This window comes from Sebastes umbrosus, chromosome 16, assembly GCF_015220745.1.
Source record: "Sebastes umbrosus isolate fSebUmb1 chromosome 16, fSebUmb1.pri, whole genome shotgun sequence".
NCBI classification, from domain to species: domain Eukaryota; kingdom Metazoa; phylum Chordata; class Actinopteri; order Perciformes; family Sebastidae; genus Sebastes; species Sebastes umbrosus.
Window position 1 is genome coordinate 15,929,107 of NC_051284.1, and position 58,324 is coordinate 15,987,430.

The 58,324-nt window shown below is 39.0% G+C and overlaps 5 protein-coding genes across 5 annotated transcripts in view; 3 read left to right on the plus strand and 2 right to left on the minus strand.

The window, feature by feature from the left end:
• The first annotated feature begins 3,829 nt into the window (after positions 1-3,829).
• hif1aa (hypoxia inducible factor 1 subunit alpha a) lies at positions 3,830-25,146 on the plus strand. The gene is made up of 15 exons (XM_037796651.1): positions 3,830-4,122; positions 14,431-14,621; positions 15,063-15,214; positions 16,521-16,605; positions 17,246-17,355; positions 18,965-19,167; positions 19,350-19,456; positions 19,573-19,720; positions 19,906-20,192; positions 20,296-20,474; positions 21,886-22,008; positions 22,438-22,685; positions 23,539-23,638; positions 23,735-23,825; positions 23,915-25,146. Exons 1-15 carry the CDS (start codon positions 4,088-4,090, stop codon positions 24,082-24,084), a joined length of 2,229 nt encoding a protein of 742 aa, XP_037652579.1. The 5' UTR covers positions 3,830-4,087; the 3' UTR covers positions 24,085-25,146.
• Positions 25,147-25,242: 96 nt separating this feature from the next.
• Positions 25,243-31,021, minus strand: LOC119504502 (serine protease HTRA2, mitochondrial-like). The gene is made up of 8 exons (XM_037796652.1): positions 30,303-31,021; positions 28,684-28,888; positions 27,541-27,735; positions 27,170-27,202; positions 26,483-26,591; positions 26,306-26,375; positions 26,115-26,210; positions 25,243-25,750 (listed from the first exon to the last, which is right to left on the minus strand). Exons 1-8 carry the CDS (start codon positions 30,749-30,751, stop codon positions 25,585-25,587), a joined length of 1,323 nt encoding a protein of 440 aa, XP_037652580.1. The 5' UTR covers positions 30,752-31,021; the 3' UTR covers positions 25,243-25,584.
• Positions 31,022-34,598: 3,577 nt separating this feature from the next.
• Positions 34,599-44,573, plus strand: mis18bp1 (MIS18 binding protein 1). Its single transcript, XM_037796550.1, has 17 exons — positions 34,599-35,548; positions 36,501-36,638; positions 37,183-37,478; positions 38,067-38,140; positions 38,339-38,457; positions 38,620-38,704; positions 38,889-38,968; positions 39,585-39,745; positions 39,856-39,910; positions 39,990-40,445; positions 41,652-42,354; positions 42,438-42,625; positions 43,297-43,430; positions 43,535-43,674; positions 43,768-43,855; positions 43,960-44,014; positions 44,311-44,573. The coding sequence occupies exons 1-17, from the start codon at positions 34,729-34,731 to the stop codon at positions 44,409-44,411; spliced, it is 3,693 nt and encodes a 1,230-aa protein (XP_037652478.1). The 5' UTR covers positions 34,599-34,728; the 3' UTR covers positions 44,412-44,573.
• A 3,198-nt stretch (positions 44,574-47,771) lies between these two features.
• tpp1 (tripeptidyl peptidase I) lies at positions 47,772-56,095 on the plus strand. Its single transcript, XM_037796551.1, has 13 exons — positions 47,772-47,850; positions 48,220-48,294; positions 49,226-49,365; positions 49,581-49,731; positions 50,272-50,393; positions 50,496-50,680; positions 50,823-51,021; positions 51,334-51,522; positions 52,205-52,277; positions 53,297-53,417; positions 53,501-53,662; positions 53,947-54,072; positions 54,471-56,095. The coding sequence occupies exons 1-13, from the start codon at positions 47,840-47,842 to the stop codon at positions 54,609-54,611; spliced, it is 1,695 nt and encodes a 564-aa protein (XP_037652479.1). The 5' UTR covers positions 47,772-47,839; the 3' UTR covers positions 54,612-56,095.
• Positions 56,096-56,591: 496 nt separating this feature from the next.
• Positions 56,592-58,324, minus strand: part of yy1a (YY1 transcription factor a) — a 5,526-nt gene continuing 3,793 nt past the window's right edge. Inside the window, exons 3-5 of the mRNA XM_037796552.1 lie at positions 58,007-58,067; positions 57,683-57,841; positions 56,592-57,451 (exon numbers count right to left, since the gene is read on the minus strand). Coding sequence (XP_037652480.1) covers positions 57,269-57,451; positions 57,683-57,841; positions 58,007-58,067 — 403 coding nt within the window. The 3' untranslated portion in view covers positions 56,592-57,268. The remainder of the gene's footprint in view (positions 57,452-57,682; positions 57,842-58,006; positions 58,068-58,324) is intronic.

Consider the following 58,324-nt stretch of genomic DNA (forward strand, 5'->3'; position numbering starts at 1 on the left):
GTTGTCACATGTTGGACTTTTTTGTGCATCAACACAGAATAAGTTCAGTGAGTTTGCATCCATGCTCAGTAGCCCAGTCTGTAGATGTTACATTAGATGGTTCTTGTGTAGGAAGTGACTCAGAAAGCAGAATCCAATCACTCGATGGCCGTCACTACAATAACAATGAAATCTTTCGTGTACATTTCAACATTTCCCTTTCAAAGCTGTGTTAATGGTGTTGTTACACAGCAGAGTCCCTTCAGTGTGTTTTAATTGAACTTCCAAGAAATAAGAAAACTGTGTGCCACAAAAACAACCTCATAGAAACATGTTACCTAAATACTAATTGCACCGTTTGAGATAACTATCAGGGCTTGGAATAAAACAGTGTTTGAGGTGGTACGATGCGCTCACCTTTCTGTAGTGACCAATAGCATAGAAAAAGGTGTGTCTAGCATCTTACACAACTTCAAGTGATCAATACTCAGTTTTGAATACAGGCTCAGTCATCGTTGGTGAAGTGCAGCTACTAGTATCATGTAAGAACACGATTTTCACTGAATTTCTTAGTCACACTCTGGCTTATAGGCCTAAAAAACATATTCACAGGGTATAGCAGAGGAACACAAGGTCCTCCTGGGCATGTATTTGTTTGTTCTCAAGTCAAAGTCTGCAGCTCTGACACACACACACTGACGTGTTGTGCCACCCAGCCAACAGTTCTGGGAACTATCAACCGCCATAGCCAGATTCAACAATCAAGATGTGGTAAGTTAAAGTGGAGAACTGTATGGCAATATGGCAAAAAGGACATTTAATGAGGAGTGAACTTTGCTGTGATTTTGAGAGGTTGGGAAATAATTTTTCTCTTCCAAAGCAAGAGCTGACTCACAGGTGACGTGAATGACCTAACCACCAAACAGTGGTAGCGGAGGAGGAGCCTGACTGGACAGAAATCTCCAAGCTACTTCATTAAAATAACCAAAACCATCTCCAAGCCAGTGAGTGAGATTTGGATTCCAGTTGAAACCCCTCAAATGCACACATGATATTTTGTGCTGAGCACTTGAGAAAATATGTCTCAAACTGTTTAGCTTACCTACTTTCTAATTACAGTTATATTTAGTTACATGTTTCTACATCAGCGTGACATTGCACACTTTGCTGTAACACTGTGAAAAATGTGGGCCGTCTGGTGTAGTGAGGTGAAGACACTAACCTAGAACATCACTTTCTCCTTTCTATGATGTGTAGAGTTCGCACACAAGCAGCTAATTAAATTCACAACAATACACTTTAGCTTTTGCAAAATTATTTGTCCTTAAAATTCTTGAAAAAACTTTATTTCGGCAGAGAAGGACGTGGCACACTGGGAACCGGAGGAGGACAGGGCCGGGTGTATTTGGTAAATGGGGCACAGACTGCATGAATCTGATTCAAGTGTGTCATGTTATGTTTTTTTGGTTAAAAAACAGTATAGAGTTGCCATTTGAAGAGGACGACGTAAAAACACGGCAGTGGTTGTACTCGGCCCCCTCATGCACCCTGGGACACTTAAACCTGCAGTAGGCAGAATGTTTTTGGCATCATTGGGCAAAAGATCGTTGTTCCAATTCTACCCACTGCTGCTTTAACAAAACAAGGCTTTTATCAGCAAAACACTCAAGAACTCATACAAATTTAGACATTTAATCATACAGTATGCCTATTTATAGAATAGATATAAATATAATATAATATATAGAATATAGAGTATAATATAAATATAATATAAATATATAAATATAAATATGAGAGGAATTTGATAGGATAAATATCACTCTAATCTGTATAACCCTGTAATGTAAAAATATTTTGGTGTCATATGCGTACACTGTAAACAATTGCTGTTAATTTACAGCAGTATTTCAACAGTATTAACCTATTATTGCTAAAAACAGTGCTTTACTGTTATTACAAAAGAAAACCTGTTAAATTACGCTCATAGGCCGTTTTTTAACTGAACTATAATGCATTCTTAAAAAACAACACTTTACCGCTGATCAACTGTCTAAAGTATCATCAGTAACAGTTTCATGCAAAATGAAACTGAAAGAAAATGAAAATCAGTGAATTAGCTCTGTTCTTCACTCACATGTTGTTCTGGTTTGCATTCTGTGCTTGTAGCCAGCTATAGACAGACATTTTGGGAAAAGTGTCAACAAGTCTATTATAGCCTTTTTCCCAACAAGTGCCTTTAATTGTATTTAGTGTGACTATTCCTATGTCTGTAACCTGCTAAGTTTATTCATCTAGGCAAAAAATAATGAAAAACAGCTATATAATGTATCTTTAAACAGTAAATTAAATGTAAAATACTGTGAAATTAATAAAACAGAAAAACAATTCAAACTGTATTTTTCATTAACAGTACAAAACTGTAAATTTCAGCGACAGTATAATAATGTTAATTTTACAGTAACATAAAGGCAACCCTGCTGCCAGTTCTTTACTGTTATTTTACTGGAAAATTCTTAACAGTGTACAGTTGACTCAAACTCTGTAACTTTAGTTGACAACTACAGTTAATGTTTTGTTTGGTCTGTGGCTCTAGCAGGTTTTTCTATGCGCGTCCTCGATGGAGAAAGCATGGGACTGCGCGTCCCTGCGGAGTCAGTGGGAGGAGCCTCTGAACGGTTCAACATTATTGTCTCCGCTAGTAACCAACATCTCTCAACTCCAGCGTGGCACCGTCTCTGAAGAAGAGCACACCAAGTTACAACTTTATTCTCGTAAAGTTATGACTTTTTTCTCGTAAAGTTACGACTTTATTCTCGTAACATTACGACTTTTTTTCTTGTAATATTATCACTATTTTCTCGTAAAGTTATGACTTTATTCTCGTAATATTACGACTTTTTTCTCGTAATATTATGACTATTGTAATGGCAATTTTCATATCTGCAGTTTAACAGTGTACCTTTAGACAATCTCAGGGCCTCACATGTTCAACTTCGTCACCATAGGACAGTGACCTGACCTTTTAGTTCTCTGTTACTGCAAACAACAGATTGCTGAAATACTTGTTATGTCTTGTGATGCTCTGTTGTCTGCTGTGTGCTGACGCATTGATACACTTTCTATCCTTCTCTTCTTTTCTTCTTTGCACTTATCTTCATGTTATGCTTTAAATGTATAAATACTGACTACTCTTTGTATTCGAGGCTCACTTGCCACAGTCCACAACAGGTGGCTGTGCTCGTGAGTCCATCTGCAGTCCATCTGCAGATGTTTTAGTTATTAATGTATACCTTTTTATTAAATTCACTGAAAGACAAGTTGTTACGTTGGTTTGTGTCTTGTTTTAACAGAAACTGCCACCACACTATTTTCTCGTAAAGTTATAACTTTATTCTCGTAATATTATGACTTTTTTCTCGTAACATTATGACTTTTTTCTTGTAAAGTTGTAACTTTTTTCTTGTAAAGTTACGACTTTAGTCTCATAACATTACAACTTTTTTCTCACAATATTTCTACTTTTTTCTCATAATATTATGACTTTTTTTCTTGTAATATTACGACTTTATTCTCAAAATCTCAGATGTTTTTTCCCTCAATGTGGCCCTAATACTCCGTAGTACATTTGCACCTGGGCCCTCACTGCATTTGACTTATATACTATATACTTAGACTATAAACTGTGTTACCTTCATCACAATGCTCATTTGATAGTAAAGGTTGTTGTTTACTGACCTCTGCTCTAGCATGTTTTTTCTGTGCGCGTCCTCGCTGGAGAAAGCATGTGACTGCGCGTCCCCGCGGAGCCAGTGGGCGGAGCCTCCGAACGGTTCAACATTATTGTCTCCGCTAGTAACCAACGTCTCTCAGCTCCAGCGTGGCATCGTCTCTGGAGAAGAAGAGTACATCACCAAGGGGATGTTTTATCCGCTAAAACCTTCACTTTTTTGACCAAATACACACAGTGAGAACTACACAAGCGCTTGAGGATTTACCGGACTCATTATCAGTGAATAATCTCGGTATTGTTGTTGATTTCATCGACGGAAGCTCCGGATATCCAGCTTGATACCGATAGAGACTCTACTCGGGTCCTCGTCCTGACATGGACACAACAGGAACTGTACCAGAGAAGAAAAGGTAATGCTAATGCTACATGTGTTGTTGTTGTATTTAACAACTTTGCTGTGTGATTAGGGGTTTGAATGCTCCTCTAGGTGTGACATTATGTGCTTTATGTCGAGGTTAAATGATAGTTCAGCGTGTTTTGTTCGACGTTTGTAACGACGCTACTATCGTTAGCAACCATGCTAACATAGCTAGCTAACGTTAGCTGTCATAGAGCTGTTGACGTTAAACTGTTTACATAACATTACAAAGCCAACCGTAATTAAGGCAATTAGCATATTTGTGTGTGTAATTTTTGCTAAAATCTGTTTTTATTTACTAGTTTTTTGTTTTTTTTGGACCTCTTAAGAGGCAACATTAGGGTTATTTACATCTGAATGTGACACATAGCTAACTATACTATATATTCAGTATGGAAAGTTGTCAAAAGTTGCATTTAAAACTACTTTGAGTTTCACAAAACTTGTTTTCACTATGAGGTTTTACTTCAGTCATCAGCAAAGTGCAAACATATCTTGTTAGTGGCTACTGAAGTCTGTTACAGAAGGCAATTTGACAGTCAATCATCATTTGGAGGTTTATCTACTAAAATACTATCTTGAATTTCCCTCTGGATCAATAAAGTTTTTATCTATCTATCTATCTATCTATCTATCTATCTAAAAAAAGAAGTGGAAGTGTTAACTGTGATTGTCTGTTTTAATTTTGATAGAATCTGCTTTGAATTACCACTTTTTTTTGTTTTTGGGACCACTTAAGAGGCAACATTGGGGTTATTTACATCTGTTCTGAATGTGATAAATAGCTAACTATACTGTATATCCAGTAAGTTACCTCACATGTGGTGTAACTATACTATATATCCAGTAAGTTATATCACAGGTGGTGTAACTATACTATATATCCAGTAAGTTATATCACAGGTGGTGTAACTACACTATATATCCAGTAAGTTATATCACAGGTGGTGTAACTATACTATATATCCAGTAAGTTATATCACAGGTGGTGTAACTACACTATATATCCAGTAAGTTATATCACAGGTGGTGTAACTATACTATATATCCAGTAAGTTATATCACAGGTGGTGTAACTACACTATATATCCAGTAAGTTATATCACAGGTGGTGTAACTATACTATATATCCAGTAAGTTATATCACAGGTGGTGTAACTATACTGTATATCCAGTAAGTTATATCACAGGTGGTGTAACTATACTATATATCCAGTAAGTTATATCACAGGTGGTGTAAGTACACTATATATCCAGTAAGTTATATCACAGGTGGTGTAACTATACTATATATCCAGTAAGTTATATCACAGGTGGTGTAACTATACTATATATCCAGTAAGTTACATCCCAGGTGGTGTAACTATACTATATATCCAGTAAGTTATATCACAGGTGGTGTGACTATACTATATATCCAGTAAGTTATATCACAGGTGGTGTAACTACACTATATATCCAGTAAGTTATATCACAGGTGGTGTAACTATACTGTATATCCAGTAAGTTATATCACAGGTGGTGTAACTATACTATATATCCAGTAAGTTATATCACAGGTGGTGTAACTACACTATATATCCAGTAAGTTATATCCCAGGTGGTGTAACTATACTATATATCCAGTAAGTTATATCACAGGTGGTGTAACTATACTATATATCCAGTAAGTTACATCCCAGGTGGTGTAACTATACTATATATCCAGTAAGTTATATCACAGGTGGTGTAACTACACTATATATCCAGTAAGTTATATCATAGGTGGTGTAACTATACTATATATCCAGTGAGTTATATCACAGGTGGTGGAAATTACTGGTCGTCTGTGATGTGCCAGCCTTCATAGTGTTCAGTGAAAAAGCTGCCAGCAGCTTATGTGAGCAGTGCTGGAGAGTGGTGTGAGGTTTCTGATGAAATATTTAGGGTTTAGTGAGGTTGTCTTTAGCTTGAATTTCTCTTGTACTTCTCTGGAGTGGATTTTACTGGACTTTGTTTGTAGTAAAGTTTGATTAGAGATGTAATCATGATTTATATAGCTTGTTAAACTTGCCTGGAAAGTTGTCAAAAGTTGTATTTAAAACTACTTTCAGTTCCACAAAACTTGTTTTCACTATGAGGTTTTACTTCATAGTGCATTTGAATTCCTGTTGAAGTTTTGACCAATTTGTTGCTGCGTTAAAAAAGTTCACACTTGAATTGTAATTCCTTTTTAATTTTTAAGATTTTTAAACCAATTTGCTGGTGTAAGATTTATTATGATTTTTTATTTTAATAATAAAGAATTATTATAGATTTATATTTATGTATTTATTTGTTACATTTTGTTTTGCAAAGTTAGGAAAGCGTTTTTTAAGTCAAGACAGGTGTTGTCTTACACATAAAAAAATGAACCCAGACCAGTTACTTCCATACAGTGAAGCATAAAGATTATTAATTAGACACTGGTATCGGATCGGTACTCGGTATTGGCCGATACTCAAAACCCAGGTATCACTATCGGTATCAGGACTGAAAAAGTCAGATCGGTGCATCCCGATCACAAATATAATAGATGTTTATTGTTTGGCTAATTGATTGATTTGAATTTTATTGACTAGTTATAATTGCTTGGCATAGTCTACATTTAGTATAATGTTTTGACCTTCATGGTGTTTCTTGACATGCTACAGTGAAAACACAGTAATTAGTATTGACTGTAGAATAGGATAATTAACCCGTGCATGCCCAGACTCTGCATCCAGCAGATGGGGGGTGAAATAGCGGCAATGAAATTCTTCCACAGAGGACAACAGTAGAAAGCTTCACTTTGTAAATAAAGTCAATTAAATCCTGATGTAAAGAGTGTTGTCTTATATGAAAAATTTGCATAGAAGAGGATGCACTTTGCACCAACGTTTTCCGGTACAATTTCTGAACTGATTGGCATGGTGAAATTAATAGAAAATGGAATTAAAAGGCCTCCCAAAACGTATCCTGTGTTAGTAATGGGAGATGTCTTTGAAACATTATTAACCCAACGTGGGTGCTACTTGTTCCATAGTGCTTAAATAAGTAGTATTTCATCCTACATGTTGAAATCCCACGGAGCTGTTGTTAAGATCTTTTTATGGCTGTTGGTGTTGTCCAGTTGTGCCAAAATGGTTGAGTGGCATATGATGAAATGTCTGACTTGTAGACTGACTAGTTAAATATTTGCACTGTGTTTATAGTCCTTGGTGGGGATGTGTTGTAGTTGTAGACTGCATTCATGTGCTTTTCTCATTCTCTGCCAATTTGAAATGTGTCACTTTGTATAGGCCTAGATAAAGGTTAAACATCCTGTTTAGTTTCATTAGATATGTGTCAATTCTTCCTCATTATCTCAGAAGAAATCAAGAGTTGTGGTCTGGTTTGATGCAGTTTTGTCTGGTGTCTGTGAGGAGCCTCGGTGGTATAATTTCTGGCTCATCTCTTAATCACCAGTGCTTGACGTCAATAGGAGTGGCCAAATGTGGGTAGTGGTTTACAGGTTGCCCTGCTGTTCAAGTGCAGTTGACACTTGTGTGCAGGCTAGTTAGAACTTGAAAAGGAATTGGTCTTACTTGCAGGTACAGGGCATGTTATCTATTGTTAGTGTGTGCACATTTTTTCTTTTTTATGTTTTGTGACATAAATAAAGAAAATATGCTCTGAAGGCTTTTCTTAATCAGACTGCTAAATTTCTGCTTTCTGTGTCATTAGCTGATCAAGTTAGCATGTTACTGTGTTTAAAAAAAAAATGCAGAGAGGGTTTTGCCAGCGAGGTATATAAAGGAAAACAAGCAGTTTAATCTTCCTAAAGGAGCACTGATTGATTGTGCAGGAAACTTTCTCTTCACTGGAGGGTAAAGTCTCATATCAGAAAGCATTTGCGAGAGTTTCGTTGTGCAGTAAGCTGTCAAATCCCACTTTTATCTGTGTAATGATGCCTCTTTTTTTGCTTTCGTCATTAACAAATAGGCCACTGTCAAAATGGCTTTGACAGAGCGTTTCATTGAATGCAAGGAAGGGAGGAAGTATGAAAACAATATAGCGCTATAGTTGTTGCGTCGGCTGATTTTACCGCAGAGATGGTGACGAATACAGAATAGATATGCCTCATGTTACTCATAGACTCAAATGAAGCAAATATATTGATTCTAACATTAAAAAATCAATTTCAAAATCGTAAAAAAAAAATCGCGACACATTCCCCAATACTCCCAATTCGATACTATCACGATACTTGGGTGCTGATTCGATATGTATTGTGATTTTTAAGTAGTGCGATTCAATATTATGATTTATTGCGATTTTTGTTAGCTTTTTTTTAACACTAGACCATGGGAAAAAGTTAAGTCATACACTTCTGGGAACTTTTAGTTTGGAAAATATTTAAATTAATACAGTAATAATGTTTGATTTTCAGCATGTATGTAGTCAGAGATGTCCTGAAATCAAATATATCAGTCATTATCAGGCATTATTTATTACATTATTACATTTTTTTTCTCCAGCAACCCAAAAATCAAAGAATGAAGACATTTCCCGCGGACCCTCCGCTGTTTTCTACTTTTTCGTTTTGGCTCGCTGTGGCTGACTGAGGTTTGTTTTAGTGACGAATACGGAACGGATATGATGCCACGTTACTCGTAGACTCAAATGAAGCAAATATATAGATTCTGGCATTAAAAAATCAATTTCAAAATCATAAAAAGAATCGCGACATATAGGTGAATCGTTTTTTTGTCCCCCACCCCTAGTTTACATTGTAGTTAATGGAACGCCCGGTGCATCTCGCTAAAGGGTGCCGTGTGCAGCGGTACCAAATGCTGACGGTCATTACTAAGCCTCTGTATTTAACGCCCTGGGAATGAGAACAGGCTGGCACTTACTATCTTTAATCATCATTAATGAGTGGAACTAGCTCAGGTGGTAACATTTGACCAAAGTTTTACATAATGAAAACTAAGCAGAGGGAAAGAAAAACTGCAGCTTTCACAAAGGAAAGTTAAAATGTGATATAAAGATAAATATATTAATACAGCCTGCACAAATTCAGTTTACAGTAAGCGTTTCCCTCTATTGTTTATCTGAATGATTGATTATTTATTGAGTAGTTGAACTCTAGGAAATATCTTCCACCATCACTGTCACTGAACCACCAACTCTATTATTCCACTTCCAAAATATGGTGTAATACTGATTTTATCATCCACTGCAGTATTCAAAGCCTGTTGGTAACACACTAATAGCATCACACTCAGGAATGTAAGGAAACCCCGACTATGATGCTTCCAAAAATGTCACTTCATGTATTAATATCATGCCAAGGGTCATTTGCCAATGGTCATTTGTCTGTAAAAAGGTTGATTTCCAGTGTCGCTTTGCTTTTATTTCCATATTGGGTAGAGGTTTCAGTTGTGATGTTTCCCCAAACTACATTATATAATAGATAAGACAGTGTTTACTGTCACGTTACACAGGACTGACATAGTGAGAACATTTCTCTTGCAAAATAGGTCAGCCCCTAGTAACAAAATAAACAGACATCTCTGGTAGCATTGGCAAGGCTGATGCTTTATTATACACTGGTTTGTTTTCCCATTAATCTCCAATCCACTTGTTCAGACCCGTTAACAACTCTAATACATTTCATTTACATAATACCACTCATTCTTATCAGAAAACAATACAACTCTAATTAAAGATAGTGAAACTGGAAATGTGATTGTGTATGCAGTGAGGCATATCAAGCATGCATGGCCATGTGCATTAACAGTGTTATGTAACGGTGGCCTCTCTGCTCGCCTTTGTTTTATCATCAAGGGAACAGTTTTGTTTTCATTCCATGTATCATGAACGAGTTTTCTTCTCCCCCTTTGTAAGTTTGAAAACAGTACTTTTTAGAATTATGTATCTCAGTACTGAATAGGACACATAAGTGTTTATTAGACACTTGTGTCACGGCTGTTTTCTTTCAAATTGGATACTGTAAAAAGAGGCTATGCTTTCAGCACAATCCGCTTTCTTTTGCAAGTTTAAATAACCTTAACTTACTTTACTTACTGAAACCTTCTGGTATTGTAGAAATACACAGCGGCTCAGACACTGTACAGTTTGTCATGTTGAATGTAGGCTTAAGGCTGGCCCACACTAAAAGATTTTTCAAATCTTAACAGATTTTCAAAATGTTAGCGATCTCACACATGACGACATGTTATGTTAAATTTAACAGTTTTGTTCCTATAGTGTGTGGAGAACAACGATTTGGCCAAAACAGCACACCACACACTAACAGATTCCATTCATGAACAACAAGAGTCCCGACTCAAAAAATGGAAACCTTGCAAAATATCTCGCGATCAAACGTGACTTTAGTGTAAACAAACATGGTGGACGACGGGCAGGAAGAATTAGCGATGTTAGTTTTTGCACTACCTTGTACTGAAAATTCATGAAGGATGGATGGATGAAGTCATGGAGACACGTTAAATAAACACTTGCGTCGTTGCCACAAATTCACAAGTCGGTCTATTTCTTTAGAACCATCACAAAATCTGGGTTTTGCTGACGATTGTCGAGAGGGGGGTATCGAGCCCCAAATCGGCTCGATTCTCGTGTAGAGTGTACCCGACATTAGTGAATGTCCCCCTCTGTGTTGTACCTCGGCCTGTATTCAGTGGAGGTGTATTGCAATGGAATATTACAGCTGAACTTCATTTGAATAGGATTTGCATGAAGGCAGCATGTGATACTACGGGATGCAGCCACTACAGAGGAAAACAATTTGTGTACAGGCTTGTACTAATCAATCATCTGACCTCCAGTGGTACCACAGTTTATAACAATGTGTGGAGTTTAACTGTCATTACATCATCAGAAGCTTCGCCAGTAGCGTAGCGAGAGGACTTTCCCAATGTTCCCTGTCTATGTGAAATGGCTTGTTAATCATTTGTGATAATTTCACCCTGTCATGATAAATTAACTATTTACATGAATGTAGATTAGAGGTGATTGTTACAGTAGGAGCCAAAAGTCAGACTTGAAAGAAAGGAAATGTGTTGATACAATACAGAAGTGGTTGCATAACTCCGCGATCAGCTTTCATGATGACTGGATATGTTCGGGCTAATGTCCCGTGGGGTTGACAGGAGATATTGTAAATATTTGTTAATGGTATTGGCAAATGTGCAAACATATGGATGAATGTATACAGTTGTAGCTGTAATTGCAGTCTGGGTTGAAACATGTTTATATTACAGAACACATAAACATCTTTGAGAGGAGGAGGATGATGGTATACGCACCACCAAGAACCTCAATTACACATAATTTGTATGCAGGCATTTGTCATCAAATGGGGATTAGATGAGCAGGGGGATATCCAGTAGAGTTGTGGTTGTGCCATGATCCAACATGGGTTGGATGGGTTGGATTTTTGTATTTGTTTTTTTGAAGATTTTTGTTTAAATCCCTAGGGTTGAAAGTGGTTTCTATTTTATTTGTTGTTTGTTTTCTGCACAGTTTGAACACCCACCCCCTATCGTCATGTATTTATACACTCACAGATGTTATGCTCAGGCTCCCTTGGGTCAGTTTCAGGGTTGGCGCTGCCTAGGAGACAAAGGTCACGCTCAGACTTTTTACCCAGAGGAATTATTTTGTAATCTGTATTAGGTGGAAAATAGGGTTGAGCAATATTATGATATATATCCTCAAAATGATATAAAAATGTATATCGTATATATTTTTCGACATTGTTTCTTTCGCGATAAAGGCTAGACTTATATTTATTTATTTTTTTTTTATAATTTTGCTTAAAACTTTTATGTTCATTTTGCACTCAAGTTCTTACAATGATAAAATACTCAGTAATTTTCATCTGTCAAGTATATAAGTCACACAGGAGTATATAAAAATAGTAGCGATGGCTCGATATCACTTTTTAATGTCTTTTTTAAATCCGATACCAATCCGATACCGTCTTTTTCCCTCTCTTAAACAACTAAGTTTAATAGATTTGCTAACTTTAGATAATTTGAGAATTGAGGTTATTAATACAAAATATAATGACCTAATAAATGATGATGTATTATTATAGATTAAACTACCCAGCAGTTGATACTGTATAAAATAATTAAAATGACCTCCACATTTACCAGCTACAACATTAAAGTGATGAACTCTTTAATGCATCAATAATTTGAATACAATAATATAATATATATTATTCTGCATAATGAGTACTTTTACTTTTGGTACTTGGATGCTAATACTTATGTACTTTTAATTGAGTAGCCTAATATTTTGAATGCATGACTTTTCCTTGTCGCTAGTATTTTACACTGAAGTATTACTACTTTTACATAAGTAGAGATCTGAGTTTTTCTTCCAACTCTGTATGTTAATATTAGTTTATTGAAATATTAAAAGGGTTTCCTTTCACTTACATGCACACAGTTATCAGATACAGTTAATGCAGTGTAGTGTGTGCACCTGTTTACCTCTCCATCATCTACTGCTGTCTCTCTCTTCTCTCTCCAAATTGCGTTCGCACACGGAGGTTTCCCCTCTAGTAAAAATGAGTTGTTTACTGTTTTAGTTTGTTTTGGGGTGACTCCATAACATAATGTTATGCAATGTGGGGTTTATAAAATCATGAGGAGAGAAAACGCTCTGCCATTTCTCCTCTCCTCTTCCCGCTGTAAGTCTCTCAGTGTCAGACTCCCGCACACATAATAGGTTTAGAGATCTGCAGGATGAGGGGCAGAACCATCGCACATTCACACACATTACGTTTTCTGTCTGGGCTGCACTAAAACTCACATTTGTGGCTTTAGCCCTGGAAAAATGATCTGGCAACGCCAACACAGAAGAGTGTATGTGCTGGACTGAGCCCGGGACAGCTCCAGCACAGACGCCGACATAGAATTGCGTATGTAACGGAAATGGATCGGATTATACTTTTTCTTTCCAGTCATTTATACGGAGTATCGGATTTGCGTATCCCTAAAAAATAGGCTTTACCATGTGCTATTAATATCGTTATCGAGATATGAAGTAACCTATACCTTGATAGAAGATTTTGGCCATATCGCCCAGCCATAATGGAAAGTTTTGGACACTACCCTTCTCTACCTTATGAAAAATCTGTCTGCAACCTGCCAGATGATTTGATATGCTGGAGGCTGATTTTAGTCATCTGGTCCATTTTCTTATTAGAGAGCCTTAAATAACAACATGGCCTTGGTCAATGCTGTAAGTACATAACAGATCAATTTCAATTAGGTGTACATTTCAAAGCCACGGGCTGTTGAACTGCCATACATTTTGTTGTGACGCTGCCTCAGTGTCATCTAAATGCATTTGAGCTTATGAGTTTGTGGTTGTGAAAGGGATAATGGCATAAAGTCAGCAGCAGTCAGGTTGACTCTTGCTATTATGTTACAGATTTAGCCAGTCTATTTATGTTGGTGGTCATGAGAGCTTCCCACGTGCTCACCAATACAAATAAAAACTCAAAAGAGTGCTTAGCTTAAAAGCCAAGGTGTTTCCATTGTGAGAAATCAATAAGTGAATAATTTAATAGTGACTTGCACAAGTTATTTTGTCCTTAAAAGTCTGCTGTTCTTTGTTCTTTTTAAAATACTGCCAGGTCTCAAGATGTTTACAGTGTAGTGAGAGTCCATTAGTCAGACCTTGGATAACTGCCTGGATAAATGTTTGATCTAATATGGGGCTAGTACGAGCAGTAAGCAGTTGTGAGGCATTCTTATGTAAGAAATAATAGAAAATATGACAGTTTGTTTGTCCTGGTAGTTGAAGGTGTCACTCACGCTGTGATTGTGTGTGATCTCTGTGTTAGTGCCAGTATTATCATTCTCCTCCCTGTATAGCCGCTCAGCCAGACTCGTAAATGTCAGGGTGATTGGTGTTACACTGTAGCTTGGCTGTGCAGTGTGCACCAGACAGGAGAGGCCATGCCCGGCTTCCCAGCCAATCACTCTGAGGGGGCGGACTCCATTTCTTTTGGTCGGTAGCCAATAAAACGGCTGCAGATAGCCATGTATGTAAATGAGTCTGACAGGGGTCCAGACGACAGCTTGGCTGTGAGCTGGCTTGTTGCGGACTCCAGCTGCTGCAGCCTCCCCAGTGACAGGCCAGTGGCCGACCACTACTCTGTAAACACACTCTCAGTCAGGACAGGGAGGGGGATGTCAGCTCTTGTAGTGTGCATAGAGGGATCAAAACCAGTTTGTGTCCAAGCTGTGGCTGACCCACCACCTGTTTCCCGCAGGGTGAGCTCGGATCGGAGGAAGGAGAAGTCAAGGGATGCAGCGCGAAGCCGGCGTGGGAAGGAGTCGGAGGTGTTCTACGAGCTGGCACAGCAGCTGCCCCTGCCCCACAGCGTCAGCTCCAGCCTGGACAAGGCCTCCATAATGAGGCTCATCATCAGCTACCTGCGCATGAGGAAACTGCTCAGCACTGGTCAGTATCTGTAGTTGTACCTGTCAGTAGGCAATTTATCTTGAGGCACAATCTGTATTTTTTTAAATTTTAATTCTGGTCTCTTAAATTGTGCAGCAATTATCATTATTATCTTAGAGGAAGCTTGAGAATGAATTCTTTGACATCCTAAATGGAGTGAAAGAAAAAGTGAGCACAGTTTTAGATGCAGAGGAAAAACCAAAGCAAACCCACATAGATGGTTAAACACTGAGTCAGCTGCTTTAAGAAATCGACTCAGACATACATATTGCAGATATACCTGTTGGTAGTGTGTTTTCTGTGTGTCGCAGTATCCTGCTCTGAAAACATGTTCTTTTGACAATAAAGACTTTTCATGTGAATTTATTCCTCTTGTTTTTTATTTTCTTTCCCTACCAATCTTTATCTCTCTCATCTCCTCTCTTCTGTTATCTCCTTCAGATGAGCCAATGGCAGAGGAGGAGACAGAGCTCGATACACAGCTAAACAGCTCCTACCTAAAAGCTTTGGAGGGCTTTCTCGTTGTGCTGTCTGAGGACGGAGATATGATCTATCTCTCCGAGAATGTCAACAAGTGCCTCGGGCTGGCGCAGGTTGGTGTGATTTGACTTGCTGTGTGTCAACCTTATACCGTAGAGGAAAGAGATTTCGGTTGATGGGAAACGGAGTCAGAAGCAGAAACAAAATATGGTTACTGTTAAGTTTTTACAGAGACGGCTCAATAAACAGACAGATGCACATTAGGCCTTTTATTGGCAAGGGTTAGATGTCGCCACACAATGTCCACTAAGGGTGGGGAAAAAATCGATTCACCTATGTTTTGCAGATTGTAGATTTTTTAATGCCAGAATCTATATCTTTGCTTAATTTGAGTCTATGCGGAGATCGAAGGAAGTTACCGCCTTTATTGTTGTAGTCTGATTAACGCGACATCATATCCGTCAACCAAAACAAACCGCTGCGAGCCGAAACGAGAAAGTAGAAAACGGTGGAGGGTCCGTGTGGATATGACCTGCACCCTCGTATTTTAAATCCACTAATCACTACACATACAGTAAATTATGGAAACACTTTGGGTTTCACACATTACCATGAAAAGCAGAATTAGACATCATGGCTAAAGCTGCATGCTAGCTCTGTCATAGACGGAAAACGTTATCGTATTGCGGTAACATGCGGTCAAGCCAGCTGTAACTCTCATCTCCGTGGTCAAATAAGCCAACGCTACAACTGTAGAGCACCCATATACTGACATTAATGTTAAATGTATTCAAACGGCCCCGATGGAGCTGACCATGGATGTATAAAGAGAACGGAGCTAACGGGAGAGCTAGAGACAGACTTGGCAAAGTAAGCGGAAGTTTACACGTGTGATTACGTCTGGTTTTCAAAATAAGGTGTTAACAAAGGGAACTGTATATACAAAATACATAAATTGATATAAGATTGATTGGATTATATTCACCAGAAGTATAAAACATTACATAAATAGAAAATACCACTAAAATTTGAGCGAAATATCTTCTTTGATTTTCGGGTTACTGCCTGACAATGACTGATATATTTGACTTCAGGACATCTCTGACTACCTACATGCTGAAAATCAAACATTTTTACTGTATTAATTTAGATATTTTCCAAAGTAAAAGTCCCTAGAAGTTTATGATTCAACTTTTTCCCATGGTCTAGTGTTAAAAAAGTTAACAAAAATGGCAATAAATCATAATATTGCAATCGTAATACATATCGAATCGGCACCCAAGTATCGTGATAGTATTGAATCGGGAGATAGGTGTATCGCCCCAGCCTTAACGTCCACCATAAATAACTATAAACTGCTACATGTTCATGTACGTGGTTAAAGGACTTACACTCCTGTTCTCCCTCTTTCTGCTGCAGTTTGACCTGACTGGCCACAGTGTGTTTGACTTCATACATCCCTGTGACCAGGAAGAGCTGAGGGAGATGCTGGTCTACAAAGCAGGTGAGGGACAACAACAATGAGCAGTGTCACATTAGAGGACCTCACTGATGGACAGAACCGGGCGCACACAAGCACTCCAATCAGCAAGGAATCCAATTCACTCTGTGTTGGCACATTCAGACCAGGAGGCTGTCAGAACAAGTTATTATTTTCCCACTTCAGTCCAGAGATCAAAGTGATTAGAGTTGGTTATCGTTGGACTTAAGTGACCTTTCACTCAGCATTACTGGAACAGTACACTATATCACTGGCACACGTCCAATTTGCTTTGTGTCAGTGGATTAAAATTGTTTCTCAGTAGAACTTTTAAGTGAAATGAATTAGGCTAAAACGTCCCAGTTGTTCCCTCTGAAATGTGCTTCATAACCTAATTTGTTATCAATGCTTACAATGCGTTTCAGCTTGCATTTGCCTTTTCTGCTTGGCAATTTACCACACTGATATCATCTCAGCTACAACGGCTAATAACTCCACTTCCTTTATTTCACTTGCTGTTGCTGAATTTACAGCTTAATATCCCCTCAGAATGCAAATGACAACTGTTGGCAGTAGGCAACATTTTATGGTTTATATTAAAACAATGAAATAAAAAAACTGAAATAGAGACAGTCAACATCTCTTCCTGTTTGTGTGATTTCAGGCTCCAAAAAGGCCAAGGAACCAAACACAGAGCGCAGCCTCTTCCTCCGAATGAAATGCACTCTCACCAGCAGGGGCCGCACCGTCAATGTCAAATCAGCTACATGGAAGGTAGGCTGTAGTGAGGAAATCACCTCAAAAACAGTACGATAAGTTAATTAATAATTATTACCGTTGTCATTTTACCATGTGCAAGTATCAACACTAGGGATGTTAGTGTGGTCAATCAAATTTCAGGAAACATTTTAATTGAAAATATATTATCCGTTTAATTATTCTATTAATATTTTAAAGATGACAGAAATGTCTCTCTTCAGGGTTGTAGGTCATGTCAAAACATGAGACTGTGTAATGACAGTTATTGTGTCTAATGCCACTCCCCACTCTCAACCTGTAAGATGGCAAGCAAGCAACTAAATACATGAAATAATTTTAGTATAAAAGTATTAAAAAATTAGCTGATGTTGAAGTTATATCAGAATAACGTTGGCCTGTAGGGGACGAGTTAGAAAACTTTGGAGTTTAAATGCACAAACTAGAAAGATACAGACTGCATTATAGCGGATGTCTACATCAACAGTAATTCAATGAGCTAATGTAGAGAGGAAATGGACCATCATGCTAGTCTTAATGCAAATGAAACCATCAGTGTCTCTGATTGACATATATAGACCTTTTCATTGCCATTCTGTCAGCATTAACAAACATTGCAACAGGAAATACAAAGGGGCCCAGCTAGACAAGGTCTATACATATAGGAAACCTGCATTAGATGTAGCCATTACTTGGAATAGGTTATGAACTTAAATGAAAAGGAGTTGAGTAAGCGCGAGAACTCAAATAATTAACCAACCAAATATAATGCACTTAAGACATCTTATGTATTTAAAGATCATTTATTTGTAAAGCCCTTAATCACAAGTTAATCTCAAAGTACGCTTCAAATGTCTTTTACATGTCACATTTCCTCTTACACAACGTATAGAATATGTAGAATAATTGGAAATAAGCAATATGTGTAGGCTAAATTTAATGTCGTATCATAACTGAGGATATTTCATCGGCACCCAAATTAAGTTTTGTCACTTAGTTGACAGGAGGAGATAACGTGTTCTTTTATGTAAAAGAAAAATGGAGAAGGAAGAAAATTATTATTAGGGCTGTCAATTGATTCAAATATTTAATCGCACGATTGGCCATGATAAGTTGCGATTAATTGCAACTTGATTGCACATTTTGTATCTGTTCAAAATGTACCTTAAAGAGAGATTTGTTAAGTATTTAATACTCTTATCAACATGGCAGTGGGCAAATATGTTTTCTTTATGCAAATGTATGTATATATTTATTATTAGAAATCAATTAACAACACAAAACAATGACAAATATGTCCAGAAACCCTCACAGGTACTGCATTCAGCATAAAAAATATGTTCAAATCATAACATGGCAAACTGCAGCCCAACAGACAGCAACAGCTGTCAGTGTGTCAGTGGGCTGACTTGACTATGACTTGCCCCAAACTGCATGTGATTATCATAAAGTGGGCATGTCTGTAAAGGGGAGACTCGTGGGTACCCATAGAACCCATTTTCATTCACATCCTCAGGTCAGAGGTCAAAGGACCCCTTTGAAGATGTCCATACCAGTTTTTTCCTTGCCAAAATATAGCTGGAAATGCTAATAACAATGTAATGACCCTCCTGTTGTGGCTCTCTAGGTGCTCCACTGCTCAGGTCATGTCCGTGTATATGACGGCCACACTGAGGAGACTTCCAGCGGGCACAAAGAGCCCCCCGTCCCCTACCTGGTGTTGATCTGTGACCCCATCCAACACCCTTCCAACATTGAGGTCCCTCTGGACACCAAGACCTTTCTCAGCCGCCACACGATGGACATGAAGTTCACGTATTGTGACGAGAGGTGAGTTTGACATGGATCGATTCAGCTACTGAAGCCACCTGTGTAGTACTTCTTATTGGCTATTACTGCCAAAGCTCTCACTGGCATAGTCATACAGAGCCACCTAGTGTTCACTGTAGATACTACAGAAGCCTTGTCTGCATGTCAGTGGAGGAATTCATCTTTTTTTTATGCTTGCTCAGGATCACTGAGCTCATGGGTTATGATCCAGAGGACCTGTTGAATCGTTCTGTGTACGAGTACTATCATGCTCTGGACTCAGACCATCTTACCAAGACTCACCACAACTGTAAGTATGAACAACAAGAGTGCATTGATTCCAGCTGTGTTATTTTTGCCAAATCTTTTACCAAATGTCTGAATCCATCTTTTCTCATTTTCTCTTTTATTTCTCTTTGCTCCTAGTGTTTGCAAAGGGCCAGGTCAGCACAGGCCAGTACCGGATGTTAGCCAAAAGAGGAGGCTTTGTGTGGGTGGAAACACAAGCCACTGTCATCTACAGCAACAAGAACTCCCAGCCACAGTGTGTTGTCTGTGTCAACTTTGTGCTCAGGTACTATAAAGGCTCTTGAAGAGATTGTAATGTATTGAATAGTCAGTTTTCTTGTGTTTTTTTTCTAAAGTGAAGTGAGATAGCTGAAGAATTGGCTTGTACAAAAAAGCTAGATCACAGACTGTTTTTGTGGTTATTCTCAGAGCCATTCCAAAAGTACTTACCGCTGCATAACTCTGTTACAGTGGCATCCAAGAGGAGAAACTGATCTTGTCGTTGGAGCAGATCGAGGATGTGAAGCCAGTGAATGAGGAGGAGCAGCAGGAGGAAGAAAAAGTTGTGGTTGAGAGCAGCCAGCTGAAGGACGAGGAGAAAGGCCCAGAGCTGGATGTGATCAAACTGTTCACTCAGACGGTAGAGGCCGAGCCTCTGGTTAGTCTGTATGACCAGCTGAAGGCAGAGCCAGAGGCCCTCACCCTGCTGGCCCCGGCTGCTGGAGACGCAATCATCTCCCTGGACTTCAGCTGCCCTGGTTCGTAGTCTCATATATACACAATTAGAAGTTTATGAACTTATAGTTTATGTCCTGTGTGATTGAACCCATTCTAACCTCCCACCTCTGTCTTCTGGTACAGATTCAGAGATCCAGCCTCTATACAATGATGTGATGCTTCCCTCCACCAGTGAAAAGCTGGCTCTGCCTCTGTCCCCTCTGCAGCCCAGCGAGCCTCTCCATGTCGCCACCAACAGCTGTAAGGATGCCAAAGCTGAGAGCTACGCACCAGCCCCGTCCACCACATCGCCCTCCTCAGAGGTCAGTCAGTTATTGTCATTTTCAGAGGTGTGCATCTTTCCCTCTCAAGACGATTTGATACACATCTCGATACATTGTCTGCGATACGATACAGTTCGATATAGCACTACTTTCATACAATCCGATTTGGCTCTGATCCAGTTTAACATAATTCATAGTATTCTCATGACGTGTCATATATTTCCTATACCAATATGGCTCACTGCGGCTCATTGGTCATGGTTGTAATTTAATGATAATAACCTTTAATTTCAATTGCCGTTTGCCTTATATCTGTAATGAAGATGTGAGGAAATACTATGTATTAGCCTGTATGTGTCTTTAAAAAGGCGGTTGTTAACAAGTGGCTTAATGAGAACTAAACGTCATCACGCCGACTCGTCCACCTTTACAGCCTCGTTGTGTATACTCACGTTCATGTGACCGTGGTGTAGTTTGTTTATAGCCTAACGTTAGCTTTTTACTTCTGGGGAAATCATTTACACTTCAAAAATCATAAAAGTGGTGTTCATTTGTGGAGCTTATCTTGCTGAACAAAACTTGTAAGTATCATAAACGTGTGTTTGCTACAGAGCTTATTTTCTGCAATAATCCAAAACCCAATGGAAAAATCCCATTGGCTTCTTGTCGAGGGAACCAGATCGATGCTAACTTCCTGGTTGGACTAAAAAAATACGTCATCCCTGCAGCACTCTATTGAAACAGTTGATGCAGTTGAAGTGTTATTTCACTGCATCCACTCACAATGGCCAAAAACTAGACTGAAGAATGTGTTGACACATCTGTACCCAGCTAGCTGCTATATATATATATATATATATATATATATATATATATATATATATATATATATATATATATATATATATTAGAGTAGCAGTGGGACACTAGGCAGTTTAAGCTAGCGATGCTAGTTTATTTGCACTTGGAAAATTTAGCCAAAGAAGGTAGCCCAAACTGTTGAATGTAGCTTAGCCTCCCGCATTCAAAACAATCGCCTGACACATTTTAATCCCTTTTTGTTTATGTGACTGTTCTACCAACTAGTTCCCCACTAATGACTGAGTTAGGGGTCGGGTCTCGTTTCCTGTTTCTCCTCTCGTACCGTTACACACACACACACCTCGCTCTCTCGCTTTCCGCTTTTACCACATCCATGTCATACACACGCATGACATTTAAAAAGTGGCTCAAGTGGAGCTATTTCTGACTGTATCGGTTTATGACAGGTGTATCACTTTCTGACCAATTCCCCTCAAAATTGAAGTCAGATTAATAGTTTTATATCGATGTAGCCGTATCTAAGACTATTTTATTGATTTTGGTTCATCTTTACACCCCTAGTAATTTTGCGGTTTAGATAATAAACTTTTTTCTCCACTTACTAATGAACTTCTTCTTTTCTCTTCAGGCTGACAGTCCAATGGATTTTTGCTTTCCCATGGACTCAGAGATGAACTCAGATTTCAAACTAGACTTGGTGGAGAAGCTGTTTGCCATCGATACAGAGCCCAAGACCCTCTTCACCACACAGGTAATAATGCCAGCATTGCATTTAAATCAAGTTAATTGTTGATCTAATTCTAGGGCGCCAACTAAACTATTATTTTCATTGTCAATTAATCTGTTGATTATTTTCTCGATTAATCGATTAGTTGTTTGGTCTATAAAATGGTAAAAAAAAAATGTCGATCAGTGTTTCCCAAAGCCCAAGATGACGTCCTTAAATGTCTTGTTTTGTCCACAACTCAAAGATATTCAGTTTACTGTCATAGAGTAAAAAAAACAGAAAATATTCACATTTAAGAAGCTGGAATCAGAGAATTTAGACTTTTTTCTTAGAAAATTACTCAAAGCGATTAATCGATTATCAAAATAGTTACCAATAATAGATTAATTAAACTAATTCAGTAAAAGTTTTTCTGTATTCTGATTCATTAAACCTTTTTTTTCTCCCGTGAAGGCAATGGAAGACTTAGATCTGGAGATGTTAGCTCCCTACATCCCCATGGATGATGACTTCCAGCTGCGCAGTCTGACCCCAGACGAGCCTCTGTCTTGTGTACCAGTCAAATCCCTCGAGAGTTCTCCAGTCCACGTCACACAGGACATCCACAGCTTCCCCAGCTCCCCATTCAGTGAACCAGGCAGTCGCACAGCTTCCCCAGCACTGCTTACCGCCCCTCAACCTGCCACCATCGTTGCTAAGAGGTAAAGTCTCTCAAATGCTCATATTTATGTAAGGGATAATGTACAGCGATAATTATTTCGTAACAATAACCCGCTAGCTGTATATTATCCCGCTTATTACACAGCTACTTACTTAAGAAATCAATAATTTGACACTAAAATGGTCCTCAGAGTCCGACATCAGAACTGCGTCCATAACAACAGTCTGCTATAAAGAACTAACAGACCGGAGAATGTTGTGATTGACCAATCAGAATCGAGTATTCAACAAAGCCATGTAATAACGCTGTATAATGCTTTTTGGGTTAGCTAATCAGTATTGATATGCCACAGGACCAGGGGTTGAATTGTAATCAAAATATTACTCAAGTAAAAGTACTCAATATGCAGATTGGCCCATTTCAGAATATTATAATAAGCATTGATGCATTCATGTTTTATCATTTTTAATGTTGCAGCTGTTAAAGGTGGAGCTAACTTTAAATACTTTATATACTGCTGGGTAGTTTAATCTATATTATTACAGGGCTTTGTTGAATACTCAACTCTGATTGGTCAATCACAGCGGTCTACAGTCTGTTATTTCTTTATAGCGGACCGTTGCTATGTATAACAGACTGTTGCTATGGGCGCAGTTCTGATGTCAGACTCTGGAGGACCATTTTTGTGTCAAATTATTGATTTCTTAAGTAAGTAGCTGTGTAATAAGCTGGATAATGTACAGCTAGTGGGTAATTGTTGTGCAATAAACCCCTTCAGGGCGATGCAAGTCCTCTCCCGACACGGTCGCCCTGTCTGGGTTTATTTCACAACAATGAATACTGAATCCACAGAACCCCCTCACATAACAAATCCCAATTTAACCCCTGCGCAGTACCCCACAGCTGGACAAAGAAGTGTCGCTCAGGACCCTGGCAGCTCAGAACGCACAGCGCAAAAGAAAACTGGGTGACATAAAAGACCTTATTGGACAGGTAAGACCTCAACTTCTAAGCATGGTTTATAGATATATATTTCTTACTTTATATTTTCAGATGGAGAGTTTGAGTGTCTATTTTGTTTTTCCCCAGGGAACGTTTCCCCTGGAACAAGTGGAGCAGGGCAAAAAGCTGAAGGCCTCAGAGTCGGGAACAACCAGGACCGTATTTCTGCTGCCTTCAGGTGAAGAAACTAGACCTGCGATAAATATTTTAGACTGTAACTTGATACCAACACTTAGTTTAACTCTTAAATATGGTGTTGTGTCTTAGATCTGGCGAGTCGTCTGCTGGGCAGCACATCAGATGGCACCAGCTCCCTTCTCAACCTGCCACAACTCACCCGCTACGACTGCGAGGTCAACGCCCCCCTGCAGGGTCGTCAGTTCCTGCTGCAGGGAGAGGAGCTGCTGCGCGCTCTGGACCACGTCAATGTAATCTAACTAAAATGGAAGGAGTCTCTGCTCACCGCTGAACTAGACTGGACACTACAATTTCTCCCTCATATTGTCACTCCCTCTCCAAGCCCCCTGACCTCACCCCTCTGCCCCTTATTTATGTCTCTGTATGAGTTTGACTATAGTCTGGCTGCTGTTTGTGCACCTCGTGATATCTGCAGCATTCCACCGTGACAAACAACCATAGCAGCATCTGGGTTTTGGTGCAAGGGATTCAGGCATCATGAGATGTCCAATTGTCGTTTTTTTTGTTTGTTTTTTTCTCTCTTCCGGGGAGTCTCTCAGCACACAACGCCTCGACAGATGACCCCTTTTCCAGCAGGTCACCACAGACCCTGGCGCTACTGCCAGCAGTGTATTGTAAGCTTCAGTCGCACAATTTATATTTTCTTAAAAAGAAAAATATTACCAGCAATATATATTAAGCCTTTTTAAAGTCGTTTTAATGGGATTTGAACAATTTTATTTTTCCTCCCATACTTGTATGTTGTAGTACTCGTACCTAACAAGAAGTCTTTAGTCCAGATTATGTATGAACATATTTGTTTAAACCCTAGGTGGTTTGAATGTTATCTCCATTTACTAGCTTTCAGTCTTTGAGGTAAATGCATTTAATTGTGTAGCAGTCCAGTACATGTCACTTTATTACTTTACTGTAAGTGTGTGTTACTGTACATATACCAGGGAAGTTTTAATTTACTCAGTACGGCTTCACAGCTTTCGACTCTTACTATGAAATCTGAGAGTAACCGCTTCACTTCTTTTGTTTGCTTTTCATCATGGAGGATTGCCGTTTTTTCTCTAACATGAATCTAATTTATGTTTTTGGTTTTTACTGTACGTGACATACTCAAAACAGTCTGTTAAAATAAGTAGGATATTCGTATTTTACTTGTGTGATCATTGTCATCATGGTAGCACTCGTGAGTTGTCAACCTTGTTTGCTCAGTTTAATGGTAGTCAGTTTAATACCATTGATCCATGCCATATTGTTGGATCTCTCATGCTTATTGTTGCCGCCTAACATTAAATGGCTTTAATAAAGTACATTGTTTCAGGTTTCATTAACATTCACAAACTGTATTTTGGGTTAGAAAAAAACAACATGACTAGTTTTGCTCCTTTGCCAAGTAAGAAGAAGTGTTTTGTAGAGGTAGAAAACTCATGTTTATTGTACGCAGAGAAACCCGAGGATAAATACTGGACTATTGATCCATTTAAGTCTTTACTTCCTGGCAGGTTCATGATGATTCAAACAGTTTGAATTTGAGAAATCACATTGAAATCATTGTGTAGTTAACAGTCATCAGCCATGTAGAGAAAGACTACGAGAGAAGTTCAAAACTAGATAATACTCACTGACGCTGTAATTTCCTTTCCAGTATCAACAAAATATTAAACAAAAGTCACCTGACATCAAAACATGAACTAATCATGTAACCGTCTGTCCTTCAGGTTAACGTGAAGTTAAGAAACTAAATAGTGTTACTCTGTGCACTCTGGAGTCATTTGCAGTCGGATTAGCTCGTGTCCTCTCTGCACCACCATGGTGATGTTGTCGCTGCTGCGGACGGCCTGGTAGATCTCCTCTGAGGTGTTCACCTTCACTCCGTTGATCTCCACCACGACGTCTCCGGGTAGCATGCCAGCTCTGAAACGAGTACGACAGTATTGTGGGTTAGTAACATATCATACAAGCTAAAATTCCTTGCCTACTACTGTATATCAGAAGAGGTCAAAACTCCAGAAACAACTTTATTGTGAGACTAACGCGTTTCAACTTCTGGCCTTCATGAGGGTCAAGTCGAAACATGGTCTCACAGTAAAGTTGTTCCTTATGCTACAAGTGTTGCTGGAGATTTGACCTCTTATGCACTTTGGAAGCAAGTGTAGTTGTGCCAGAAAGCCCTACTCTGCTTCTCCTACTGTATATCAAGAAGGGAAAAGCACAAACTCCAACGCTAAAAGGGAGCAAGAAGGATCTTCTACAGCCCGTAGTCGCTTGATCTGCTCACCTGTTGGCCGGGGAGCCCATGATGACTCTGTGGATCATGATGCCATGTGTCACGTCTGGGAAGGACGGGTCTCTCAACTTCAACTCTGCAATGATGCTGAAACAAAGGGACAAAACAGAAACACATCTGGTTGGTGGCAGCTCTGCTGGAACTACACCCTGTTTTATCATTTCTGATTGTGAAGCATTTACCTCGGCGTCAGTGTCAGCATCATCACACCTATGTACCGCCGCTTCGTCTCTGAGTCACCAAACCAAGAACCTTGAAGGAGATGCATAAAAACAGGATGCGTAAAAATAATTTAGTTGTGTGCTACAGAGAATACTGGAGACAGAAAGAGGGTGTGATGTGTAGCTTTTGATTCTTACTCTTTTTTTTCCCTGCTTGATCAAGAAAAAGTCTGACGCGATCAGAAGGAATAGCAAAAGAGATCCCTGAAGTGACCTTCATGGTGTTGATACCGATGACTTCACCATCCTAATTAGAGGAGAGATAACACATTCAGAGAGCGTGTTGTACACTAATATATTGTTCAGCTGCCAGTGTCGTCAATCTGAGTCAATAAACTCTTCATTTTGAAAGGTCAACAAATGTCATGGTAAGTAGGTGATTATTAGCAATTAACATATTTGAAATTTGCCCAATGTTTACCTCAAAATTACTCCAACATTATTTACTAATCATATTCCGCTATTTCCCAATAAGCAGTAATAAATATCTGGTAATTTATTTAATACATTGTGATGATTTTTCCAGCTGCTAGGAGAAACTTAAACACAAAAAAGTACATTTTAAGTGTTAAACTATTCAGTCTACATATCCTGTAACGACATTGTAAGAAGTTGCCTAATACAACGATGTGTAATAAAGACATGTGGATTCTTTCAGGTAACATTGAGTTATATGAGTAAGTTCACTGTAACCACATAAACTAAATTACTCAAATGAATGTTTTTCTGTCCATTCAAGCGTCACACACCACAGTCACAGTCGGAACAAGTTTTTGTGACGTTATGAATGTGATGATCAACATGTGAACCGGACCTGTGACTCACCAGGTTTATCAGGGGACCTCCAGAATTTCCAAACTGCAAAACAAATCAGTCACATGTGACGTTAATATGAGACATTTCTGAGTCACAGTAAATCCTCTCCTGATACATTTAAAACTTTTGTTCCCAACGTGCAGTCTAAGCAACTCGTGTCCTCTTTGCACCACCACGGTGATTTTGCGTGAAGATCCCGTTTACGCCGAGATGTATTTAAGCTCACCTGATCTGTTCACTTCCCCGTGACTCAGTTTTCACATCCCCTCCCCCCCAAAAAACCTTTTTTTCCATTTCTCTCTTCCTTCTTTCTCTCTTGTTTGAATACAGGAAGCCTTCTCTTAGGGTTTGGTAATTAGTGCCGTCTGCAGAATACTCACATCAATGGCTGCATCAGTCTGGATGTAGTCCATGTTGGAGTTGGACAGGCCCAGCTCCTTGCTGCCTCTCTGTACGGAGCTGACGATTCCGGACGTGATTGTATTCCGTAAAGAGAACGGGCTTCCCATGGCAACCACAAACTCTCCTTGTCGAACATCAGACGACTTACCGAGGGTGAGCGTGGGTAAAGGGTTCTACGTGTCGGAGGGGAGAGAGAGAGAGCAGTTCAACAGTACATCCTCACAGATCGTAGGTCAGTCATACTATCATAATGAAACAGAGCTTCCTATTGCATCAATGCCCTTTTATTCTTGCTGCACTGACCTGATCATGCAAGTGTCCTGCTTCATTATAAAGCTGCTGGATGAGCCTTTAGTTATTCTATCTCAGTGCTGCTTTGCGATGGGGAAAACAAGAGGACCCTTCATTTTGCTATAGCCGTCTTTCAGTAGACTGTATGAATCTCAGCCTTGTAATTCTCAGACAAAAAAAGATACAGTCGTTCTTCAGAGGTCGTACAGGAGATAAACTGACACTATTTAACTGACAACACAAAAGTTCAATGTACTTATCTTGACCATGAGACTGCTTTATATACTGTATATTGTACATTAAAGGAACCGTACGTAACATTTCGGGGATCTATTAGCAGAAATGGATTATAATATTCATAACTATGTTTTCATTAGTGCGTAATCACCTGAAACTAAGAATTGTGTTTTCGTTAGCTTAGAATGAGCCCATCATATCTACAAAAGGAGCGGGTTCATATTAAATTGTCACAAGAATGAAGTTTGAAGATTTAAATGCCATAAAAATGTTGCTAATGTTGATCACATTGTGGGCTCATTGGTGCGTTTCCCTCCTTATTTGCTGAATTTGTAATAAGTTATTACAAACCATCTGGCTTTATTGTTGTCAATCACTGGACATTCCCCTGGTTTCATGTATGTGAAGAAACCACTTTTTGTGTTCTACCTTTAACGGTATTTACTTTTGTTTTCTGATTCTGTCTGTTACAGTTATGATGCTCTGATTGTCTCAGTGCTTCCACCACTGTGATGGAAGCAAATGTGGATCAGTGAGTGAAAAAAGTAAACAAACAGTTCCTTTAGCAGAGATTATTGTAGTTAGTTGCTCACCCTTGAAGTGATTTTGATGGTGGCAATGTCTGCCGCTGGATCAACATCTTGCACAGTGGCATTGTACATGTCCCCGTTGGTGAGCTTCACACGGACGCCTCTCTTGTTGGCCACAACGTGAGCATTGGTGACAATGAGACCATCACTGCTGATGATGAAACCAGATCCATTTGACACTGGGATTTCTCTCCCTGAAAACGGGTGCCTGTAAAACGGTAAAAGCAGTTGATCTTATTCAGTCTGGAAGCTAAATGTGTTATTTAGATTCATCTGCACGGAAAGGAAAACCAAAACATTAGTTTAGAGACTGACAAACAGGCAGCTTCAACAAGATCCGGTAAACAGGACCCCCCATCATCATGTCATTTGATAACGAGCTTTATTTAGTGGAGAACATTCACATATTCACAAACAAAGTTAATCACATTACCGCGAACCAGTCCCCCAGCCTATGAAGGTCATGGTTATGACAAAAGACAATCTAATGCCAACATATTGAATTAGGTGACTAATTAGACAGAAAATAACCGTCAATTTTGACAACCTGTTATTCTACATAGTTATTTATAAAGTACTAACCCCTCCCCCAAATATCCCCTGATCACAACTACAAAAATAACAGTTCCTTATTATTCTGTTTCACATCATTAAATTAAATTCTTTGGATTTTTCAGTTGCTGATATTACTTCCAAGAAATGATTTGCGAGCTCTCTAATTTATGATGGACCTTTGTCATCTCATAAGATTAAAAGGTTAGTGCTCACCTACAATCTGTAATGTTAAAAAGCACGGACCAAGCCAGAAATCTTGGTGTAGTCATGGACTCTGACCTGAGCTTTAACAGCCATATTAAGACAATTACAAAGACAGCCTTCTATCACCTGAAGAATAAAGCAAGAATTAGAGGACTGATGTCTCAGCAGGATTTGGAAAAACTAGTCCATGCATTTATCTTCAGCCGACTTGACTACTGTAACGGCGTCTTTACTGGTCTTCCTAAAAAATGGATCAGACAGCTGCAGCTGATTCAGAACCTGCTGCTGCTAGAGTCCTCACTAAGACCAAGAAAGTGGATCATATCAGTCCAGTTCTGAGGTCTCTAAACTGGTTCCCTGTCTCTCAGAGAATTGATTTCAAAATACTGCTGCTGGTTTACAAAGCACTAAATGGTTTAGGGCCAAAATACATTTCTGATCTTCTGCTATGTTATGAACCATCCAGACCTCTCAGGTCATCTGGATCAGGTCTGATCCCAGAAACCTGCAGAACCAACTCCAACTCTGAGTTCATTTAAATCAAAGCTTAAAACTTTCCTGTTTGCTGCTGCCTTTCATTAAACCAGATAATGATCTTATACTGCACTACAGCTTTTACTCTTGTGTGTTATAATCTATTTTAGCTTCTATCCTAGCTTTTATTTTTTTATTTTCTAAACTTTAATGTTTTTATAGCTGTTTTAATTATGTTTTAATTATGTCTTAATGTTCTTGAATGTTTATGTAAAGCACTTTGAATTGCCCTGTTGCTGAAATGTGCTATACAAATAAAGCTGCCTTGCCTTGCAGTGGCAACATAGCTGAGAATTTGGATGTTAACAACATTTCAACAGTGGACTCACCTGCCCAGGATTTCAATGTACACCACAGCTGGAGTGGACTTTTCCACCACATCTGCAATGAAGTTGTATTTATACCGAGGGCTGTCAGGCTTATAGGGAGAAGCACACTGAGCTGATGGCAGCAGGAGTTCAAGAAACCGAGAGACACTTCCGTCCTTCACTTTGTCTTCTTCTTTTCGACTGTCCAGAAGAGCCACACCACCACAGAGACCCAGACCCACAGAGACAGACTTCAGCAGAGAAGATCTGCTGTTATTATCACGACCACTGTTTCTGTCCCACCCAACAGAGGGTGTCCTGTCCAGACTGGTGTCCTCCTCTGCTCCTCTTACAACAGAGGACACCCTGGACACTGTCCTCTCTGTTAAAGAGTCGAGTCCACGGCTCTGACACCGAGCTTGTCTCCTTAGTGCGGACAGAAAACACCTGTTGAGAGGAGTTGCTGCCATGTTGCATCACTTCAGTCACTTCAGGAGTTTAAAAGACAAAACAAACACTTTATATCCAGAGATATATCTCTACAGTAACAACGGTCCGCTTGGTGTTGATTATAATAGCCACGCTGTTTACATGAATTAAAACAATACCGTACAAATAACGCCCTGTGAATTCCTCTGTTATCTACAGCTGAGAGATTAACCAGCGACAGACAGCTGGAAGAAAACAACCTTAACCAGGAAGCGTGACTTTGATTCGAGTCTGCGCAGTACGACTTCCTCTTCTTCTTCCGCCGACGACTGGTCTGGAGTGTTAGAATAAAAATAAAAATATATAAAACAATTAGCAATTTAGACACGACTTGTCATATAAGAGAATAAAAAAATGACAGAAATTTAAATGTAAACATAGCTCTTAATAAATAATAATATGGTTCATTAAAAACACGAAAAAATACAAATACAAAAGAACAGCTGAAGGTACAACATATTTTAAAGTTCAACTGCTTTTGTTAAAATGAGGCTCAACTTTTGTAAATTTAGTATTATAAATATGGAATTTAGTCACAATTATTATTAAAGGGACTATTTGTAACTTTCAGAAATGCTTCTTAAAGCTGCAGTGCGTAGAAATCCGGAAAACGCAAAATCCTGCATCCCCTTGAGCTGCTCTCTCCTCTCTCTCCTCTCTCCGCTCTCCCCTCTCTGTCCGAAGCCCCTCCCCCCACACGAGAACGGGCATATGCACGCGCTTCATACGTGCTCGCTACATCTGAGGAGGCTACCGCAGCGAGCTACACATTACCTTCTAACGACATCAACAGTTTGGACTGTCTTTTTGAAAGTCTGTCTTTCTTTTTTTGGGTTGTTTTGAGGTGTAGGCAGTTGCTGCCAATGCTGGAATAGCAAGCTTTCCAGTAGGTTGTTCCGCCATTGACCGAGGCTTTCACTATCTGCAGAGACCAGACGTGAACGCGCATCTCCTTTTGTGGAACAGCCAATAGGAACGCTCTCTCTGAAATGCCCTGTGATTGGTCAAAGTCTGCCGTCACGGGCAAGATTTTCTAAAGCCAGTAAACAGAGCCATGAGGAGGTGCAGAGGTGTAGTTTTCTCTCAGATCACTTGAATTACAATATGCTGAAAGGTTATTATGGAATTTTTGCCAAATTATGCCAAAATATTGTTGCCTACTGCCACTTTAACAGCGACACCTGTGGCCGCGAAGTCAACGAAAGTCAGCGTCAGGCTCGCGCTTGCTCGCTCTAAACATACCTGAACGAGCATCGCTCAAAACAGTGAGGCGACACACATCACCTAAAACCACAATATCACTCTATATTTCAGCTGCTTGGCAGTAATGTTAGCTGACCAGACGAAGGTCTCTCCATGAACATGATTTAGATCTGATCCTAGTGTTGGCTTTTCCTGCCTAAGTGCAGGCTGAAGAAGCGGGGCTCTGCAGCGTGTCTCGCTGCTCTCTCCTCCCGCAGCCGGAGAGAGCAGAGGAGACACCGGCACCCGGTCGGTAACGAGAAGACAACGTAAATCTCTGTAGAGCCCCGTCACTTCACAAGACACGGGAAACCTCTGTTGGTCTGGAGGAGCTGCAGCAGTTATTTCTGCACAAACGTCCCCTGTGCATTCACTAGATATTCTCAGAGCTAAACTAACTCTTCTGCAGTGTGTAGTGAACGCGCGTTCACGTCTAGAGGTGGAGCGAGCTGAGCTGTCTGAGTGAAGGTGAGCAGGCAGAGGAGGAGGGTACAGCGGCTACACGCGAACACGCATATGCGAACGCGCATGTGTGACGACCCGCTACATTTATGCGCGTACAAAGTTACAAATAGTCCCTTTAAGTTAATAATATAGTAGTGGCTAGACCTAGTCATGGCTCAGACATGGAAACCTAATATCACACATTGTAAACACAATACAAATTAATAATAATAACAAGTTTTTTATTTTGCAATTTAGATGTGACTTATCATATTACTGCCCTCCACAGAATAAAAAATGACAGAAATTTAAATGTAAACATAGCTCATAATAAATAATAATATGGATCATTAAAAACACATAAGAAAAATACAAATACAAAGAAAAGTTGAAGACATTTTTAAATTCAACTGCTTTTGTTTTCATTGAGTTTTTTGAAAATATATATATTAAAATGAGGCTCAACTTCATGAGGCTACAATTATCGGTGTCACTGTTATCTTTCAAGTTTAATGTATTTGTCTTGCTTTACTCGTGGTTGTGGTGACTTGTTTGGCTTGTCAGGCTGGCTTGATGTGGAATGGCTTTAATCAAAAATAAATCAACAATAAATAGGCCTTTAAAACAATTAAAACCAAATCAAATCAAAAGAGGCAAAACTTAAATAAATTGATCAGCAAACTTAAATTGTCTTCACGTTAAACGGTTGAGAATTGTCTTTTGTTGGCATCTTCAGCCTCTAATTTCCCACACCTGGCTCTACTGATTGGCTGGAGCACCGTGGTACTTGTAGTCCTGTACTTTTCTATGGCCTACAGGAGGCACCACTAGGTAGCAGTATTGTTTTGACTAATTACACATAAAAAAAAACACACAATACTGGCACTTTTAAATGGACAAATGTACATAGATGGATGCATATTACAATACCTAGTATTCACATATTTAGCCAAATAGATGTATCTGGGAAATATTAACTATCACATTCATTCTGTAATTGATACAGTAATCCTAATGGGAAAGCATCATATCCTGGGGTAGTGGGGTAATATTTAAAAAAACTTGACAGATATTTATGAGGTAAGCTCCACATTGTTTTTTCTGTTTTTTATTGTTTTGTTAAAGGTCCCATATCATGCTCATTTTCAGGTTCATACTTGTATTTTGTGTTTCTACTAGAACATGTTTACATGCTGTAATGTAAAAAAAACACTTTATTTTCCTCATACTCTCAGCCTGAATATACCTGTATTTACCCTCTGTCTGAAACACTCCGTTTTAGTGCATTTTGACGTAATTGCAACAGAATTGCATTGCTAGACAACAGCTTGGGTCCATGTGTACTTCCTGTCAGCTGATGACATTCACATACACTGCAACCAGGAATAAACTGGGACACATTTAGAATGTTTACGTTTAAAATTGTGTCAACGGTCTAAATATTGTATATTCGTGACATCAGAAATGGGCAGAAATCCTGACAGCTTGTTTCAAAATGCAGAGTTTCTGAATACGGGCTGTATGTATTTCCCTGTTGATTGAGTGTTTCAATACTTTCACAGTATTTATATATGCACTATACTCATTTTTAACAGCCTCTTCTGCACTACATTCACTTTTTTTAATAGTCGTGTATCACAGCTGTTACCCTGCACTATATTCAGTTTTAACAGTTTTCTTCATCTCCTTGTATTTTTATATCTGGTATATTTTTTTGTACTTTGCACTACTAACTTTTTTACTGCCATTTTACTAACATGTTTTGCACTATGGAACTGTGATGCTGGAAACTTGAATTTCCCTCGGGATTAATAAAATTACTATCTATCTATCTATCTATCTATCTATCTATCTATCTATCTATCTATCTAAATATTGTATATTCGTGACATCACAAATGGGCAGAAATCCTGACAGCTTGTTTCAAAATGCAGAGTTTCTGAATACGGGCTGTGTGTATTTCCCTGTGGATTGAGTGTTTCAATACTTTCACAGTATTTATATAGGATTTACGCCTGCTTTATAATAATAAAAACATGAAAATCTCACTTTTTTAAAATATGGGACCTTTAAACAAATGTTTCGATATTTCTCTTATTGTGAAAGGGTTTAAAACCTTGCGCGGAAATGACGTCTTTGTTTCGGAAGTACGTCACAGGTTTTCTAGGCGAATGAGCCAAACGCGGCGGTGATGAGAAATTTGAAATTGGCGAGCTAGCGAGCTGCTAGCTGCTAGCTGCTAGCATCCACCTCGGACCTTTTCCATACAAACATGGCGTACTATCATCACTTATTACAAGACACAAAACCTCCTTTTGAATCTCCCGCCAAGGTGTTCGCTCTGCTGAAGTCGAAAGTGAAGAAAGAAGGGACTTTTACAGCCAACGACTCTCCGCGTGACGTCACAGACAACCATGGAGCCGTTGTTGTGTCGCCCAGGAAGAAGACAGCTCAGAGCACCTGGAGGACCGACAAGGAGAATCACAGGTCTGCTTCTCATCAGGCCTCCAATCTCTCGCCTCAGAAAGCCTTCAGGTATCCAGACATCAGCAGCAAACATGTGGAGGAAATGCCTCCTCCTCCTGTGCCAGGACATGGGTACTACACACCCAGAAAGAGAGCTTTCCTGGAGTCAACAGCTCTGTCTCACCTCTCCTCTCCCATCAACACACCTCACATCCACACACCTCAAATCAGAGACTCATGTGGTCGGTTCAAGGCGATCAGCAGGACTCCAGTGAAGACACAGCCAGTAGAAAATGACTTTGTAAGTGGTGTGTTTGAGGAGGGTTGTGCTCCTCAAGACAAACAGGTGTCTCACGCCTATGTGTTGTCTCCAATGAGGAAGAGGTTGAAGAAGAGTACATGGGAGATGCAGGAGTTTGACACAGTCAGCAGCAGCACAAATGAGGTCAACCATGAATCCAAAGGTCAGCCACAGGAAAAGAAAACCTCCAGTGCTTTCACTGAGGATAACATCACCTGCATGGATTCGCATTTGGGTAATGTCAGAGGATTCCCAGGTTACCTATCAGGGATGACCTTCACTCATGAACCTGTGTTTCCATCACCAAGACCCAACGCAATGAAACGTGAGATATATTATTACTGCTTTGTTTGCTAAGTGAAACTCTTTTCCTTGTGTCACAATTTAGTGCAGGGGTCAGCAACCTTTACTATCAGAAGAGCCATTTTAGTCAAAATAATAAAAAAAATAATTCTGTCTGGAGACGCAAAACAATTGAGTGTTGTGATGAAGGTAACACAGTTTATAGTCTAAGTATATAGTATATAAGTCTAATGCAGTGAGGGCCAAAGTGCAAATGTGCAATGGAGTATTAGGGCCACATTGAAGGAAAAAACATCTGAGATTTCCAGAATAAAATCACAATTTTACGAGAAAAAAGTCGTAATATTACTACTTTATAATATTGACTTTATTCTCATAATACTACGACTTTATTCTCGTAATATTTTGACTTTATTCTCATAAACTTGTGACTTTATTCTCATAATATTATGACTTTATTCTCATAATATTATGACTTTATTCTCGTAATATTATGACTTTATTCTCATAATATGACTTTATTCTCATATTATGACTTTATTCTCATATTATGACTTTATTCTCATAATATTATGACTTTATTCTCATAATATTACAACTTTTTTTCTCATAAACTTGTGACTTTATTCTCGTAACATTATGACTTTATTCTCATATTACAACTTTTTTTCTCATGAACTTTTGACTTTTTTTTCGTTATGTTATGACTTTATTCTCGAATTCTCAGATTTATTTGTTTTTCCTCAATGTGGCCCTAAAACCCCGTCGTACTGTCGTGCCATAGATCAGAAAAAATTATAAATAAAAATGAAAATGTAAACAATAAACAGTTATTCATTTCCATTTTTATAAATCCACAGGGGGAGCCACTGGAGAGGAGCTAAAGAGCCGCATGTGGCTCCGGAGCCACAGGTTGCAGACCCCTGATTTAGGGGAAGAAATTGACTGATGCCTCTCTTTGCTGTTTTGAACAGGTTGCCATGTTGCTCTGGACAGGCTTCCTCAGAGCTCTCCAGCCAAGATCTTCGCTTACATGAAGGAGAGGGAAAGTAAAACGAAGCAGCAGGAAGTTCATAAAGTCAGCCGCAGCACAAAGGATCTCTTTGATGAAGGTGAGTGTGTTATGAAGTGGAAATACTTGAATCCAGCAAAGTTTTAGCTGTGCATGAATGCAGTAGGGCTGTCTCGAATACCATTTTTTGGGCTTCGAAGCTTCGGTGAGAAATATTCGAAGTTTCGAGGAGGAGCGCAGCGCAGCAGGCTGACATGTTCTTCTGTCTGTCTCCATCTTCCCTGGGACAGTGCTGCTGCCGCACTACAGTACACACACACACACACACACACCTTTACACACAACAAGCAGCGACATCTGTCTGAGAATAACTAACAACAATTAATAATAAAAGTAATGAATAATGTTGTGGGATTTTTCCTTATTTTGTGGGCTATTTGGGGATTTTTTTACATACTTATATATAAAATATAAAAAAAACCAAAGTATTCAAATACTGATTTGGAGGTCAATTACCATGACAATGGTCGAAGCTTCGAAGCATTCGTGTCAGCCCTAGTATGCAGGCATACTTCCTGTTTTGTTTTTTCTATTTGCATGTTGCATAGTTTTGTTCATGTTTTCACCTAATTTCTTTTCCATAGGTAATTTCCATCAGTCCAGAGACACGCCGCCTTCCTCCACAGCTCACAACATGGGTGAGATGGAGGACATTGCTTGTAGAAGTGTGGTTCCTGTCAACCGGTCCAGAGTAGAGTCAGCTGAATCCAGCCAATCAGACACATATCCCTCTGAGGATGTCCCGAGCCCTGCTCTGTCACCACAACCTGTGTTGCTCGAAGACTCGCTCATACTCAAAACACCACGGATCTCCATACCGAAAAAACAAGAGGCTGTGTTCAAGCGAAATAAATTGCCCACGAGCACAAAATTCCCATATGTGAGTAGAAACTAATACCTCTTAAATGTAAGTCTTTGATAAAAAGGGCTGATATTAGGGATAGGTTTGTCCCGAATACCATTTTTTGGGCTTCGAAGCGTGGCAGGCTGACCTGTTCTTCAGCCTGTCTGTCTCCATCTCCCCGTTTCAGTGCCTTAAGACAGCGCCGCTGACGCACTACTGTACACACACACACCTCTACATATAACAAACAGCTATATCCGCCTGAGAATAACTAATAATAATTAATCACTTTATGGAATTATTACTTATTTCATGGGCTATTTTGGGATTTATACATGATTGTTATATACTTTATATATATAAATATATATATTTATATAAAGGAATAAAAAAAAACGAAGCATCGAATAGTGATTTTGAGGTCAAATACCATGACAACATGACAGCATTCGGGTCAGCCCTTATTAGGACTGAATATGCAAATCAGACAACTGATCATTTCAAGGTTTGGATTTGCAGGCGCATTTTTAGATCAAATAGGAAACTGAAGTCAATTATAGTTTGTCTTCTTTTGATAATTTTGTCTATTGTTCCTAATTGGGCCTGTGTTTTCCTCTTCGGCAGGAGAGTACGATTTATCTCAAAAAGTGGTTCCTGAGGAAGAATAACAGGGGCCTGTTTGTTGATGGAATCCACAGGTAAGTGTTTCTTGAGAGATCATGATTTAAAAAAAACAACTTTGCAGTCAAAGTTTATTATAACTAATTTTCAGATTGCTTACTCAGCTCCTGTCTTATGAGACAGACGTGTTTATGCTTTTGATTTTGGATCTCTTAAGCTTTTTGTGTGGTTTAATGTGAACACTGTGATTTTTTTTTCTTCTCTTTTCCAACCAGGGACGACAACATACCGTGGAACAGTAACATCATTGTGGAGAGGGTTTCTAATTCTGTGGTGAAGACCGTCTCCGGCAGCATTTACATCTTGATTGGCAAGATGAACATGACTGAATCTGGTAAGCCAGATTCTCTGTGGGTGGAAATTTTCCACTGAGAATGTTTCATTTTTGCAGAAAGAATTATGCATAAAAAAATAAAGAAAGCTTGCACATAAACTTATGTTAACTTGAATATTGCGTGGATTAATACTCATGTGTCTCTCACCTTTTTGCCTGCAGAATTACCCAAATGGCTTTTGAAGATGTTTGCTCATGGTTTTCCTCGAGACTGGAAGGCACTTTATGAGAGGCTCCTGTCAAGACAGTAAGAATATTTATTTCTTTTCCGTTTATGCCGGTACAGATACAAGATTGTTTTGTTTTGCTGGGGATGTTGAATAATTTAAGCATGAGATGAAATTACCATTTAGTGGTTGAAAATCATATTCACAAATGGTTAGTGGTTAAAATTCTGTTATTTTGAAGAGCTGACTTCTGTTTTATTGCAGAGAAACAGAGAGAAACAACAAGGGGAGAAGTTTGGAGGCATCCTCCATGATTCGTTCTGTGAAGCCACGTAAGAAGACACGTAAGTGCTAGATACAGTATATACGTTATCTAACAACCTAGCAAATAAATGCTCGGTACAAGAACGTTCAAGGGCATGAATAATGGGGGCCTTCACTCCCGTTATTCATTTGGTTGAGAAATCTGTAGAAAAACCCTACTTTTGCTGATCGCAGGCAAGGTGACGCTTTTGAGCTAAATGCTAATGTCTGCTTACATTTACTAATACTAAACACAAAATATAGCTGAAGTTGATGTCAACAGTTTTGAATATATTTGGTCATTAAGTTTTGGACTCATTGAAATCTTGACCTGATAATGGCGCTAGACATAAAGTCAGGGGATCACCAAAGTTATTAAGATTCATCCTCTGGGGATTATAAATGTGTGTACTAAATTTCATGACTCCATCCAACAGTTTTTGAGTTATTTCAGTGTGGAACAAAGAGGTGCTGATCCCACAGATCAACATTGCATTCCCTAGAGCCACTAGCATGGCTAAAAATGTAATCTGATATTTGTATCCCCACATTGACCGTATCAGTAGTGCATTGATTAATTTATGTTTTCAAATCCATGGCAGTTGTACTAAAGGACTTTTGTGTTACCTTGCACACTTCTTTTCTCCTCTTCTCCAGCTGCTTCCTGTCCTCCTGCCTCCTTGTCTCGTTTAAACGTGTCCCGAAGTGGTCGCGTGATCAAGCCACCTCTGGAGTACTGGAGAGGAGGGAGAGTCATTCTGGATGCACAAATGAATGTTACAATCCATGAATGTTACGATACCTCCATCTACACCCCCGTAAGCACCACATGCTCATGAGTTACATCATAATCCAGAATATTTGTTTGACTGTGTACAAACAACTGATATTTCTGATCAATGTCACCATGTTCTATATCTCACTGAAGGTCACTAAGAAGGCGTCACAGAAACCTGCCCGTGTGTTCCTGCCCTGCAGTGAAGGTAAAGATAACTTAGCTGTTTTAGTATTGTGAGATAAGTTATGAGTTGATTACAGACAAACTGTTTTCTGTGTTTCCAGGCCGTAAGCAAAGTGAATCAGCCAGCAACGAAGAGGCATCAGTACCACTGAGGAGGGTTAAGGCTCCACTTCGCAAACGGAACAGTGCTGAGCCAGAAGAGAAGCCCCATTATTCACCTGAACCTTCTGTGGAGACACTTGGCAGCCCTGAAGAGTGGTCTGACAGACCAACAAGGTCCAGCCGAAGGCGTCCAGCTACAGAGAGAGCATTGTATGTGGACACTGTCCCTCAAATGCAAAGTGAACCTGAAAAATCTTCAACACGGAGGTCCAAAAGACAGACACATACAAACACAAGGCCTTCAGTGAGAGTCTTGGGTAGCAAACGGGCTGTCCGAGCATCAACATCATCAGATGATGGGGTCATTGGGAGAAAGAAGCCGGGGAAAGAAGTGCACAGGAAGAAAAGCGGGAGAGTTCTTGACGAGTCACAGCCCAGCTACGTGTTTCCATCAAGTGAGTATGATAAAATGCATTAAAAATGCATGATATTCAAAGTGGCCGACTTCCGGGTAGGCGGAGCTAATGAAATCCAATACAAAATATGTCTAAAATGATGATAGCAATGTAGGTACCAAATTTCGTGAATATCCAGTATACCAAGGGCGTCAAAGATGTGTTCAAAGGCTAAAAGTAATTCGGGAGCGCTATAGAGCCGACATGCCACACCCAAACCCGATTGCAACATCAACTCTAAATAATTAATAGTCTGAACATGGGTGCTAAGTTTGGTGAGGTTTTGTGCATCCTAAGGTCCTTTAACACAGGTTGGTAAAATGAAAATTAATGCACAAAATCCCAAATGTCTGACTTCCTGTCTGGTGAAAAAAAATTCTAATTATTTTTATATGTACTTATAGATGAGAACAACGATCCACCAAATTTCATGAACATCAAAGGAACTTTTCCACAACTCTGGCTTGCACTTTTGGGCGCTGTGGAGCCCGCTGGCCACGCCTGAGCCCAATCACTGCAGAACTATGCAATTTTCATTAGTTCTGAAGCGGTTGCTAATTTTCGTGCATCTAAAGCCCCTCAAAATTACAATTCCACAGCATAAAAATAATCTTTACAAAAACAATGGTTTCCTTGCACTTCGTGTCAGGGACACCGTTGGGCCCCCTGGCACTTTCCTGCTCGGGCCCCAAAAATGTAAAAATAGCCCAAAATAAATAATAATACGGTTAATTAAAAATACATAAAAGGACAGTTGAGGGTAAAACATATTTGAAAGTTCAACTGCTTCTTTATCGTTGAGTTTCTTTAATATATTAAAACGAGACTCAACTTTAGTAAATTTGCTATTGTGAATGTGGAATTTAGTCGCAATTATTATGAAGTTAATAACGCAGTAGTGGTTAGACCTATTCATGGCTCAGACATGGAAATCAAATATTCATAATCAGACCAAAAATAATGTACATGAGGGGATTTCCTAATTAAGTGAAAATCACGTGGTGCGCTCAAACTATAAAAGGAAGCTATAATTATCATCAGTGTCTCTGTCGCAGCCTCCTTCTAATTCTAAAATGCACTTTAGACGCCTTGTAGATATATACATTTCCAACACATTATCTTTCAGGTTATTTGGCTTGCTTTACTCACGGCTGTGGTGACTAAATTATGAGTTGATTACAGACAAACGGTCTTCTGTGTTTCCAGGCAGTGAGCAAAGTGAATCAGACAGCGACGAAGAGGAATCAAGACCACTGAGGAGGGTTAAGGCTCCACTCCGCAAACTCAACAATGCCATGGTTAAGCCAGAAGAGAAGCCCTCTTATTCATCTGAACCTCCTGTGGAGAGACTTAGCAGCCCTGAAGAGTGGTCTGACAGACCAACAAGGTCCAACCGAAGGCGTCCAGCTGCAGAGAGAGCATTGTATGTGGACACTGTCCCTCAAAAGCAAAGTGAACCTGAAAAATCTTCAACACGGAGGTCTAAAAGACAGACACATACAAACACAAGGCCTTCAGTGAGAGTCTTGGGTAGCAAACGGGCTGTCCGAGCATCAGCATCATCAGATGATGGGGTCATTGGGAGAAAGAAGCCGGGGAAAGAAGTGCACAGGAAGAAAAGCGGGAGAGTTCTTAACGAGTCCCGGCCCTGCTACGTGTTTCCATCAAGTGAGTCATCACAGTCTTCTGACGAGTTTGAGAAGGAACTGGGGAAGAAAACCAGAATAACAAGACAGAACAAATGCATCAAGTCATCATCATCATCATCATCATCATCATCCACAAAGCCTTTGCCTAAGTTCACACAATCCAGCAAGAAAAAAAACAACGCACACGAAGGCAACGCACCGATTCCACAAGAGCAAGATGCAGACGAGTGGACCGAGGCAGAGCTTATGAAGCTGCAAGAGTAAGAATGAGAAAGGAGCATTTTGCAGGATTAGAGTTGCTTATTTCTGTATCATAACCTGTATATGTGCGTGTGTTTTCCAGGGCTGTGTCCTACTATCCTAATCACATGGCAGGTTACTGGGCAAAGGTGGCGGAGATGGTTGGAAGACGTTCTGCAGAAGAGTGCCACTACCAGCACACATCCAAGGTAGCCTTCAACACGCCCGCCAAGAGAGCCAAGAGAGCCAAGAAACCCCAAAAGGAGAAGGTGGAAGCGCCAAAAGTTCAAGGTATGAGCCCTGCTAAGTGTCTCATAGCTTTATCTTGGTTGGCCAGTGGCTCAGGGAGATATCTTCCTGCCGCTAAATGGAGAAAATCACTTATATCTTGAAGGTAAAAAGGAAGCCTCTGATTCTATTTGGGAACTTTTCATTTACTTTATGGAAAATGGAGATATGTTTGAAGCATTTTATTCATTATTTAATTTATTTCAGTTTTCTGCTGCAAACCGTCTGCCTTGAGTATTACATTATTGTATCTGTTTTTAATTAAATTATTTATTTATTTTAGTAATGTCATTTTGAGTTTTTTTGCCCTCTACTGTTGAAAATCAATAAATACAGTGTTAAAAAAGTACTCTTCAAAACCTGTAAACAGACTTTTGGTGTGTAAAATTGGTGGAATTTCCCTTCCCATACATATATTGAAAATGTCAGTTGAGTGGACAAAATAGCAGGAACACCTTACAATTTAACACAATTCAAAACAAAAACACAACCTATAGTTTGAAGCCTTTTTTTTTGACGCCGTAATCTTTACTGAGGTATTATTATTGCGTTAAATGTTTTGCTGTGATGCATTTGCATTTTTTTCTGAAGCCTTCTTTGAGAACTACAATCCTTGAAATGTTTTCGAGAGGACGTGGTTAACTGCAGAGATTTGACAACTATAATCTATGCAGATCTTCCGGTGATATCTAGCGGAGTGGGAACCTATAAGAGAAAGCAGCAGGTGCGTCAGTTCCTGGAGGCCATGCCCAGAGAAGATGTTGAGGATGTTTTCAGCTCTGCGTACATGCAGAATAAACGCTTTGAGGTTTGTTTCTTTTGTATTTTGCAAAAATAAGAGATTTTTTTGATTATGACACCACACAAAATGATGATGATAACTGTTCCACTCATGGCTATCTTGATGGATAGATGCCCTCCATGTGTCCGAGTGACCACGACTTCACAACTTCAGAAATGGAGCACCTGAGCCCCATGTCGACGGGCTGCGCCGGAGCGAAGACTCCTCAGTGTCTGCATCTCACACCTGGCATGATGGGTTCTCCAAACAGGTGAATGATGTTGACTTCTGCGTTCTAGCTTGTAAGAAGGGTTCGCACTTCTTCTTGTACGATAACTAACTTACCTCTTTCTTGATTTCAAAGGAACAATGGTGACAAGTACGTCTATCAACTCCAGAAGAGGATGAAAAAAAATCAGTTTAACGTCTGCAAACAGGCTCCTCCTTCAAAGGTACTAATTCATAAGGGTTCATTTCTGAGATTCTTGTTATCTTGAAGCACGTGGATTATAAATTTTGTTAGAAAAATAACCATTTCTTTCTCTGTTTCTTTCAGAGCTTCACACCCACGCCATCAGTTAAACGAACAATGAGAAGATGTGGTAACACAGGTAGGATTCCTGAGAAACGTGTAGGGGAGGGACAAAATAACAGAAACACCTTACAATACAAAACAATACCTTTACACCTAATACCAATTTTGAAGTTTATAATGCTTGTTTTTTAGGTGTTATAAGCTGTTTAACTTGATGTTCATTATTAAGGCTGTAGTTTCATCACTTTGTGAAATAGTTCTGTTTTTTTTTGTCCACGACTGTTTGTAGCTGTGTTTAGAGGGGATTCTTGAAAGCTGAAAGCAGTTATTTCTACACTGTGGTAACAATCCGTTTCTTTTCTTTTTCACTAGAAAATGACACCTTTTTCGTTTGGGAGATGTTCCCAGGAAAGGATGGCGCGTTGTCTGAAAGCGGAGAGGAAGAAGACTTTTACTTCTCAGACAACGACTGATTGGAGCTAAATTAAACGTCATATCATTTAAGGAAAAAATCAAAAAAATTTGATTGAATGAATTAAAATCAATACAGTACAGTATGTACCTGTAAATATAGTTTTTGTTTTAAGACAAGACTCAATTGTTACTATTCTTTAAATAAACATTCTTAAATTCGTGATAATGTTTTTTGTGTATTTATATATTTAGAGAGATAATTATCTATAGAAGTGGTTCCCAAACTTTTTGGCTTATGACCCCTCAAAATGAAGTAATATGTACTAATAACTTAATCGCAGACATTAACGATGATGTGAGAAACTCAACCAAAGAAGGATTTTTCCTTCTTGCTTCTTTCCTTGTTTCATTTTAAGGATTTTTAGAGGTCAGAGGAGGTTGAAGTTTTCGGTATTTCACAAGAGAAAAGCCAGGAAAATAAACACAATTAAGTGTAGCAAAAAGTAGATATATTTCTTTCTAATCTCACTCTGAGACGACACCATAGATTTATCGTTGGCACTGGGATTAAGTTTGGGAATTAGAACCACTGATGGGGGGGGACAAACAATAGTGGAGATCCAGGATTTATTTTGTCTCAACCTTTCATATCTATGTTTTACTGATGGGTTTCCAAAAATTCCCTCCAACAGTTGCGATGGACCCCAGGAAAACTAGCTACCACTTTGTGTAAGATAATGTTCTTCCTGTTATGTGATCTTTTTGACATTTTATACTATGACATTTTTATAGCATACTATGTTGTGGCTTATTAGAAAAAAATAATTTATGTTTTTATGACATACCATACTATGACATTTTATCATGACTTTTTAATGACATACTATATTATGACTTAAAAAAAAAAATGTTATGGCAAACTATACTATCACTTTCTTTGACATACTATAATATTACTTTTTTTTACATTCTTCAACATACTATACTATAATTTTTTTCACTTTTTTCTACATACTAAACCATGACTTTTTTTCGTGAATTTTTGCGACATACTTTACTCTGACTTTTTTTGATGAAATCTTTCATCATATTGTACTATGCCTTTTTTTTATGTAACTTTTCAACATACTATACTACTATGATTTTGTTTCGGGAAATATTTCGACATACTACACTGACTTTTTATTCATGTAAAAAAAAGGCACTATAGTATGTCAAAAAAAAAAAAAAGTCATAGAGTATGACGACATTTATGTTTTTATGTTTTTTATAACATAAAAAAATGTATATTAAAGTATGTCAAAAAAATGTAGAAAAGTCATAGTATAGTATGTCGAAAAAAAGGCATAGTATGGTATGTCAAAGAAAAAGTCATTGTATAGTAAGTCAAAAAAAGTGAAAAAAAGTCATAGTATAGATGTCGAAAAAAAAGTCATGGTGAAGTATGTCGAAAAAAAGTCAAAGTATAGAATGTCGAAAAAAAGGCACAGTAAAGTATGTCAAAAAAGTGAAAAAGTCATGGTATAGTATGTCGAAAAAAGTTTTTTTAAAAAAAGTCATAGCAGAGCATGTTGAAAAAAATAAAAAAAGTCATAGTATAGTATGTCGAAAAAAGTTTATAGTATAGTATGTCGAAAGAAAAGTTCATCGTATAGTGTGTTGGAAAAAGAGATTATGTATTTGGTTATTTTTGAAACCTATAGTATAACTTCCCAAGATGCTCCACGTTCCTCATTTTCACACAGGCTGCTCTATCTTTTTTTCTCTTGAATTTATGACTTAATTCTCATAATATTACGACTTTTTTTCTCTTAAACTTATGACTTTATTCTGATAATACAACTTTTTTTCTTGTAAAATTACGACTTACTTCTCATAATATGACTTTTTTTCTCGTAAACCTAAGACTTTATTCTCATAATATTACAGCTTTTTTTCTCTTAAACTTATGACTTCATTCTCATAATACGACTTTTTTTTTACTTATAACCTTATGACTTTATTCTCATAATAAGACTTTTTTACTTATAACCTTATGACTTTATTCTCATAATATTACAGCTTTTTTTCTCTTAAACTTATGACTTCATTCTCATAATACGACTTTTTTTTACTTATAACCTTATGACTTTATTCTCATAATAAGACTTTTTTACTTATAACCTTATGACTTTATTCTCATAATATGACTTTTTTTTACTTATAACCTTATGACTTTATTCTCATAATAAGACTTTTTTACTTATAACCTTATGACTTTATTCTCATAATAAGACTTTTTTACTTATAACCTTATGACTTTATTCTCATAATACTACGACTTTTTTTCTTGAAATGTTATTTATTCTCATTAAATTACAACTTTTTTTCTCCTAAACTTATGACTTTATTCTCGTAATAATACTTTTTTCCTCTTAAACTTATGACTTTATTCTGATAATACAACTTTTTTTCTTGTAAAATTACGACTTACTTCTCATAATATGACTTTTTTTCTCGTAAACCTAAGACTTTATTCTCATAATATTACAGCTTTTTTTCTCTTAAACTTATGACTTCATTCTCATAATACGACTTTTTTTTACTTATAACCTTATGACTTTATTCTCATAATAAGACTTTTTTACTTATAACCTTATGACTTTATTCTCATAATAAGACTTTTTTACTTATAACCTTATGACTTAATTCTCATAATACTACGACTTTTTTTCTTGAAATGTTATTTATTCTCATTAAATTACAACTTTTTTTCTCCTAAACTTATGACTTTATTCTCGTAATAATACGACTTTTTTCCTCTTAAACCTATGACTTTATTCTCTTAATATTATGACTTTATTCTTGTTATATTATGACTTTATTCTCTTAATATTATGACTTTATTCTTGTTATATTATGACTTTATTCTCTTAATATTATGACTTTATTCTTGTTATATTATGACTTTATTCTCTTAATATTATGACTTTATTCTCTTAAACCTATGACTTTATTCTCTTAATATTACGACTTTATTCTTGTTATATTATGACTTTATTCTCTTAATATTATGACTTTATTCTCGTTATATTATGACTTTATTCTCTTAATATTATGACTTTATTCTCGTTATATTATGACTTTATTCTTGTTATATTATGACTTTATTCTCTTAATATTATGACTTTATTCTTGTTATATTATGACTTTATTCTCTTAATATTATGACTTTATTCTTGTTATATTATGACTTTATTCTCGAAATCTCAGATTTATTAATTGTTTTCCTCAATGTGGCCCTAACACTGCGCCGTAATATTGCATATAAATGTTAAATATAAAAATGAAAGGTGCCTGAATGTGTCGGAATGAATTTATAATGCATCACCAAAAAAATAAAAAAGTGACTAACAGAATCACGTGAAAGCCTGTCACGTGACTGCAGCGTCTATAACAGGCTGCCCAGCAGACAGCACAGCTGACTCCCAGACAAGCCGAGGACAACATGAACACACTGTGAGTGCCTTAAACAAGTTCATAGCTGTGCATTGTTATAGAGATAACTGGGAAAGAAAGACAGATGACGCTAACTCTTTTTAACCTGACTTCTGTATGAACTGTGGCGCACCTTGTATTTGTTGTTGTGACCTACATACAGTAGATAGCTGCCAGCTAACACAGCAGGTTAAAGGTAGCAAACTGTTTCCTATGTGTGTGTATCTGGGAAGAAGTGTGTGTAAATTGAGCTAAGCTAAGTCACAGATGTTTTGTTGTAAACCCGAGATAACACACGGAATTAAGAGCATGTTTTTTAAATATTAATCTACATTTATGTGTGCAAGAAGAACCTCTAAACATGTGTTGCTTTGTTGTCTCCTCCACCAGGCTGACCTTCTCCATCACCTTGTTATTCAGCTCCTTGGTCTGGAGTGGATATCTGGAATATGACCAAGATGTCTTGTGAGCCACTTTCCTCATCTAATCTGTCATTTCTAAATCATGTTTTATATCTCACCTTGTTTAAGCCCTTCAAGCCTTAGTGACATTTTTCATACAGACCAAGTCTTGACAGCCCAAATAATGCAGCAATGACCTAATAAAAGGGGAAATATTCCCCACAATATTCAAGAAGTGTTACAACTATTATCACTGCGCTTAAGTCTGTTTTGAGGGAACTAATACTTTGGTGAGTTTTGTTTCCACGCATGGCTACAAGTTTAGTCCAAAAATTAGGTTTTGGATTTTACCTGGGGCTAATGCTTCAACCGTTGCCATGGTATTCAATCTCCAATCACTATTCGAATGCTTCAGTTTTTTTTTTAATATAAATATGTTATAATAAAGTATAAATTCCCAAATAGCCCATGAAATAAGGAATTATCCCACAATATTATTCATTATTCATATTCAACATTCATTATTATTAGTTATTCTCAGACGGATGTCGCTGTTTGTTGTGTGTAGAGGTGCGTGTGTGGACAGTCGTGCTGGGAAGCTTCGAATATTTCTCATCGAGGCTTCGAAGCCCAAAAGTTATATTTGGGACAGCCCTAATTTTACCACGCTTAACAGTTTTGGTTTCTAGGACCTGTGATGTCTGCCGTTGCCCAATTTATGTCTGTTTTGGAGTGTTTGAAAACCTTGTAAGAATCTTGAATGACACAAATTATCAACTCTGGGTTGATTTTAAAAAAGGGGGTCAAATTACTGTGATGTGTCTGAATGTTTGCATAAAGGTTCAACTAACTATAGAATCATAACAAAGTCATCAATACTCTTGAAATTCAACAGGTTGGTCAGCAGCTACAGTATATATTGAGTTTCACAGTGTTGGGTAAAAGTGAAGCCTCTTTTAGTGAAATATCATGACATGGTTTACCTCTTTCCTCAGGTTACCAGACGACTGGACTCATGTGGGTCGGGTAGACTCCACAGAGGAGCTGGAGCTGACCTTTGCCCTGAAGCAGCAGAACGCTGACCTGCTGGAGGAAATACTCCGACTGGTGTCGGACCCTGACTCAGCACAATATGGTAGGGGCTCTGTCTGATGAATGCTGGTAGTCTTCAAGTAACCCTAAAGATTTAGGGCCTAAAAGATCATCAGCATACACTCACCAAAGTGCTGTCCTTACTGTGCAGCATATGGGCAGGCATAAGAATTTAAATGCTCTGGCTTGACAGTTTAAAGGCAAAAGCCTTTTTCATACTACAATCAAAGTGACAGAGGCCTGTTTTGTCCTGCACAGGTAAACACCTCACCCTGGAGGAAGTGTCCTCCCTGGTGCATCCATCTGAAGTGACCCAGAAGGTGGTGCATCACTGGCTGCAGAGTCATGGGATTACAAGCTGCCAGACTGTACACACTCAGGACTTTTTACAGTGCACCATGACTGCAGAGTAAGCATATCTTTTTTTTTTAGGCAACATTTGTTCTTGCTTACTCAACAGTAATTTCTACTTGCTCTTGACACAGTTAAGACACAAGACAAAAAGTAGCTTACCTTTTCTGCTCAAGTTCCCTCTGTGTGTGTAACCCATGCTCTTATCTTGTGAGACAGGTCCTCTTTCTGTGGTTTATTAATACAAATCAAACTTTGAGCTACAAGCTTTTGAAATTCATAAATCTAGGCCCAGGTTATAGGATCTTAAACGAACAGCTTATACCTTAAATGTGCTAAATATGGGATAGATAGGAAGCATTTCTTGGATATCGAATTTAGCAGTACAACCCCTGATAACACTGTTTTACTTACTTGCAGCAGTTTAAACAACTGCACTCATGGGAGTGTATTTAACTTACTTGGGAGTTCTTTATCAGTTTTGCATATAGAAGTGAGTTTCTAATAAAAAAAACCTGGAGTTGTATACGTTGTCCATGATTTGGGAGTGGATTTGAAGACATTTAGGTTGTTGTGTTTGTGCGTTTTGTGTAATCAGGGTTGCGGAGAGGCTGCTTCCAGGTAGCAAGTTCCAGCGTTACACCAGGGACGGCCAGTCTGTGGTGAGGTCGTCAGCTCCGTACTCTGTTCACGATGATGTTCACCAGCACCTGGACTTCGGTGAGAACCATATCTATAGCTGTGAAATGTTCAGCCGTCATCTGTATATTTAGGTTAGGATCTGTACTGACATTGCTGGGTGGATGTTTTGTGTTTCCACAGTTGGAGGGCTTCACCGCCTCCCTCCTAAAGCGCAGGACCTCAGCAAAGCCTCTTCTAACAGGAAGCAAAAGCAGTCGAAGACGGGGGTGCACCTTGGAGTGACTCCCGCCATCTTGAGGGCCCGCTATAACCTCACAGCAACTGATGTTGGAACTGCTCAGAACAACAGCCAGGCTGTAGCTCAGGTGTGGCCGTCTCAGAATAAGTTCAAAATAAAACGCTGTGTGTTGTGTAGCTGTTAGACATGTGTATACATTAGCTCAGACACTATGATCTCACCACAGTTTGGTGTACTTTCTCACTTTAGCTAGCTGTTTTCTCTTCTAGTTCTTGGAGCAGTACTACCACCCTGCAGACCTAGCGGAGTTCATGGGCATCTATGGCAGGAGCTTCCAGCATCACTCTCAGGTGGCAAGGGTTGTGGGCACTCAGGGAGGAGGAAAGGCTGGTATAGAGGCCAGTCTGGATGTGGAGTACATCATGAGCACGGGGGCAAACATCTCCACATGGGTCTTCACCAATCCAGGTCTGTATGAAAGAGTGAGGCTTCAATTGTGTGTGTGTGGGGAGAACTGAAAGGAGAAGAATGTAACTTTCTTCTCATTTAAAATAATGACAATGGTATATCTAGAGACACTAACCATAATCATGTGCATGCTAAGTGTTTACAGTTACAGTAAAAGAAATATCAAAGTATGCTGAGCAATTAACAAGTTAGGAGGTAAAACAGCATAACTAAAAATGAATAGTAGTGTCAGCAAAATGCATTGCTTTTTGCATTGCTTTTTGCATTTAAGCCCTATCAAAACACACACCTCATGTCCTCATTGTCCTTCAGGTCGCCATGAGACCCAGGAGCCTTTCCTCCAGTGGATGGTTTTGCTCAGCAACATGTCCGACCTGCCCTGGGTTCACACGATCAGCTACGGAGACGACGAAGACAGCCTGTCTGCTGCGTACATGATGCGCATCAACACAGAGTTTATGAAGGCTGGCGTCAGGGGACTCTCGTTGCTCTTTGCCTCTGGTCAGTAGTATGGAGGAAGTATGCAGAACTCATCCACATGTCTTGTACTTTGAAACACACTGAGACAGTCTACAACATTCACAAACAACACTTATCTATACTATGTCAGCAACATATGACCGTTACTGAGCTAACAAAGCCTTTGTTTGCCTACAGGACCGTTTATCTTTTGAAAATGTCATATCACCTCAAAGTAACAGTCAGGTTTTGTCCCTCCTGGTACATGCATAGACTGCGACCTCTCACTTGCTTCTGGTTTAGTTTCTAATTCCTCTAGTTTGGTTCTAACAAATTCCTGTTTTCAGCGGACACAAAAGCCAACAAATGGGGAACTGTAATTTTTGCAACGGCCTCGGAGGGAGCTGATGATGTAACAAAAATGAGACAGCCTTAGTCTCTTTGGCAACATGTCAACATACTGAGCACATTATCCCACTTGAAACATGAACACACCACTATTGTTTTAAATAAACACCCACGGCGTGTTAGGCACCAGAAAAACGGGTTTACACCTTTTGACCTGTAGCTGTTTCCACAACTTACAACAAAACTTGAAATGCTTCCAGTTGTCTGTAAGATATGTCTCATCATTACCTGTTATATCAACTTTAATCACTCTGATATTGTTTAATGATCATCTCTTGCATCGATCTTTATCTCTGCGATCTTGTTTCATGTGCAGGTGACAGTGGTGCGGGCTGCAAACATTTGGGTAAAGGGCAAAACTCCTTCAGGCCAAGTTTTCCTGCATCAAGGTAAAACATTTCTACATTCCTGAAAGCAAACTAGTATCTGTATGATACTAGATATTATAACGAGCATAGGTTTGGACTGGGGCAGTTGTCTTGTGCATTATATTGATGTTATGGAAATTTACAACATGTGGATATTCCAATTTAATGAAACCGATTGAAACCGGTGGATTGCCTACTCCGGGTAGGGAATGAGTCCTTACCCCAAGTGAAGGAGTTTAAGTATCTCGGGGTCTTGTTCGCGAGTGAGGGGACGATGGAACGTGAGATTGGTCGGAGAATCGGAGCAGCAGGGGCGGTATTGCATTCGCTTTACCGCACCGTTGTGACGAAAAGAGAGCTGAGCCAGAAGGCAAAGCTCTCGATCTACCGTTCAATATTCGTTCCTACTCTCACCTATGGTCATAAGGGTTGGGTCATGACCGAAAGAACGAGGTCGCGGGTGCAAGCGGCCGAAATGGGTTTCCTCAGGAGGGTGGCTGGCGTCTCCCTTAGAGATAGGGTAAGAAGCTCAGTCATCCGTGAGGGACTCGGAGTAGAGTCCTTGCTCCTTTGCGTCGAAAGGAGCCAGTTGAGGTGGTTCGGGCATCTAGCACGGATGCCTCCTGGGCGCCTCCCTTGGGAGGTGTTCCAGGCACGACCAGCTGGGAGGAGACCACGGGGAAGACACAGGACTAGGTGGAGAGATTATATCTCTACTCTGGCCTGGGAACGCCTCGGGATCCCCCAGTCAGAGCTGGTTAATGTGGCCCGGGAAAGGGAAGTTTGGGGTCCCCTGCTGGAGCTGTTGCCCCCGCGACCCGATCCCGGATAAGCGGTTGAAGATGGATGGATGGATGGATATTCCAATTTAGAAAATGAAACACAGAGCAAAGAATTTAGCCTGCTGTATGTTCTGTGAAAGGTTTGATTCAGCAACCAAAAACAGAAGTTTATCAGTCCATACAAAACTTTTCTAGTCTCAAAAGTTTTGGGAAAAGCACTAAACATCTAACGCTCTATGCCCTTTCTCTCGTTCACAGCCCATATGTGACTACAGTTGGAGGAACCTCATTCAAGAACCCATATGAGGTCACGTATGAAATTACAGATTACATCAGTGGAGGTGGCTTCAGCAACATCTTCAATATGCCCGACTACCAGGTAATAATATCAGCTTATTGACTCTTTTATTGCTCAGTTATAGCAGATAGTGTCATGTATGCTGTGTATTTGTGTTCCTGTAGGCCAGTGCAGTGGCTGGGTACCTGAAGACGGTAGCAGCAACCCTCCCTCCTAAGTCATATTTCAATACCAGCGGCAGGGCCTATCCGGACATGGCTGCCCTGTCGGATAACTACTGGGTGGTCAGCAACAAAGTACCCGTCCCCTGGGTGTCTGGGACCTCGGTAGACAATTTCAAACTTGATTCTGCTTCTTAGTGACAGTGTGACAGCACAGATAGATAGCCATACAGTGATTTTCTTGAGTGCAAACTAAGGATAAAACCCAGTTGTACAAAAACGATATAAGCTGAGCAAGAAACATAAATGATAAAATGTAAACAAGTTACTCACATTTTCACTGTCCAAAAACATTTCTAAGAGAGCATATGCAGTAGTTACTTTTGTAGTATTAATTGCTCACTTTATTGTGCTTCATCACATCTCTCATCGATGGATGTATCTTCCAGGCGTCGACCCCTGTGGTCGGAGGCATGCTGTCTCTCATCAACGACCAGCGGCTGCTAAAGGGCCTGCCTGCCCTGGGCTTCCTCAACCCTCGCCTCTACAAGCTCAAAGGACAAGCTCTGTTTGATGTAAGTCAAAGTTATTACGCTAGTAAAATCTTTTTACTGTTGCCCCCTTTTAGACTTGATTTATGTCGCAATCTCACTTACACTTAGTGGCCATTTGATTTGGTACGCCTGTATGTGTAATCTATTGTAATTCAGTACCACAGCTCCGCTAAAAAAATCTACCTTTTTACCAAGTTTATAATGATCAGAATGAAAGAATTATAGGTTTATTATTGAGGTCATAATTAAAGGTGGTGTTGTACTAGATTACATTATATTAAAGAAGTGCCTCTAATAATAATAATAGTGCATTTGTGAAACACTTTCACCTGCATTTCTGTTAAAAGAAAGTGGAAGGAAACCCTTTTGCAACACATTTTGTGGTCATGGTGCTGTTCCTAAATGTTATGCATCTCCAGGTGACTGAAGGCTGCCACCTGGGCTGTCTGGACGAACAGGTTCAGGGTAAAGGTTTCTGTGCTGCACCATCGTGGGATCCCGTTACAGGCTGGGGGACACCAAATTACCCTGAGCTGCTGGCTGCCCTGCTAGCGGAGTGAAAACCCACAACTCATGAGAGTGAAACCATCAGGGTGGCGTCTGCTCTGAGAGCAGGTACTAGACACACATCCAAAGGCAGCACGGTGAAATAGAGGGAAAACAATGCCTACGCTTTAGATTTATGCCTCTTTGCTTTATTCAGTTAATTTGAGGTTGAAACACTGAATTATTCCAGTCTTCATCTTTATCCGTCAACATCGCCTCTATCCATTTAAGGATACTCTTGATTGCTTTTATTTTTATTTTCTCCAAAAGGCTTCAAACTGTTTCCTCAGATATTTTTAGGTCAGGGATAGTGGGGGTGGTTTGGGATTTTTACTGCTACACTGCAGTTGCTTGTTTCTGCTGTTCACTGCATTTTAACTGACCCAGATTTCTCTGTGCATCTCTGAGACACACTTGGAGGCAGATCAGTGTTAACCGTAATCTTATGCCTTAAATTCATGCCGCTAGACACACAGCAATGGGGAAGTGTTGGTAAACTGGTTGCTATGCATACACGTACTAAAATATGCCTCTTAGATATACACAGGCCTATTTGAATAGGTTTTTATTTTAATACAGTTATGTTGTTACATGTCAATCAAGAATCTATATACCGGATGCAATCATTTCACCAGATTAGATGCAGGTTTGGTTTGCAGTAAAACTGAGATGGCCAAAATGTGTAATATTGTTTGTCTATTTTGCCATACTACTCTGCAGGGATGAGCTAGGTACAAGTCATAATCAAAAACAGTTTAAAGACAGAAATATATTTGCATGCAATTCTAAAAATGTCACAATAAAATGGGAACATACAGTATATGGTTTAAGATTACCAGGACCTTTTTAAAACTTGATTTTACTTTGGTTTGTTGCCGTTTGCTCTGCGGCTACGAACCAACCAAATGCACTGTAATATGTGGGTTAAAAGTGATTCAGCAGTTCTACCCACCAGCAATGTTGCACTTGTTTTTATCTTTAAACCATGTATATCCTCAAATCGGATGCATTTGATGTGAGAGACTGCCTGTGCTGCATTATTTTGAGTTTATTAAAGATTAATGTGGAAATGATGGTTGATTGTTCAAGATGATCTGGATGCTGCGGTTTTAAAAAATGTACCACCTGCTTGTGTAAAAGAAAATGTAATGGAAATGAATTGCTGACTAATCTGATAAACCACTGACTTGTTTGTCATTTTTAAAAGCAAAACTGCCAAACATTTCCTAGTTCCTGTTTCTAACAATGAAAGAGTATCTCTTTAAAGACTGAATCAGAATGAAACCTTTAATTTGACATTGTCCCTGGTCTCTCTTTTGTCTTTGTCTCATGTCAGACAGAAGCAATGAGTTGACTGTGTTTTTGAACCATTGTTATACAATTTACCAGCTGTAAGATGCCACTTTTAAGATGCTCAATTTAAGTTTTAAGACGTGATACAATTGTCACATGTATATGCAGTGCGATGAAAAAAATAAAAGAACCAGAATTAGTTTCATTTCCTTCTTTTCTCTGTGTTACCAAATGAGGAAATTTAAAGTGAAATACTTTATCAAACAACTATTGTTAAACTGCTGAAGCAACAACCTCAAATACCCATGACACATTCGGTCACATTTAACTGCAAATGTGATGCTTTTTAATGGAGCTTCAACAGAACATCCACCTTTAAAACACCTTTTTTTTTGTCCTATTGAAATGATTCAACCTCATGGTTAACATCAAGAACAGATCCACTGACTCTATGGGTTCAGATTTGTTTAAAATATTACATTCTTATGTATAAATATAGAGCATTTTTTTAAAATAAAAAATGTTCCCCAGTCCCAGGTAATTCCCACAGGTGCTGTCCTGACCCAGAGTCGCTTCGTTTTCACGGTTGTTGAGCAGCTCCAGCATTTGTCCCTAAATAACATTGCTACTAAAACAGCTGAATATTATAAATATGAATTATATTTTAAGTTGAGTTTTAGATGTGAAAGGACAAACGACACTTTTTTTCTGTTGGTAGTGCATGGGGAAAAAACATTTTAATCGGTGATCACTATTGAAAATCACATGGCTATTATATACATGATTCTGATATTGCGTTGTACAAAATGAAAATATGCAAAGACCACCCAATCCCCCCTCGAAACACACTCACATGAAGGGGAAAGGGAGAGGTAAAACAAAAACCCAAGAAGAGCTACGGGGACAATCTTACTACATACATTACCACAGAGCTTATGTCAAACAGTGTACAATATGCACACTTGGGGAAAGTACAAAATTGAAAATGTGTCATTGCTGAGGATCGATGCAAATTTGACATCTATTGCAAAAACTTTTTTTAACTGGCTGTGTTAAGGTATAAATATGTTTTTAGTTGCAGATCCATGAATTAACATCTTCACAAGAAGAAAGCGTAAATTGTTCCATCCAGGTAGCGCCAAAGTCGGGTAGGAGGCCTGAGGGAGTCGGGGTTCTCATGAGTTCCTTGTTCAAACCTCCATAAGTTTATCAAAAAGTTTGAGAAAAGGTAATTTCTCAAAAACCTTTTCATCTAGAGATGATACAAAAGGGACTTCTTATCTCACAACAAAGCAGGCCACGGGACATTAGTTTGTCTGTCAGGGAGCGGAGATACCCGTCAAGTCCTCCAGTGTATGCTCGCTTCGTCGTCGTCGTTTCACTGGTTGTTTTTGGCTTTGGCGTGTGTGAGGATGTGAGACTTCAGGTTGGTTGACTGGGCAAATTTTTTGTTGCAGCCATCAAAGGGGCACACATACGGACGGTCTCCAGTGTGAATACGCACATGAGTGCGCAAGTTAAAGTCCAGAGAGAACCGCTTGCCACAGCCCTCAAATGTGCACTGGAGACGAGAGAGATGGAGTTAACGCCGCTGCATGTCTCAGCCTGGCTCACAGATAAACCGAGCAAGGCACATACTTGTTCTTCCACAAAGCCAGTTGGGCAAAGTTTCCATTTCAGTATATATTACAATCTTTTTCCAAGCACTAATATAGCAAAGTAAAATGAAGCTGCTTTCTCTAGAAAAAGGAAAATAAAGTGTGACATGCAGGAAGTGAAAAAAAGAACTCACCTGGAAAGGTTTCTCTCCTGTGTGTACGAGTTGATGCCTCTTCAGTTTTGAGCTCTCAACGAAGGCTTTGCCACACTCTGCACAGACGTGCACGCGAGGCCCGTGGGTATGCAAGTGCTTCCTCATCGCCGAGTTGTCCCTGAACATCTTGGTACATCCCTGAGCGGGAGGGAAACCAGATGAAGGTAATCACTCGGGACATATTCACTTTACAGAGTAGCTTGAGGTTATTGATATATGTATATGTACAGTTTTAGTAAGCTTCTGTTCATATTCTGCACAGTACTATATAAACCGGTGTAATAAACAGAACACATGACTCACTTTGTGTGGACAGGCTATCGTTCTGGGTGCATCGTCTTCTTTTACTTTTCGTGGCTTCATACTGCAACAGAAATACAAGTGGTCACATCATTATAGACTATTCAAACAACTAGCCACACTCCTGAAACAGACACACTAAGATGAGTTTACTTAAATATAAATAAATAAATAACTCCTGGTAAAACGTGTATGCCTAATGTTCCCAGATCACACAGTCATTAAATTCCATGTTACGTTAAATACTGCACATCACACGAAAAAGCTGAGCAGCATGTGCCCTTTATGTTCATTTAACTGGCTTTTAGAAGCAAACTAATT

What these genes read in the sequence shown, in the direction of transcription:
- LOC119504502 (XM_037796652.1), bottom strand. Translation starts at nt 30,751, where the DNA reads ATGGCAGCAACTCCTCTCAACAGGTGTTTTCTGTCCGCACTAAGGAGA. An exon ending in TACATTGAAATCCTGGGCAG is followed by an intron (nt 28,889 to 30,302) that starts GTGAGTCCACTG and finishes ACCGTTTTACAG; the next exon opens with GCACCCGTTTTCAGGGAGAG. An exon ending in CCATCAAAATCACTTCAAGG is followed by an intron (nt 27,736 to 28,683) that starts GTGAGCAACTAA and finishes TCCGACACGTAG; the next exon opens with AACCCTTTACCCACGCTCAC.
- hif1aa (XM_037796651.1), top strand. Translation starts at nt 4,088, where the DNA reads ATGGACACAACAGGAACTGTACCAGAGAAGAAAAG. An exon ending in CCTGGACTTCAGCTGCCCTG is followed by an intron (nt 20,193 to 20,295) that starts GTTCGTAGTCTC and finishes CTTCTGGTACAG; the next exon opens with ATTCAGAGATCCAGCCTCTA. An exon ending in CGTATTTCTGCTGCCTTCAG is followed by an intron (nt 23,826 to 23,914) that starts GTGAAGAAACTA and finishes GTTGTGTCTTAG; the next exon opens with ATCTGGCGAGTCGTCTGCTG.
- mis18bp1 (XM_037796550.1), top strand. Translation starts at nt 34,729, where the DNA reads ATGGCGTACTATCATCACTTATTACAAGACACAAAACCTCCTTTTGAA. An exon ending in CGAGCACAAAATTCCCATAT is followed by an intron (nt 37,479 to 38,066) that starts GTGAGTAGAAAC and finishes CCTCTTCGGCAG; the next exon opens with GAGAGTACGATTTATCTCAA. An exon ending in GGAAGCGCCAAAAGTTCAAG is followed by an intron (nt 42,626 to 43,296) that starts GTATGAGCCCTG and finishes TAATCTATGCAG; the next exon opens with ATCTTCCGGTGATATCTAGC.
- tpp1 (XM_037796551.1), top strand. An exon ending in ATGGGTCTTCACCAATCCAG is followed by an intron (nt 51,022 to 51,333) that starts GTCTGTATGAAA and finishes ATTGTCCTTCAG; the next exon opens with GTCGCCATGAGACCCAGGAG. An exon ending in CCAAGTTTTCCTGCATCAAG is followed by an intron (nt 52,278 to 53,296) that starts GTAAAACATTTC and finishes TCTCGTTCACAG; the next exon opens with CCCATATGTGACTACAGTTG.